Genomic DNA, 72,089 nt, shown 5'->3' on the forward strand with positions numbered 1-72,089 from the left:
CCATTCTATAGAAACAAAACGCAAACCCTAATATCTTTACCCATACATTTTGAAGCCATGAGTTCATGAAGATACGGGAGGGAATTTTATTGGAATTAAGGGTCGTAAGAAATATTGTAGAATCTTTTAACCTATCTTTTTATCTTGGATATAGCTATAACCATATGTAAATTAGGTTTGATAACGAGTTTATCACTAGCAGGGTGCTTACACAAATTCAACGTTCTTTGACAACCTCCCACAATCCACCAACGCATCCTTGATTGTCTTTTCTCTGCGTTTACCTTTGCTACAAGAAGAGTCACTAATCAAATGGCCATCCTCAAACGAGTCATGGGCCATCAAATAACAAAAAAACTACTCAACGAACTGCAATAAATGCACAAAGCAAATGGACAAGGAAAGGACCAGAAAGCTAGGCCTAGCCCAGTGTCAGTCGGATGCTCACTGGAGTGACATTGGCCTTGTAGACAACTAACGTAGTAGGATAATTGTGTTGCCTACGTGAGAGTCAAACTACCAAGTTGGTAATCAAAATGCTTGAGTTTCTGATAGAAATATGCATGTCACTTATGACATTAGTAATCTTGCATTCATAGGGTATACACCTACATGTGTAGGTCTATATAGACCTATAAAAAATCATGCCTACTTTTGCAAAAACAAATCAACATTTTTTTATTTTTTTTCTCAAAAATTTGAGTGATTGAAATTTTTGTTTTGAACCTATGATTGATCCATTTATGTACAACCTGTATGGATGTACATGTCTGTATGACGGTATTAATTTTCATACAGTCAAAGTTAGTCCAGAAATTTTTTATTTCCAAATTTTCGTAAAATGACATGCGATCTTAGGGTTTTTGGCTACTTTGGATGTGACCAAAAAAATTAGTGACCTCTAGAATTCGCCTTGAAGATCATGCCTTAGTCCAGATCCACACAAAAGAAAATTTTTGACCCTGCAATGCTTTCGAGAAAAAAAATGAAGGGGTTTTGTCAAATTTAAACTTTGATACCATGCTGAATTTAACAACACAAGTACCTACAAGATCAAATGGCAAACAAGGAACACCTTCCACAAATGAAAATGATAAAACAAAGCTACAATCCTCAAAAGTAAGGATTATAGAATGTACATTACAATGCATAATAATGTTATGTTATAGAGAGCACAATTTTCCCCTAGGCTAAATTTAGGAGAACTAGCGTAAAGCATGAAAAAACTGAATAAATCTCAATTAAAAGTAAAATAAAGAACCACTAAGTGAACTTAAACAAATAAGCATAACTAAAGTTACAAAATCTCTAACAAACAGCACTAGGGAGCACAACAAAAGGAACATTGGTCTAATCAATGGTCTGGTCAAAAAGGACAAAGTTATGCTCAAAGGTATCTAAAGCAGGAGAGAACAACTCGGAGATATTTGAATCATCGGAGTCACCTAGATAAATCATAAGAAATTAACGTTGAGAATTAGTCTACCAAGAGGAGTGGGACTTCAAGAACCATGAGAGAAGTTTGAAGCTAAATGCCCTATAGAAAAGAAGTACCTACACCTAAAAAAAATTCGTTTGCAATCGACCACTTAAGTCTAGGGGTGATCTTGCACCTACAAAACAACATCACTTGGAAGAGTCTTTGACAAATCAATCTCAACTAGAATATGAGCAAAGGATATGCCAAACAAGTTAATGGTATCAATATGCAATTGCCAAAATCGACCTAAAGCATTCCCAATCGCCCCATAGGTAGAATTACATTATGTCTTATTGTAATATGTATTAAGCCTTAGAACTATATCTTTTAGTAGTCATAAGTTGTTTAGTCCTATTTAGCCTCTTTGTGATCTATATGTAGTCAATCTTGAAATTGTTACTTTTAGACTTCAAAAATTGGAAGTGCTTCCTCAAAGATTTCTTGAACTCTTATTGTTGTATATTCTTGTTACATTGTTACTAGACCCCTTTAATTTTTTTTTATGCATTATGGAAAATTCACTTCTATACTTGATTTATAATACAATTTTGATTTGTGGGTGTTTTTGACATGGACTCTCTCTATGGTTACAAGTGATTGATTTGTAAGTTACATTGAAAATGGATTCTTTATTATTTATTGAGTGATTTACATGGTTGATTTGAACAATTAGCACATAGATTAAAAAAAATATATAGTTTTTTTAATTTTTAAATTTTCATTTTAATTGATATAAAAATTTAATTGGATTTTTTACTTTTGAATTCTATTTGCAAAAATGAAAAATTTATTGTATAATTTATAATTTGGAAACCACACCCATAATTTAGCCTTGTTGACATATGTATATTTGGTAACTTGATCTAGCCATGCCAACAATTGAACATTCTAGTTTCTTTGCAAGTGAGCTTTTGTTGCATTGAGATTAAGAAAAATGTAAAGGTTGAAAGTGTGTTACCAATGTATGAAACACCAATCGATAAGAAGAGGGCTTCATTTATTTTATCTAATTATATCTTGTTCAGATTTTATACACATTTTGACCTTCTTAAGTAGATCTTATCAACTTGTTTACATCTTACAATAGTTTGCTATCAACTAAGAGTACATAGGATCGATCAAGCCATTCCAATGGTTGGCACCCTGGATATCTCGCCACATATCACAAACCTTTAATTTGTTTTGTTTGTCTTCTGCATCTCCATTAGTTTTTTCATTTGCCTCCTTCCAATTGCCCAAAACTAATCGAGATATTGAGAGAAAAACAATCTACTTTCTGGTTTATACTGAAATCTGAAATCTCTTGCTCTCTAGTTAATACTGAAATCTTTGTTTGATGGCCCGATTCACAAATTTCCTTTGTTTTTTAAGTTTCAGGGTAGTGGATATAAATAGAGAATGGGATGGGATGATGGAAGAATTTGATGGCATTCGTGAGTCGTTCCCTTGAGTTTGCATTCGTGAGACAAGTCAAACCATATTATTCGACTTGGTCTCGGTTACTTTGTCAAGTCCACCACTAATATTTTGAAAAGTAAAACTAAAATATTATTGGCTGAGCTTTCCCTTAAAATTATATTTGCGAAACCTGTTGAATTGAACTGGCATACGCGCGACTACTTCGTGCAACACAATATCTGGTAAAGGTATTATCCGAAAAAAGTATTGGCTGATATAGTCTCTCGACACGCCTGCAACTCCTACTATAACGACAAAAGACAAAGACTGGCAAAATCGGCGAAGCTACATAATGAATAGTACGTGTTAAAAAAATTCTTAAACATCCCATAGATCTCTAAAACGAATTTATTGTATTCTCGACTATTAAATTTTAATTTTAACTCACTTTATTATTGTCTTTGTAAAATAATAATGTTGTGGACGCATTCACAAATTAAAATGGAGATTTATTAGGTGTTAAATAAGAAAAACAATTAAGGATAATGATAAGGAAGATACTAAATCAATCTTTTATATTCATGTGTGAGGGATTACACTATTTTCTACATGGCTTACTTAATGGAAGAGCATCTTAGGTTAAATGAAAACAATATATCTAAATTAGAGCAATTGTTTCCAGATCCTTTGAGGCATTGAGAATAGGTGGAGAAAAGATGCACGACATATATGAATGAAAGTGCATAAAAGGTATATATTTGGTCATGTGTTTAAGCCTGGAGGAATAAAGGAGAATAACTTGTGTATGTGGGACACATGTGTATAGAGGAATTACACAGTAGGATGAAAACACATGCAATATGCTAAGTAATAATCTAGACATAAGCTATTTTATCATGAAGAGGAAGGGTGAACAAGCATAAGAATAAACCAACATTAGTTGTAAATAGAAATAATTGGAGCACTATAAAGGAACAAAAACTAGGTAAATGGAAGATTAGTTGTCAACATTTAAGTCCATATTCGATGAAATATATGGAATTAGAACATTGAAATAAATTCTATAGAACCCAACAATATAAATTCATTAGATCCAAAGTCATACAAACATCATTTAATAGAGGCATTGACAATTGACTATGATGCATGACGATACCTTCAAATAAAACGCATACAACTCAATAACATACTCATCAATATATCCTTCATGAAAATCCCACACGATTATTAATGTATCAAGAAGCACAATAGAAATAACATAAGAATTTAAACAAATCATCAATGACTTTGACCTTATACATTCATTGCATGCTACTAATTTATCATTCTCTTCTTTCAATTTTGAGATTTCCTTCATTTGTAAACTACTTCCTCTTCTATTCTCTTTATCTTTTCATCCAAACAATCATTCTTTTTCTTGACCTCATCAAAAAAATTTACTATTTCTTCAAACTCTTAATTTTTCTCATTAAAATTTCTAATTCTTTCTCAAGTTTGTCAATTTCATCTAAAAATTTACATTTATGTTTTTTCCTCTCTTTTGTAATTGCTAGATTATTTTCTAATTGCATTTAGTTATCTCCATTAATCCTTCTCCAAATTATTTGTCTCCTTTACTCTTTTACCTATTTCTCCCATTGAAATAAACAATTTCAACTCACTTTGTTTGTGCTTGATTTTATTACAATAATTTATCTTTCTTTGACAGGTTTGCATGCTTTCATTCCTCCAAGATCTCCTTCACTATTGTGATTGATCAACATATGTGATTGTGTCTTATTGCATGGATTTCAACCTTAGATTATTTTCAAGCTACACCTACATCAAATAATTAGTTATCCAAATGACACAATAACAATATCATATTTACAATAATCATCTATACAAAAACAATCTCCAAAAATAGACAACAACCTTACCACAACTTACATCGATCTCCTATGAATTCAATTCCTCAATCCATTTAATATGCTTATTTACATTTTATTTTCACATACAAGAAGTTTTATTCTTCACAACAAGGATCTTATCTACTCTCAACTATAAACAATAATTTTTATAGGTGTTTAGCATTAATCATTCTATAAACTCATTTCAAACAATGACGGCTAATTTTTTTTTTAATAGTATGGCCTCTACTACTCTGTGACTTCTTTTAGACTCTAGCTGCAACTTGTTGCTTATGAAAGAGAAAAATTATTAATTCTTTTAACATACATCAATTATAAAATCGACCATCAATCTTGAAATTATCCAATCCTTTTCTTTACAATTAGCTACACCTTCTAAAAAACAACAAATAGATTCCATTTGATCCAATATTAGATCTCTCCTTTTTGATATGTTCTTAGCAACTTCAATCCTTCTATGTTCAAAAGATTTCACTTATACAAATCATTATTTTTTTCTTCTAAAGACCTCTTTTTGAATTCAATGCCCACCATTTCCTTGTCATAGCATTTCTCTTTGATTTCAATGATATAAATGATCTCCAGAATGACAACCTCTTCATATAGTAGCAATTTTATAACTTTTTTAGTGTTTCCTTGTTTGGTTTCTTCTGATCATCAATGCAACAAATGCACTCTCTTTATTCAGACAACTTCATGAATAAACACAACAATCTACCAATGGCCATTCACTTGGGCTCTCTTCATAAACCTTCTCTGACTTGAACCTCAAATCCTATCACCAATGCTCTGATACCAATTGAAAGAATATAAAAGTATAAAAATCTACATAATACACAATAGAAAATACACAAAACATAGAAATATTCCATTTATTTTATTCTCAGTTACATTCTTAAAATACATTGATCTATATATAAATGTAGGACTATAATTGAAGCCAACAATTACCTATAAACAAATAACTAAGCACATTAATTAATATACATTATTTTTTAATGGGCAAGTAATTTACTTAGTCTTTTGACAATCTGGAGATTAGGTTGTTGATATATTCACCAAATCCTTCACTAAGAGAAATTTTATCCATTTACGAACACTTCTTGGGTGCAGACCACTTTAATAGCATCCTCCTCCTTGCAGAGTGGTTCCTAATAGGTTTTCTCTTCTTCTTTCAGAGATGCATTATATTTGGGTACCTTATTAGGCTTTCATGTCAAGACCCACTCTTTTAGCTCAGATAAGATATGCTTAAGGAGAGGTAATGGTGTAAAATAAGAATTCTACCATATATTTTTGCAGGACTAATCTAAAATTATTTGGTGTTTGATAAGTTTACCCATCTTACCTACCCTAACTACTTTTCCCTCAAAATATAGGAAATTCAATTTTTTTCATTTCCTATATGTTGATTTAATTTGATCAATTTAGCTATATCCTTATTTTTATCTACGAATTTCTCTCTATTGTTCTTTCCTTATTGCTTCTTTTTTCTTGATTTATTTTATAGGGAGTTATTACTTCCCTTGGAAATATTTTCACTTATTTTTTTATATAAGGAAAAGTCACCTCGCCCTTCCCTAGTTCATTAGTTCATATGTTCATGAGTGCTAGTTTGGTGCTATGGAAGTGTTGAGTTTATTCATATCTAGATTTCATTTCTTGCTTTTCTATAGTCATTTTGATCCTAGGTGGAATCACAACCACATCTAACAAAAGATTTATCATTTATGACATATTACTAAATAGCTTCTTCATGATGGGCTCTCACATTGAACTCATTGATCTATTCATATAATGTCAATTCCTTACTCTTCATTCTCTCTTCACCTACTTATTTTTGTATAAAAGTCATGTATTTTATATTTATCAATATTTTTTGCCTACAATTACTTCACCTACTTTGTGTAAGATGATTGTTTTATCGTGTATGGGTAGTTGACATGTTTTAAGGAGAATGTTGTGTCATGCATTTCTTACACTATCTAATTTTTATATCTTATTTATATATTTGAACTTTAAAATATATATACAAAGTATTGCTCCGAGCATCAAGCTAATTATATTGAACTTAATTCAGTCTCATATATCTTTATTTATAACATATTATAATACTTTTGGCATATAAAAGTTGTACCTGATTTATTTTAATTTAATTTTCATTTAAGAAGCCTAAATTTTTTATTATATCAATTATGTAGTAAAGGAGAGAAATATAAAATCATACGATTAGTATTATCTTTGTTTCCAACTTTTATTATGATTATAAAGAACATAAATAAAACCAATTTATTTTAGATTATGGTATTGAGTGAGAAACATAATGAAATAATTTATTAGATATTTTTAATTATATTATTTAAAGTTTGTGTAAGATGAATTTCTAATACAAGATAAAGGTGGACCCAAATACAAGCAATTTCTCCCATACTTCCTATGCCTGTATCCTTGTAGATATTGAGTTTTTAAGGCAATGTTGAGCGAGATTATTCTGTTGGCATAGTACTGAGTATATTACATTGTTTAATCTTAAAATATTAGTTCAGTTACAAAGGTTTCGTTATAGAACCGTTTCCTTCTTGTATAAAATATTAGCAGATCATCGAATAATATTATCTAAGCTTTTACCTATTTTTGTCATTTGGTATCAAAGCTTATGTTGGGCATGTTATTTGTGAGGCGTGTGGATGAATAATTGTTTTTACTCATAGTAGGATGAACACCTTGGTGTAGCGTCAAGATAGCACTACGTAGGAATTTGTTGCTAGATCTGTTTTGTGTGCAGTCCGTACAAGAAATGGACATTAAATGATGTAAGCTGGTAGTTGAACGTCGCGTGCATTTTCAGCTTATATAATATGGCGTGCATTTTCAGCTTATATAATATGGCCTTACTTTTTTCAGAACTAGTCTTCTCCTAAGGTATGAGTATTGAAATCCCCATTAGAGGTGGGCGCAAGAAGCTTCCTCACCAATTATAGTTTCCGAGTGGTCATTTCTGGTGCTTTACATAGAAGAATATTCATTGCTATCTTAGAGGGCATGAAGCATAAGTAGTTGTGTGTGATTCCTTGAACTAAGCCATCAGTACACTTTGCTAGGAGTTTGATTGCTGCGCGCAATCGAACATATCTATATAAGATATGACATGTTGATAAAGTTTATGTGAACGTATCTATACCAGACTTTGCTGCGTAGAAATCTTTCCTGTCTTCCAGTCCGTTACTTCACTTTTCATAGAAAGGAGAATTAATGAAGTAGAAGAGAACCGTCACAAGTCCACAGTGCAAAATATGTCAGATCAAAAAGTATAAAGAATATTTGAAAACCTATCCTCGTTTCAGTTGCCCATACCTTCATATGTGTAGCAACAATATCTGACAACACATATAACACATCTATGAGGGTTTAGATAAGAACAATGGTATTAAAGTTTGGGTGACTTATTATTTGTAATAAAGTTTTGGCACTTGGCACTTGGCACTTGGGTGTGTTTTATTTTTGGAAGCATAAGGTTTTTTTTTTTTCATTTTCAAACATTTTGTAAGTGGACAAATAAGGTTTATTATCAAATTAAGAAGGAAATGAATTGTGAATAGAAAGCACAAGGTTGTTGTTAATAAAATTAGATTAGTTTTTTTTTTATATATATATAAATTCATTGCATGGAAAGATAGGTTATGAGATATTCAAACATTAAAAATGATAGATGAAGGTGATAGTGTTCTATCAGTGAAAGTCTATGATACCATTAAAAATTTGAGTTCTCCAATTATAATTTTTACAATGGGAAATCTATTAGGATATATAGGAGTTGAATATAGGGGAAAGTGTTATATGATTGCCATGTTAATTATGACAATTTTTGACTTATTGATGGAGTAATTGAGCCTTATCCCTCTATAGGACATTGCAGTGCTTGCTCTTGTGCTACTCTTGGATAAGGACTAACTTCATTTCTTGGAGGTTGGTGGCACAAGAGGATGGATGACTTCCATCATCTCAAGTTAGCTTCTTACTTTGATATGATGCTTTGTATGAGAAGTATTTTTTACTTTAATTTATTTCTTTCCTTTTAGTTTCATTTGTAGGTGTTGCCGGATTCAAAAAATACATGTATTATGAACTTTTCATTTTTCGAGATAGGTTTGGGGTTTGGTAAAGAGATCGAGTATGGATGGTTGCCTAGAGTATTCACAAGACTGTGATAAAAAATTATCACCTTTATGAGGGTCAAAACTCCCAACACAAAAAATAGAGGCGATCATAAGTAGAGAGCATGAGTAATGTGTAGCAACAACCTATCCTCGTTTCAGTTTCCCAAACCTTCATATGTGTAGCAACAATATCTGACAACACATATAACACATCTATGAGGGTTTAGATAAGCACAATGGTATTAAAGTTTGGGTGACTTATTATTTGTAATAAAGTTTTGGCACTTGGCACTTGGGTGTGTTTTATTTTTGGAAGCATAAGGTTTTTTTTTTTTCATTTTCAAACATTTTGTAAGTGGACAAATAAGGTTTATTATCAAATTAAGAAGGAAATGAATTGTGAATAGAAAGCACAAGGTTGTTGTTAATAAAATTAGATTAGTTTGTTCTTTTTTATATATGAATTCATTGCATGGAAAGATAGGTTATGAGATATTCAAACATTAAAAATGATAGATGAAGGTGATAGTGTTCTATCAGTGAAAATCTATGATACCATTAAAAATTTGAGTTCTCCAATTATAATTTTTACAATGGGAAATCTATTAGGATATATAGGAGTTGAATATATGGGAAAGTGTTATATGATTGCCATGTTAATTATGACAATTTTTGACTTATTGATGGAGTAATTGAGGCTTATCCCTCTATAGGAGGTTGCAGTGCTTGCTCTTGTGCTACTCTTGGATAAGGACTAACTTCATTTCTTGGAGGTTGGTGGCACAAGAGGATGGATGACTTCCATCATCTCAAATTAGCTTCTTACTTTGATATGATGCTTTGCATGAGAAGTATTTTTTACTTTAATTTATTTCTTTCCTTTCAGTTTCATTTGTAGGTGTTGTCGGATTCAAAAAATATATGTATTATGAACTTTTCATTTTTGGAGATAGGTTTGGGGTTTGGTAAAGAGATCAAGTATGGATGGTTGCCTAGAGTATTCACAAGACTGTGATAAAAAATTATCACCTTTATGAGGGTCAAAACTCCCAACACAAAAAATAGAGGCGATCATAAGTAGAGAGCATGAGTAAAAACCCCTGACAACACCATAGCCCTATCCATGAGTAGATTATCTCGAACCAAAGTACATCTCAATGAGAGAGAAACTCCCACAAGCTCAAGGAAAAGGTAGGCATCAAAAACACCAGCTGGAATAGAAAAGTCACCTGCATCATCTTCTCCACTCGGAGCCCAATCTACCCCACTGCTCACACACTTGGGCAAGGTATAACCACAACCAAGATCGAAACATCAGCCCAGAAGCCCACACTAGACCAGATGAAATAAGGCATGCATACTAGTGAAGAAATCAAAGCAATCTGCATCATCAATGTGGCCCCAACTCAGCGCTCTCAAGAATCCATGAGCCAAATCAAAACACCCAAAGACAACCAATGAGAGTGCACCCAAATAAAAATAGGTGGTCAAACAACGTTGAGCAACCACCCCCTTCAAATAAAGCCCACCACAAATCATAGAGGATCCAAGCCACACCCTCCACAACTTGAAAGCCGCCATTATCCTCCTCATTCACCTCCTTTGTATCTCCTTCCTCGACAGAAACCCTAACTCTTGAACCACGCCCACTACCACTCCCACTCCCACTAGGCATTTTAAATGTAATGGATTAACCCCAAATTGAATGCTTTGAACCAAGGATGTAAGCTCTACAGGCAAGAAGCCCCACCATTTCCTTAGGGTTCTCCCCAAGATCAAACATGCTCCATTGTTAACATGGTAGAGATGAACCCATGGGGTTTGAAGTTGAACCTAGGTTGTAGGCACTACAGGCAAGAAGCCCTACCATTTCAGTAAAGGGTCATCCCCTCTATTAGATGATAGTTGTATTACGTTGAGTCTAATGAAATTTATGTTGTTGGGTTTTACAGAATTTATTTCAAGATTCTAATTGCATATATTTCATCCAGTTATAATGGAATTAAATGTTGAAAACTAATATTGCATTTACCAAGATTTTGGTCTTTATAGTGTTCTAGTTATATCTATTTACAACTTATGTTGGTTTATTCTTACGCTTTGTTCACCCTTCCCCTTCATTATAAAATAGCTTATGTCTACATTATTAGTTAGTATATTCTATGTGTTTTCATCTCAATGTGTAATTCCTCTATACACGTGTCCCACTTACACAATCTATTCTCCTTTACTCCATGCTTAAAACACATGTCCAGATTTATACCTTTCACTTTCATTCATATATGACATGCATCTTTGATCCACATATAATAAATACTTCAACCCTAAGAATTTGGAAACAATTCTCTAATTTAAATATAATGTCTTCATTGACCTAAGATGCTCTTTCATTAACTCAACCATATAGAAAATAGTGTAATCCTCAAACATGAATATAAACAATTGATCTAATACCTTCCTTGAGATTTTCAATAAAATAGTCTTAGTTGTCTCCCTTATTTAACATCTAATAAATCTCCATTTTACTTTTAGTTTTTGCATGCCTACACAACATTGTTATTTCAATGAGACAATAATTAATTGAGCTGAAAATTCGTTATAGACATCTAGTGGATGTTTAAGAGTTTTTTTACACTTACTATTCATTGTGGGGCTCCGTAGATTTTGCCCGTCTTTGTTTTTTCTCATTATAGTAGGAATTGCAAGCATGTCGAGAGACAAGATCAGCCAATATTTTTTCAGATAATACTTTTAATAGGTATTGTGTTGCATGAAGTAGACGTCCCCATGCCAGTTCAATTCAACAGGTTTGACAAATATAAGACAAGTTCAAGGGAAAGCTCAACCAATAATATTTTAGTTTCTTTTCAAAATATTAGTGGTGGGCTGGACAAAGTAAAGGAGACCAAGTTGAACAATATGGTTTGACTTGTTAGTTTCAGCCCACAGGGACTATAGCAGAGGCCTCTTTCATTAACTAGTGATTAATGCAATGCCAATGCACCAATCAAAAATCATTATTTTCAAATATTTTTGCATTTGCTAATGTTCAAACCGTTAAACTTGCATATTAGTTAAGCAAAATATTCTTGACAAATTTTGTGGCGTTTAACTACTGGTGTTGTCGAGGGTTTGCAGGGGTTCACGCAGTTCTTAGCAGGAGAGAATGCATGACTCCAGAGGAAGGTGCAAGGGATGCCAAAATAGAACTTTGACAGATAGTGCGTTGCAGGGATATGGGGTTTTCAAGGATCAAATGAAATCCGTTAATAATCCACATGCTTCGACAGTACTTTGACATCTTTCATATTTGCTTGATAGGGTTTTGACATCTTGCATACAACTCCCCCCATCCTCCCTCGACGATCAAGAAGGTGGCAGATATTGGGTTGCCCACCAGACATCTATGTTTGCAAATTTTAACCCTAACCGCCTCGGAAGCAAATTTATGTGCAAAAGTACAAGATGGCAAAAATCACCTAGAGGATTTGCAACGCAACAAAAGAATACGACATAAATCATCTTCAATTTTTTTGCAGAGCATAATCAAGGTATGGTGTTCCACTTTTGCTGCATACTATTGGGTCTTGTTCACCAAAAAACTTATTGAGTAATTTTAGATCTTGAAATGACAGTTGTAAATTTTAAAAATTTGGAACCCTGTTGGTAAATTTGGATTTTCTATTTTGCAAAAGTAAATTTGGTGAGATTTGGATCTTCTGATTTTCAAAAGTAAATTTGATTAGATTCGAAAGTACTCTATGCTTTAGATTTCAAAATTACAATGATGCATCAATTTTCTTCAAAACCCTGCCATGACTAGGGCACGCGTAATTAGTTTTGAAAACTATCCCCTAAATTTGGTTTAGGGTTTGGGCCTCTCTGGCTTTCAACACCCAGTTTTGCCAAAAGACAGCTTCTCACCTCTTTTGTAGGTTTCAAAACATTAATTTCAAGGTTGTCTGATTTACATAATTTTTACAAGTGCTGAAACCAGAAGAACCTGTGTTTTCTCAAGGTGCCAAGACAAATTGCCAAAGCATGATAAACCAAACCAGATTAAATTAGCATACAGCTTTTGGTAAGACTATGCCACAATAAATTGCGATGAGCTGGAAAGATGATTGATACATGACTATCAAGACACGGTATGTCTATATTTGCTTGATTTGTTTGGTATTAAGCAACATGGAACAAAATAAAATCTTTATTAAGATGCCATAAGTCTTTGCAGTCTTGAATTGTCATTGGTCTTTGACATGGACACCTATGTGTTTTCATGGTTTGTTGACTATAAACTATCACATGAAACCCTCACTATCTCTGCAATGTTGCATATTTGTACTCCTTACTCACCTTGACCATGGGAATGAAAAGAGCCTTGTCAAGACTGATTTTCAGTGATCTTTTGTGTGAGATGCTATGTCTAGGCTATGACAGTGGAACACAACCTTCTCATCTATGCATTAGTCTTTTCTGTAGGCTATAAGGTTGGCTCTATCACTGTCCTTGTCTTCAGTGTATCTTGGTTTCTAGAATGGTGCTAGTATCATTTGGAGATGTTGCCAACATTTTGGAACCCTAACCTCTTGACTGCATTTTGATGGTGACTATCTTACATTAATTTTTACTGGTTTGGTTTGACAGTGACCCCTTGACTCTAGTTTCCTTTATGCCTTCGCTATTAACAACTATCATGAAGATTCTTGGCTGTGAATGATATGTTTAAAGTCTCAACTATATTTTTTATTGATGATTAAGCAAATTTTATCTTTCAACGCCCTTGAACTAATCCTATATGTCATTTCTCTTTACAATGCATTGTAACATGCCTCTTGATTGCTGCTCTTTAAGATAGTCATTTGCTATTGTTTCCAATCTTTCATTATGTTTCTTTGGACTTTTGAGGGTTTCTGTAATGTCCCTTACTAGATATATAAGCACAAATATGTTTGCTATGATGCTATTATATATGTTGCAATGATAATGATAATATTTATAAGATGTTTTATTTTAAGCACTACTTTGAGAACTACTATTAAACTAATTATTTGTTGAATTTATATGAGTTTGTCATATCTTAAATGTGATATTGTTTCTAACCAAATCTAATATCTGCTAGGGGCAGCAATTGTTTAGCTTGCTCAAAGCACCATGGTTGAAAAATTAGTGTAGATTTGAGTGTTATGAATTTAATTCCAGAAGATAATGATCAAGATAAGATACTGATTTCATTCCGAAAAACAATAGCCTTATTTGTTGGGGGATTCTTTTTTAACTATTAAAGCAAAATTCTTCTCTCCGTTACTCAAGGGCATAGATCTGATCCATACAAGTATTGGGTCGATACCTAGCGTTAGGTCTCATCTGAGAATGGGCAGAAATGACATAATCTGTAGCTAATGAGTTACACAATGCATAATTTTCTTTGGAAATATAATATGGTTGTAGGAGTCTATCCATAACAACTTAAACATTAAAAACAACCTTGGTCAATGAACTAAAACTTACGAAAAATGAACATGAGTATACTGTTTTCACCATTAAAATATAGCAATGAGAAAATAACATAGAGTTGAGATATACTAAAACAATATTTAAGTTCGAATATTATCATGCAAGTTCAGGATGGCCAAGTGGTCTAAGGTGCCAGACTTAAGTTCTGGTCCTCTAATGAGGGCGTGGGTTCAAATCCCACTTCTGACATTTGTTTTGACTAGCTCTGGACTATCTCTGAAAGTAAGTAAAGTAGAATCATATTGAAGGGTAATGTATAAATTCTCAGAATGACCCTGACTTTCTTTACAGACAACTTAGAGATGCATAATCCAAATTTGATATCTGCTTCCTGAGAGTGGTTTCATTTTTTGACAAGCGCTTGTTGAGAGTGGTTTCCTTTTTTTTGTAAGGAAGCAAAGGTGTGCGGAAATGCTTCCTACGCTAATCTTGAGAGGACGATTTTGCAAATTTCAACTTAACTATCATAGAGATCACAAGAAGAACATAGAGTAAAAATAAAACAACAAACACATAACACAGTGATTATCATGGGGAAAACCCATACGGGTGAAAAACCCCACACTCTAAAACCTGCATAGTATATTAACAAATCAACAAGAGATTACAATACACTTGCAATGCAAGTTCTTACAAAAGCATCACCTCAACTCAATCTTAGAGAGACTTCACTAGCATCCTTCTAGCACCCATCCTTGCAAACCAAAACTCCATGATCCAAACTCCTCTACAAGCCCTCATTATATAGGAATTTTACAACCTGGAAACCATTTGGGGTTTTACAATACCATGGGCAAAACCTCCATGACATGTGTTGCCCACCCTTCACATTTGTTTTTCCAAGATAAGAAAACCAGGTTAAAAGTAGTTACTCACGTCCAAACTCTTATCCCCTATTTTTGACCCTCCTAACCAACATGAAATGTGTCATATAATCTCTAAAAATGGACCTCCTATATTATACTATGGACAAGGCATCTTTTAACAACTCTTATACCTTCTTCCAAGACAACAACACATGGGAAACCTCCCAACTACATTTGGAACAATTTACCAAAAATTGTAAGGTTGAGACACATGTATCTCAACATTCTACCACTTGTTGAATACCTTGCAAGAGTCAAGGGATCCATATTACCATGGACTCAACAGTCAGGGGCCAAGAGGCCCATAGACTCTGAACACCATCTGAACTTCTTTGTTCTCACAGGCTTAGTTAATGAATCAACAACATTCGCCAAAGTTTCTACCTTCTCCAGCTTCACCCTGCCATCCTCAACCATATCTCTCACAAAATGATATTGTACATCAATGTGTTTGCTCCTGGCATGAAAAGTTGGGTTCTTCCCTAGGCAGATTGCACTCTGACTGTCACTATAAATTGTCACTGTGCCCTGTTTAAACTCTATATCTGAACATAATCTCTTAAGCCAAATGGCTTCTTTGCAGGCATGAGTGGTGCCATATACTCTGCCTCTATAGTGGACAAAGTGACCACAGCTTGTCGCTTACTCATCCAACTAATTGCACCACCAAATAATGTAAACACATATGCACTGGTGGATCTTCTTCTATCAACATAACCTACCCAGTCTGAATCCACAAAGCCTCTAATATCGAAGGAATGTTCATTTCCTCTTCCATGAAAACATATAGAGTACTCTGAGGTAGCCTGAAAGTATGTAAAAACTATTTTTACTGCATCCCAATGTGCTCTTCTTGGATTAGACTTGTAACGGGAAAGTACTCCCACTGCTTGGGCAATATCTAGTCTTGTACAAACCATAGCATACATTAAACATCCAACAGCACTTTGGTATGGTACTCAACTCATCTCTTCCATCTCCAATGGGGATGAAGGACACTATTAACTAGAAAGCTTTGTTCCCATTGTAACAAGAACACTCAATGGTCTAGAATCTTGCATATTAAATCTTCTCAGAATAGTACAAACATACTTACTCTGGCCTAGCCAAAGTTTTTTGTTTTGTCTATCTCTTACAATCTCCATTCCCAGAATGTGTCTTGCTGCACCAAGATCTTTCATATTAAATTTTGCCGAGAGTTGAGATTTTAATTCTGCAATCAAACCTTTTCCTTTCCCAATAAACAACATGTCATCAACATACAAGGCAATAACCGGAAAATGATCACCATCAGATTTGAAATATATACAGTGATCAGATTTAGACTGCACAAACCCCAAACTCATTACATATGTATCAAACTTCTGGTACCACATCCTAGGACTCTGTTTTAAACCATACAAGGATTTCTTCAACTTACAAACCAAATTACTTTTACCTTTTACTACATAGTTCTCTGGTTGTGTCATATAAATTTCTTCCTCCAAATCTCCATGAAGGAAAGTAGTTTTTACATCCATTTGTTCGACCTCTAGATCATAAGCTACTGCAAGAGAAAGTAAGAAACGAATGGATGTCATTTTGGCTATAGGAGAAAAAGTCTCACCATAATCTACTCCCTCAACCTGGGAGTAACCTTTTGCAACCAAACGTGCTTTGTACTTCTCTATACTTCCATCTGAACCTATCTTCCTTTTGAACACCCATTTGCAACCAACAAGCTTTCGTCCTTAGAGAAATGGTACAAGGTCCCATGTGTCATTCTTCTTAAGAGCTGCCATCTCTTCATCCATGGCAATTTTCCAGGACTCTGAATCATTCATACCAAGAGCCTCTTCTATAGATTTCGGTTCATCAATATTAGCATTCAAAGCAAATATGCATCTCCAATCATCAGGAGAATATCCATACCTTTTAGGTGGTTTTCTTTGTCTAGTAGACCTTCGAACAAGTTCATTTTCAGGTTCTTCTTCTTCCTCTAATGATTCAGAACTCGTAGAGCTCTCATCAACTTCCTATCTTTCTTCGGGCCTTGATTCAACTTTTTCAGGTGTAGTAGGAAGTTGAATCACATCTTTCTTTTCTTCCTTTTGTTCTGGTTGCACTGTAATAGAAGAAGACTTAGTTTCTCTAAAAATAACAATTCTGGAATAAATTACCTTTTGTGCAACAGGATCCCAAAGCTTGTATCCTTTCACACTATAACTTTATCCAATGAATATACATTTAATAGCTTTGTTATCCAATTTTGTCCGCTTATCCTTTGGCACATGAGCATATGCCTCACAACCAAAAATTCTCAGATGACTAAGTGAAGGCTTGTGGCCCGACCATGCTTCCATTGGTGTTTTATCAACAAAAGCTGATGTAGGAGACCTGTTTATCAGGTAGCAGGTAGTGGCTACAGCTTCAACCTAGAACTTTTGTTCTAGACCAGCACCACTCAGCATACTCCTAGCCTTCTCCATCAAGGTCCTGTTCATTCTTTTTGCAAATCCATTCTATTGTGGAGAATGCAGAGTTGTCTTCTGTCTCTTAATACCACAATATTTACAAAATGTGTCAAAATCATTAGAGCAATATTCACCACCATTATCTGTCCTTAAACATTTTATCTTCAATCCAGTCCGCAACTCAGCCATTGCTCTAAATTCTTTGAAACGACTGAAAACTTTAGCTTTACTCTTAAGAAAATAAACCGATGCTCTTCTACTAAAATCATCAATGAAAGAAACGTAATAAACTGCTTTACAAATAGAAGAAACATCAACTAGACCAAATACATCCAAATGGATTAGATCCAAAACACTTGAAGACTTATAAGAACTAGAGGAAAACTAAATGCAGTTTTGTTTTCCATAAATACAATGCTCACAAAAGTCAAATTCAAGATTGCAATCATTCAACCCATTAACAAGGTTCTTATTTTTCAAAGTTCGTAGACCCTTCTCACTTATGTGACCGAGTCTCGGGTGCCACAACATTGTCTTCTCTGTAGGCAATTTTGATTCGGTAGACAGAGCACCCTTGGGTACCCAAAAATCATGACCATCTACTGAAAGAGACACCCTCTCCTTTTCCAACATAGTCTTTATCGCAGTCTTATCAAAAGTGTTATTGCACTCAACAGTGCATGCATCAAGCTGGTATAATGTACCCATTCTGCTTCCTCTTTCTATTACCCTAGCACCTCTCACCATTTTCACACTTGCTTCAGAAAACTGTACATGCACACCTCCATCTATTAGTTTGCTGACAGATAACAAATTTCTTGCTAGTCCCCAGATATGCAAGACACCATCAAATCTTCTAGTTCTACCATCAAAAAATTTAACATGAACACTTCAACGACCAACAATATCAAGAAAGGAGTTATCACCCAAATGCACCTTACCACCATCAAACCTTTCATACTTACTAAACCAGTTTCTAATAAGAGTCATGTGTAAAGATGCACCTGAGTCTATCAACCATGCATTGTCACCTGCACGAGTGGCCAAGGCTGCAATAAAAGCATCTCCATCTTCCTTCTCAGACTTAGAATCAGAATCTTGCTTCTTCTTCTTTTTCTTCTTTTCTTCTTTATAGTCCTTTCGGAAATGTTCAGGCTTTCCACAGTTCCAGCAAATTACCTTGGACTTACTAGGAGATTTTGATCTCCCCTTATTCTTGGACTTAGAACGGCCATTCTGCTTTTCATTCTTGCATCTTTCTTTTGGTCTTCCTCGAACCCTCAAAGCTTGTTTGGCATTTAGAGAAACCTTCCTTCTCATCTCCTCAGAAAGTAGAGAAACAAACAACATCTTGCATCTTCAAGACAACTGTAGTATTCCCTATTGCCATCACAAGGCTATCCCATGAGTCTGGCAACAAACATAGCAAGATTTGGCACCTTTCTTCTTCATCCATTGGTACCCCAACTGAGGTCAACTAAGTCACCAACATATTAAAACTTTCCAGATACTCTGAAATTCATCCACCTTCTTCCATTCTCAAGGAATGCAACTTCTTCCTCAAGAAAATTTTATTCACAAGTGATTTTGCTTAGTAGATCTCACTTAGCTTCTTCCAAAGCTTCTTCGCAATATATTCTTCGTGGTCATTAATCAAAATTAAGTCTACAAGGCACAATCTTATGAGACCTTTAGCTTTTCTATCCATTACATCATATTGTGCAGCTAAAGTTGGATATGCGGGCCTTGACTTATTCTCATCGACTACATCAAATAGATCTCGATCAATCAACACATCTTCCATCTTCAGCTTCCACATTTCAACGTTTGTGTCGGAAAACTTCTGTACATCAATCCTCACTGATATACTTGCCATCATTATGATCCTGCAATACAGAAATGAAATACTCTGCATAAGCTCCCACTCAAACCTTGATTAGCTCAAAAAACCCTATACACAACAAATAGAACCAAAACTGGCCAGGCTCTGATACCACTTGTAAGGAAGCAAAGGTGTACGGAAATGCTTCCTACGCTAATCTTGAGAGGACGATTTTACAAATTTCAACTTAACTATCACAAAGATCACAAGAAGCACATAGAGTAAAAATAAAACAACAAACACATAACACATCGATTATTGTGGGGAAAACCCATACGGGTGAAAAACCCCACAATGTAAAACCTGCATAGTATATTAACAAATCAACAAGAGATTACAATACATTTGCAATGCAAGTTCTTACAAGAGAATCACCTCAACTCAAGCTTGGAGAGACTTCACTAGCATCCTTCTAGCACCCAGCCTTGCAAACCAAAACTCCATGATCCAAACTCCTCTCCAAGCCCTCATTATATACGAATTTTACAACCTGGAAACCATTTGTGGTTTTACAATACCATGGGCAAAACCTCCATGACATGTGTTGCCCACCCTTGACATTTGTTTTTCCAAGATAAGAAAACCAAGTTAAAAGTAGTTACTCACGTCCAAACTCTTATCCCCTATTTTTGACCCTCATAACCAACATGAAATGTGTCATATAATCTCTAAAAATGGCCCTCCTATATTATACTATGGACAAGGCATCTTTTAACAACTCTTATACCTTTTTCCAAGACACCGACACATGGGAAACATCCCAACTACATTTGGAACAATTTACCAAAAATTGCAAGGTTGAGACACGTGTATCTCAACATTCTTGTAAGGAAGCAAAGGTGTGCGGAAACGCTTCCTATGGTAATCTTGAGAGGACGATTTTGCAAATTTCAACTTAACTATCACAGAGATCACAAGAAGCACATAGAGTAAAAATAAAACAACAAACACATAACACAGTGATTATCATGGGGAAAACCCATACGAGTGAAAAACCCCACACTCTAAAACCCGCATAGTATATTAACAAATCAACAAGAGATTACAATACACTTGCAATGCAAGTTCTTACAAGAGGATCACCTCAACTCAAGCTTGGAGAGACTTCACTAGCATCCTTCTAACACGCAGCCTTGCAAACCAAAACTCCATGATCCAAACTCCTCTCCAAGCCCTCATTATATACGAATTTTACAACCTGGAAAACATTTGTGGTTTTACAATACCATGGGCAAAACCTCCATGACATGTGTTGCCCACCCTTCACATTTGTTTTTCCAAGATAAGAAAACCAGGTTAAAAGTAGTTACTCACGTCCAAACTCTTATCCCCTAATTTTGACCCTCATAACCAACATGAAATGTGTCATATAATCTCTAAAAATGGCCCTCCTATATTATACTATGGACAAGGCATCTTTTAACAACTATTATACCTTTTTCCAAGACACCGACACATGGGAAACCTCCCAACTACATTTGGAACAATTTACCAAAAATTGCAAGGTTGAGACACATGTATCTCAAAATTCTCCCACTTGTCGAATACCTTGCAAGAGTCAGGGGATCCATATTACCATGGACTCAATCATCAGGGGCCAAGAGGCCCATAGACTCCGAACACCATTTGAACTTCTCTGTGCTCACGGCCTTAGTTAATGAATCAGCAACATTCACCAAAGTTTCTACCTTCTCCAGCTTCACTCTGCCATCCTCAACCATATCTCTCACAAAATGATATTGTTAATTTATGTGTTTGGTCCTGGCATGAAAAGTCGAGTTCTTCGCTAGGCAGATTGCACTCTGACTGTCACTATAAATTGCCACTGCACCCTGTTTAAACTCTATATCTAAACATAATCTCTTAAGCCAAATGGCTTCTTTGCAGTCATGAATACCTACCATATACTCTGCCTCTGTAGTGGACAAAGTGACCATAGCTTGTCGCTTACACATCCAACTAATTGCACCACCAAATAATGTAAACACATATGCACTGGTGGATCTTCTTCTATCAACATCACTTGCCCAGTCTAAATCCACAAAGCCTCTAATATCCAAGGAATGTTCATTTCCTCTTCCATGAAAACATATAGAGTACTCTGAGGTACCCTGCAATTATGTAAAAACTCTTTTTACTGTATCCCAATGTGCTCTTCCTGGATTAGACATGTAACAGGAAAGTACTCCCACTGCTTGGGCAATATCTAGTCTTGTACAAACTATAGCATACATTAAACTTCCAACAACACTTTGGTATGGTACTCGACTCATCTATTCCATCTCTAATGGGGATGAAGGACACTATGAACTAGAAAGCTTTGTTCCCATTGTAACAGGAATACTCAATGGTCTAGAATCTTGCATATTAAATCTTCTCAGAATAGTACCAACATACTTACTTTGGCCTAGCCAAAGTTTTTTGTTTTGTTTATCTCTTACAATCTCCATTCCCAGAATGTTTCTTGCTACACCAAGATCTTTCATATCAAATTTTGCTGAGAGTTGAGGTTTTAATTCTGCAATCAAACGTTTTCCTTTCCCAATAAACAACATGTCATCAACATATAAGGCAATAACTAGAAAATGATCACCATCAGATTTCAAATATATACAGTGATCAAATTTAGATCGCACAAATCCCAAACTCAATACATATGTATCAAACTTCTGGTACCACATCCTAAGACTCTGTTTTAAACCATACAAGGATTTCTTCAACTTACAAACCAAATTACTTTTACCTTTATCACATAGTTCTTTGGCTGTGCCATATAAATTTCTTCCTCCAAATCTCCATGAAGGAAAGTAGTTTTTACATCCATTTGTTCGACCTCTAGATCATAAGGTGCTGCAATAGAAACTAAGGAATGAATGGATGTCATTTTGGCTACAGGAGAAAAAATCTCACCATAATCTACTCCCTCAACTTGGGAATAACCTTTTGTAACCAAACGTGCTTTGTACTTCTCTATACTTCCATCTGAACCTATCTTCCTTTTGAACACCCATTTGCAACCAATAGGCTTTCGTCCTTCAGGCAATGATACAAGGTCCCATGTGCCATTTTTCTTAAGAGCTGCCATCTCTTCATCCATGGCAATTTTCCAGGACTCTGAATCATTCATACCGAGAGCCTCTTCTATAGATTTCGTTTCATCAATATTAGCATTCAAAGAAAATATGCATCTCCAATCATCAGGAGAATATCCATACCTTTTAGGTGGTTTTCTTTGTCTAGTAGACCTTCGAACAAGTTCATGTTCAGGTTCTTCTTCTTTCTCTGATGATTCAAAACTCATAGAGATCTCATCAACTTCCTGTCTTTCTACGGGCCTTGATTCAACTTTTTCAGGTGTAGTAGGCAATTGAATCACATCTTTCTTTTCTTCCTTTTGTTCTGGCTGCACTGTAATAGAAGAAGACTTAGTTTCTCTAAAAATAACACTTCTGGGATAAAATACCTTTTGTGCAACAGGATCCCAAAGCTTGTATCCTTTCACACTATAACTATATACAATGAATATACATTTAATAGCTTTGTTATCCAATTTTGTCTGCTTCTCCTTTGGCACATGAGCATATGCCTCACAACCAAAAACTCTCAAATGACTAAGTGAAGGCTTGTGGCCTGACCATGCTTGCATTGGCGTTTTATCAACAAGAGCTGATGTAGGAGACCTGTTTATCAGGTAGCAGGCGGTGGCTACAGCTTCAACCTAGAACTTTTGTTCTAGACTAGCACCACTTAGCATACTCCTAGCCTTCTCCATCAAGGTCCTGTTCATTCTTTCTGCAACTCCATTCTGTTGTGGAGAATATGGAGTTGTCTTCTGTCTCTTAATACCACAATCTTTACAAAATGTGTCAAAATCATTGGAGCAATATTCACCACCATTATCTGTCCTTAAACATTTTATCTTCTTTCCTGTCTGCAACTCAACTGTTGCTTTAAATTCTTTGAAACAACTGAAAACTTCAGATTTACTCCTAAGAAAATAAACCTATGTTCTTCTACTGAAATCATCAATGAAAGAAACATTATAAACTGATTTACCAATAGAAGAAACATCAACTAGACCAAATACATCTGAATGGATTAGATCCAAAACACTTGAAGACTTATAAGAACTGGAGTAAAACTGAATACGGTTTAGTTTTCCATAAATACAATGCTCACAAAAATCAAATTCAAGATTGCAATCATTCAACCCATTAACAAGGTTCTTATTTTTCAAAGTTCATAGACCCTTCTCACCTATGTGACTGAGTCTCAGGTGCCACAACATTGTCTTCTCTGCAGGCAACTTTGATTCAGTAGACAGAGCACCCTTGGGTACCCAAAAACCATGACCATTTGCTAAAAGAGACACCCTCTCCTTTTCCAACATAGTCTTTATTGCAGTCTTATCAGAAGTTCTATTGCACTCAGCAATGCATGCATCAAGCTGGTATAATGTACCCATTCTTCTTCCTCTTGCTATTACCATAGCACCTCTCACCATTTTCACACCCACTTTAGAAAACTGTACATGCACACCTACATCTATTAGTTTGCTGACAGATAACAAATTTCTTGCTAGTCCCGGGATATGCAAGACACCATCAAATCTTCTAATTCTACCATCAGAAAATTTAACATGAACACTTCCACGACCAACAATATCAAGAAAGGAGTTATCATGCAAATACACCTTACCACCATCAAACTTTTCATACTTACTAAACCAGTTTCTAATAGGAGTCATGTGGAAAGATGCACCTGAGTCTATCAACCATGCATTGTCACCTGCACGAGTGGCCAAGGCTGCAATAAAAGCATCTCCATCTTTCTTCTCGGACTCAAAATCAGAATCTTGCTTCTTCTTCTTTTTCTTCTTTTCTTCTTTACAGTCCTTTCAGAAATGTCTGGGCTTTCCACAATTCTAGCAAATTACCTTGGACTTACCAAGAGATTTTGATCTCCCCTTATTCTTGGACTTAGAATGGCCATTCTTCTTTTCATTCTTGCCTCTTTCTTTTGGTCTTCCTCGAACACTAAAAGCCTCTTTGCCATTCAGAGAAACCTTCCTTCTCATCTCCTCAGAAAGTAGAGAACCAACAACATCCTCCATCTTTAAGACAACTGCAGTGCTCCCTATTGCCATCACAAGGCTATCCCATGAGTCTGGCAACGAACATAGCAAGATTTGGCACCTTTCTTCTTCATCCATTGGTACCCCAACTGAGGTCGACTGAGTCACCAACATATTAAAACTTTCTAGATACTCTGAAATTCGTCCACCTTCTTCCATTCTCAAGGAATGCAACTTCTTCCTCAAGAAAATTTTATTCACAAGTGATTTTGTTTGGTAGATCTCACTTAGCTTCTTCCAAAGCTTCTTCGCAGTAGATTCTTCATGGACATTAATCAAAATTGAGTCTGCAAGGCACAATCTTATGAGACCTTTAACTTTTCTATCCATTACATCATATTGTGTAGCTAAAGTCAGATCTGCGGGCCTCGACTTATTCTCATCGATTGCATCCCATAGATCTTGATCAATCAACAGATCTTCCATCTTCAGCTTCCACATTTCAAAGTTTGTGCCAGAAAACATCTCTACATAAATCCTCCCTGATATACTTGCCATCTTTACGATCCTGCAATACAGAAATAAAATACTCTACACAAGCTCCCACTTAAACCTTGATTAGCTCAAAAAACCCTGTACCCAACAAATAGAACCAAAACTGGTTAGGCTCTGATACCACTTGTAAGGAAGCAAAGGTGTGCGGAAATGTTTCCTATGCTAATCTTGAGAGGACGATTTTGCAAATTAAAACTTAACTATCACAGAGATCACAAGAATCACATAGAGTAAAAATAAAACAACAAACACATAACACAGTGATTATCATGGGGAAAATCCATACGGGTGAAAAACCCCACACTCTAAAACCTGCATAGTATATTAACAAATCAACAAGAGATTACAATACACTTGCAATGCAAGTTCTTACAAGAGCATCACCTCAACTCAAGCTCGGAGAGACTTCACTAGCATCTTTCTAGCACCCAGCCTTGCAAACCAAAAATCCATGATCCAAACTCCTCTGCAAGCCCTCATTATATAGGAATTTTAGAACCTGGAAACCATTTGTGGTTTTACAATACCATGGGCAAAACCTCCATGACATGTGTTGCCCACCCTTGACATTTCTTTTTCCAAGATAAGAAAACTAGGTTAAAAGTAGTTACTCACGTCCAAACTCTTATCCCCTATTTTTGACCCTCATAACAAACATGAAATTTGTCATATAATCTCTAAAAATGGCCCTCCTACATTATACTATGGACAAGGCATCTTTTAACAACTCTTATACCTTTTTCCAAGACACTGACACATGGGAATCCTCCCAACTACATTTGGAAGAATTTACCAAAAATTGCAAGGTTGAGACACATGTATCTCAACATTCTTGTAAGGAAGCAAAGATGTGCGGAAATTCTTCCTACGCTAATCTTGAGAGGATGATTTTGCAAATTTCAACTTAACTATCACAGAGATCACAAGAAGCACATAGAGTAAAAATAAAACAACAAACACATAACACAACGATTATTGTGGGGAAAACCCATACGGATGAAAAACCCCACACTCTAAAACCTGCATAGTATATTAACAAATCAACAAGAGATTACAATACGCTTGCAATACAATTTCTTACAAGAGCATCACCTCAACTCAAGCTCGGAGAGACTTCACTAGCATCCTTCTAGCACCCAGCCTTGCAAACCAATACTCCATGATCCAAACTCCTCTCCAAGCCCTCATTATATAGGAATTTTACAACCTGGAAACCATTTGTGGTTTTACAATACAATGGGCAAAACCTCCATGACATGTGTTGCCCACCCTTGACATTTGTTTTTCCAAGATAAGAAAACCAGGATAAAAGTAGTTACTCACGTCCAAACTCTTATCCCCTATTTTTGACCCTCATAACCAACATGAAATGTGTCATATAATCTCTCAAAATGGCCCTCCTATATTATACTATGGACAAGGCATCTTTTAACAACTCTTATACCTTTTTCCAGGACACTGACACATGGGAAACCTCCCAACTACATTTGGAACAATTTACCAAAAATTGCAAGGTTGAGACACATGTATCTCAACATTCTTCCACTTCTCGAATACCTTGTAAGAGTCAGGGGATCCATATTACCATGGACTCAACAGTCAGGGGCCAAGAGGCCCATAGACTCTGAGCACCATCTGAACTTCTCTGTGCTCACGGGCTTAGTTAATGAATCAACAACATTCACCAAAATTTCTACATTCTCTAGCTTCACCCTGCCATCCTGAACCATATCTCTTACAAAATGATATTGTACATCAATGTGTTTGGTCCTGCCATGAAAAGTCGGGTTCTTCGCTAGGCAGATTACACTCTGACTATCACTATAAATTGTCACTGCACCCTGTTTAAACTCTATATCTGAACATAATCTCTTAAGCCAAATGGCTTCTTTGCAGGCATGAGTAGGTGCCATATACTCTACCTCTGTAGTGGACAAAGTGACCACAGGCTGTCGCTTGCTCATCCAACTAATTGCACCACCAAGTAATGTAAACACATATGCACTAGTGGATCTTCTTCTATCGACATCACTTGCCCAGTCTAAATCCACAAAGCCTCTAATATCCAAGGAATGTTTGTTTCCTCTTCCATGAAAACATATAGAGTACTCTGAGGTGCCCTGCAAGTATGTAAAAACTCTTTTTACTGCATCCCAATGTGCTCTTCCTGGATTAGATATGTAACGGGAAAGTACTCCCACTGCTTGGGCAATATCTGGTCTTGTACAAACCATAGCATACATTAAACTTCCAACAGCACTTTGGTATGGTACTCGACTCATCTCTTCCGTCTCCAATGGGGATGAAGGACACTATGAACTAGAAAGCTTTATTCCCATTGTAACAGGAACACTCAATGGTCTAGAATCTTGCATATTAAATCTTCTCAGAATAGTACCAACATACTTACTCTGGCCTAGCCAAAGTTTTTTGTTTAGTCTATTTTTTGTTTAACAATATATATAAAATAAAAAGTATAATACTATTTTTTTTAATTTTTAAGAACAATAAATGTGAAACAATCGATGAATCGATATATTTGTAGCATTATTCCTGGGTGAATACCTAGTCTAAGCTTGGTCTGGGCATAAGCAGAAACGAGATGGTCTATAGCTAATAAGTTACACAATGCAAAAATTTTCGTTGAAAATATAATATGGTTACATGAGTCGATCTATAGCAACGTGTGCTTTAGGGACAAGCCAATCTAGGAGTTTGCTTGAATGATCAAACTTTAACCTATACGCTACATCATAAAACTAATGAGCAGTAGAAGTGGAACACCTTTACCCTTGTGTCTTGAAGTCCTTTTGAAGTACTATCTTTACTTCGCTGGTCTTTGGCTCCATCAGAATGGGTTTGTAGAATGAGCTTGTAAAGCTTCAGAAGCGTGATGACATATGCTCCCACATTTTGCTGCTTTTTCGAATCCATGTACCCCATGGAAAAAAGCATCCTGTTTTCTTAGGGATATTAGAGTCATAAAATTTTTGTCTTCCTTTGGACAAACTCTTTTCCATCTTTCAATTTAGGATCTAACCCCGAAGATCTGAGTCTTTCTCATCTTAATTTGCAGAAAAGCTCTCTAAATACATATAGTCGGTAGCATCATGCTACTCATGAGATTGATAAATTCTTTCAGACTCCAACAAAAGAATGTCACTGTAGCTGGATGGAAGTAATGTTTCATAGTTCACAGTCCTCTAATTTTTATCAACATTTTAAGATTTTCTGCGCAATGGATATAGCCAACAACAAAATCAAAATCTCCTCTATTATGGGGAAAGAATAGGAAGCAGATAAAACATATCAACATGATCTAATGATGCCCAATAAAAAGAAAAAAGAAAACAAGATCTAATGAGGCACAATGAGAATTTTACAGAGGAAGAGTTTCTTGAAAGACTGTTTAGTTTATATTAGTATTTCACACTTCTTGAAGGATGAGATTAAAATGACCTAAATGGGTATCAAGATAAGTAATAGCAGATGGGAGATAGAATTAAATATATACCTTACAGTGAACAAATACAAACAGAAATTTCTGGAATTCTAGAAATCACAAATAAGAACAGGTCAAGAAAGAACAAGAATATCTTTTTTGCCTTTAAAGCAAACACTTCAAAAATTTCTTCCTATTTGTCGCCAGAACAGTAGAAAACCTACATACCTTGTGTTTTCCAGGCAAACCTCTTTAGATCGGTCTGAATGTGTCGAACAAAGCTATCCACAGCTGACACAACACATTCTTTAAATCTCTGCTCAAGGCTATATTAGAATAGAGTTTCCCATGCACATAGTATATCAAAAGAAAACTCATGGAAGCTATTCAAATCTACAATCATCCCACCAAACTCAATCGGGATGATGGCTAGAATCTTAGCGCTTCTTGGCACCCCTTGTTGTCTAAGCTCAGATAGTCCTCCTCCTTTCCCTTCTTCCTCTCTTAGCCCCTTAGCCTTTGGAATTTTCCCTCTCTTTGTTTCCTCCTCTCATTCTCTTCTCTTCCTTCTTCTAGTTTCTCTCCCCCCCCTTTTGGCCTTCTTTCGCCTTGTTTCTTCTTTTTATCCTTTGGGTCCACTTCTCATTTTCTTTATTTTCTTCCCTCATGTGTTGTTGTCCGTAATTTTTTGTGTTATTTATTCATAGCTGAGGTCTTGTCTTTTCTTTGTTTGTGTTTGTGGGTGTCTAAGTAATTGCTACATCTAAAGGGCTCTTTCCCATTTTGTCTTTTAAATCAACTAACTCACTAATTTGTGGATGCTTCATAAATACATTTATGACATCATCCATATTCCTTTGAACTGCAACATGCAAGGCTATCATGTCATCTTCATCTCGAAGATCTAGTTTAGCTCCAAAGAGAAGAAGCACTTGACATGTTTATGCGTAACCCCTGCTAGAAGCATGATGTAGTGGAGTCTGCTGTATATATCCCTTTGGAGTATTTGCCAACTTTTCTCGTTGTTGCTCAACGCACTTTTTAAGCAAAAGTTTTGCAACCTCTCTCACAAAATCATCATCATACCTAGACTCAACATTTGTTTAACATCCCACGTGCCTTGGCTCTGCTTCAACATTTTGCATACTTTAGAGTTTAGACATGGAGTTGGATCTTTCATACAAGTGCACTTGTCTTCCCATATTCCAATTTTCGAACAATGATAATCATTCAAGGGCATAGATTTGTAATACATCCCAACTACTGTGTTGCCAGTTACACATGCGTACCGCAACAGTTGCATGAAAGCAAAAACACAGAGCTAAAGCACAGTGGATAGTTTCTCAATCACACTTATCTCATGGTTGGGACATCGTTTTCTTGCTGCCATGTGATAGTTTTGGGCCAGAGTTTATAATTAGACAAGGCAGTTTTCACTCATTGTTTGGGACAAGCAATGAAAGAAAAGGGGACGTGATTTTTTTTTATTAGTTAGCAGGTTTTTGCAACTTCTAGAGCCTTTGACTGGAAAGGTGTGGACATTGGAAGATTTCGAAGCATACCCTGCTCTACTGGTATGTTTCTAACCTTTTTATCAAATTTGAGTCTGTTTATGATATCTAATTGTTGATGTTATTCAACATACAGGTGATGTTCATATGTAATCACTGTCCTTTTGTTATTCACTTGAAGCGAGACATTGTAAACCTTGCCAATGATTATTACCGAGTATGTTGTTTCTTACCTTTTCATTTGAAGGTTTGGGTGTACTTGTGTTTTTTAATTTTTTCTCTTACCAAGTCAAATTGGCTTGATGTTTAACAAGGAATTGGCATACCTATCATTACGCTTGCAAATTTCCTCACAGTACAATATTTCTCAATAACTAATAAACCAGCCACATTATATTTTACAATATTTTTGTTGTTGGTGGATTGGTAGGGTTGGGTTTAAAACAAACCGAGTTATCATAACAAAACCTAAATAGTACAAATCTTTGAACAATATATAGGGTTATTTAATTTTTTTCTTTTATAATAAAAAAATTCTATGAAACTGTTTAATACATCAAATTAACCTAAAAAATTAGCTTCAAGTTTATCGTTTATGGAACAATAATGCCTACAACATTGAAATTTAACTCCTCTTCCCCATAGACCAGTCCGCATTAATATAGGGACCACTTTAAAGCTAAGGACTCATATATATTAGGGTGTGAAACATGGCTTTTGTTGACCCATCTTACCACTTGGCACTGGACCAGAGCCGGTCATAAATGTGTGCTATGCAATTATATTTCTTTATGTGTCTATGGGTGTCCATCTAGTGAATGAATTATTGAATTGTTTGTCATGCAAAAAGGGCTTGCAACTGTAGCCATCTCATCCAATTTAATTGTTACTCACCCTCAAGTATGATCATATTTCCCAAAGAACTTGAGAAATAGTTAAAGAAGCCTTGCCTGGTACAAAAGCTTATAGAGCATGATTTCCCCTATTTTTATGCAGGATGATCCAGATTTTATGGCTGAGGAAGCTAAGATTTTTGATTATCCATTTCCATATCTTTATGATGAGGTGAGTAAATCCTGGAAAATAAACCTATTCTTATTTCATAAAGAATCACACAATTCATGCATTTCCTCAGCTTCAATTGTCTACTTCGAAACGAATAAGTGCTTCAAATGTCTACTTCGAAAAGAATAAGTATTTATCAAGGTATGATTATTAGAACTGAAGTCATCTGGGTTTTACAATGTATTGTTTCTATAATACTATACTAAATCCCAATAATCGATAATCTTATGAAGTCTTTGGGAAATAATTAGTGAAACCTCTCTTAAAGTAGATCTAAAATTTGAGATCTATCTAGATTAAACAAAGAAAAAAAAAATATCATCCTCAAGGGAAAAGTATTTATGCTACAGTTAGCCAATTGTCAATTCAGAAGGTTTAATTCAAGAACAGAGGTAAACTTGTGTAGGAATTTTGCATTCATTATCATCCTCAAGGGAAAGTCATTTATGCTACAGTTAGCCAATTGTCAATTCAGAAGGTTTGATTCAAGAACAGAGCTAAATTCATGTAGCAATTTTGCATTCATTAATCAACTAAAAATTTCTGAAGTATATAAGGAGTATTCGGAGTACTGTTCTAGCTAAGGTTGCCTGCAAGCTAAGTCGGGGAACCTGGTGAGGGTGAAGGTTTTTCCCTTGGAAATTTAGACCTTGTTGTTCGAAGAGTCGAACAAATGTGTGCAGTCTCACTGGCATTTTGAATATATCTGATAGACAAGCCTTTCTCTTTTTCTCTAATTAACTTCATCAGTTTTGGTTCAAGTGATTGAAAGCAAGTGTCAGTTAAAAGACTGCTGTAAGATCTCTTAGATGGAAAGCTTAGAGTAAGATTTAGTCATTATGTAACAACTATTGCTCCTCCTGCCTCCTTCAGGAATGAAAAAGGAAAATTAGGTGTCAAAATTTTGTAGACTTCAGTTTGCTTATCCTGGCTGAAATCTGATGCAGAGAGTACCTCAAGTCTTCTCTGCCCTTGTCTCTCGATCAAACTGCTCAATAATTCATAGTCACAAAACCAGGAAAAACACTGTTTCCGATAAGGAAAACAGTCAAAGGTGCTTTGCCCATCACCAGTCAATTAAAATATTAACTAAATGGACTATAACTCAAATTTATAGAATCAGAATATCACATAATTGTAAACAAGAGGATATCAGAAAACTGAGTCATGCTATTTATTCATATTTGAGCAAGAAATTGTTTACAAACCCAAAACTCCGTATCAGAGACCTTCAACCAAAAACAAAAAAACTTCCACACCAAAACCTAAACAAAATGTGCCACCCACCCCCTAATAAGGAAAGGAAAAATGAAAAATAGAATTTTTCCAAAACGGACAGGTACAAACCAAAAAAAGGCATGAGACAGCAAGGAAAAAAACAAAGCAGTCAGGTAGCCCAATGGTTACATTATCTTCCCTGCCTTTGAAAGGTTTTGAATCTTTTCATTAAGAAATGTCTAATCTTGTAAATTTCATGGGATCTTCGGTGATTCTTGTGTTGTTGGAATTAGGTAAACCCAAAGTTCCCAGACTCGGACTTGGCTCTGACTCGGCTCGGCTGACTCGGCTCGTGACTCGGCTCTGACTCAGCAATGACTCACGTATGATTGCCTTACTGTTCAAACACTATCTGCATCTGCATCTGACTCTAAGATATTCAAGTTTAGGGATTATTTTGGTTGCTTCTGAAATCCCATCTGACTTTTTCATCGCTTCTAAAGAAGATGCCTCCTGAGACTTTTGTTCCATTTTTGTCGCTTCTCCCATTGAAGATGCCCACCATGTTGATTTCATGTCTGAACCATAGCTCATTATGGGCGATGGCATAGGCAGTCATGCCATATGATGCCCCCAAATGCACCAGTAACATTACAGAGCATATTTCATATATCTCATTCTGGTGTAAGGCCACTCTGTGCATGCAAAAAGTTAGGGTAGGTTTTGTGATGTCCCGTTATTGTTACACTTCCAATTCTGCTCAAATATTATACACCATATACAACTCATATCTACGTTTCAGAGAAAAACTATGCATCAAAATTACGTAAGATGAATTTTCCCAAGTGCATTGCATATAAATAGGATTACCAAATTCTGAATGCTAGAGAAGTATGTTGTGGTTGGGACATCAGAACTAATAACCAGAAAGTACATTGCCATCATTATTCACAAGTACTAAACATTGAATTACAACAATCCAATGGCAAGATCTCCATCTTTCATGGAAAACACGTTTCTTGTATGTATTCCACACAAATCAAGAATTGTAGAGCCTAATCTCATATATTGTTATATCACAATCACTATTTATTGATTGTGTTATATATAGTAATCAATATCTTTGCACTTATCAATGTTATGATGAGCCATTCCAAAAAATCTAACTTCTTATTTTCCAATAATTCTAGAAAAAAAATGAACATTGTGCTGTAGAAAAAGAAAGCAATCAAATAAGCTCCGGATTGAACTTAATATCTCAAGATATGGTGATATAGCGAAGAAATTAATATCTCAAGATACAGTGATATAGCGAAGAAATGTATTTTCTTTGAGAGTAGAACAAAGAACAATTCATATGTTGAAGCAGAGATTGGATTGGTAAGGTTTATTTCAGCATTTGCATAATTTTCAGGTAAAGTTGCTCATTCCTTGCCCTTTATATCAAATGCAGATGATTGGTCCAGCAATGCTAGAAACTAAAATTAGTTTTATTACAATAAACTTTTCATTGATCCAACAATGCCAGAATCTAAATCTAAATCAAATCTGGCACTTTTCATTGATCCAACAATGCCAGAATCTAAATCAAATTTGGCATTTTGGAGGTTATGGAAACTATATCGGTGGCATCTTTCCACCAAACCTATTAATCTACCACAAAACCAAAACTATTCTTCCAAGCATTGGCAAGAACTACGCTGCTTGCAGTCCTTGTCTCACGAAAGCCAAGTTATTATTTGTTCAAACAAAAAGAATAAATTAATGGAGACGAACACACAAGCCAATTCCATTAACTTATTTGTCAAAGAAGAGAAACTCGGATATGGTGATTTTTCTAAGCAATGCTACGATGCATTTGACAACAATATGCCAATACGAGTGTTTTGAACTCTATTTTTGGGAAGGAATAAAATGAAAGCAACGATTGGATGGGTTTTATTAGGGTTTGTATTGAGAAGTTCTATTATTTCATTTATGTGAATTTGTCTAGCTGTAATGAATGTTATGTGAATCATTTATGTTTATGATAGATTAATATGTTCTAACTACTATTTGTAAAATATGGATCAATGAGTTTGAATTAAAATCACAATTGAATTCTAATAAAGCATCGTAATTTGATACATTATGGAAAAGACATCATTGTCAATGGCTAAACTAAAGATGGTCTTTAATTAATGGTTCATAACTTGGAAAAAAACATTCTGAAAGGTGACATAACAAGCTAAACAAGTTTCATCTTGTGAAAAGCTTCATGGTAAGTGTACTTGAGATAGAGTAGCATTCAGTAAAGCAACCATCTAAAACGATATAATGCTTCATCATTAAAAAAAACACCTAAATGTAATGACTATCAAGTAGATACTCATGAGAGATGGGTTCATGTTAACCACAACTCATGAAATATGGATCACTAAGTTTGACTAAAAATGTATATAAAATTAATTCCTAATAAAAAATATCATAATTTGACACGCTAAAAAATGTAATTCCTCATTTTGAATCGATGAGCTAAAGGGGCTCCATTATGAATGGCTAATGAGACACAAAATGTGCTGAAAGTTTTACCTCATCATATTAGACAGCCAATCTTGCATATGCCATTTTTTTATTCTTTGATATTGCTCTAGTTATTTCTATTTACAATTGATGTTGGTTTATTCATATGCTTGTTCACCCTTCCTCTTCATGATAAAATTATTTATGTTTATACTATTACTTAGCATATTTCATATGTTTTCCTCCCAATGTGCAATTCCTCTATACACATGTCCCACTTACACAAATTATTCTCCTTTACTCCTTCATGCTTAAAACACATATCCAAATTTATACCTTATGTGCACTACCAATGTAGTAACATTTAGCAATGCATAGTCTTCCCATTCATATATAATGGAATTCAATCTTGTGCACTATCATCATTCTTATGTGAAGGAGACAATGATTATATTTCATTACATTATATGGGTTTCATTTGAAGGTTTTAGTGACATTTATGTCATTTTGTTGAATAGATTTCCTTTGATGTTTTATTCTAACTGTTATGGTATTTCTATTGTGCTCGTTGATACATTATGGTTGAGCAATATTGACTCTTTTACACAATATTCGTATTGAGTTTTATGGGTTTTATTTGAAAGTCACGTCATGCATCGTAGTCGAGTGTCATTGACTCTATTAAATGATAGTTATATGACTTTCGATCTATTGAATTTTATGTTGTTGGGTTCTATAGAATTTATTTCAAGATTCTAATTGCAAATATTTCTTTGAGTTATAATAGACTTAAATGTTGACAACCAATCTTATATTTACCTAGTTTTTTATTTTGTTATAATGATATAGTTATCTCTATTTACAACTAATATTTTGGTTTAATCTTATGCTTGTCCACCCTTCTTCTTCATGATAAAATAGCTTATATCTACATTATTACTTAGTATATTTCATATGTTTTCATTCCTATGTGTAATTCCTCTATACATATGTGTCCCACTTACACAATGTATTCTACTTTACTTCTTCATTCTTAAGACACATGATCAAATTTTTAACTTCTGTGTACTTTCATTCATATTCATATAGGTCATGCATCTTTTTTCCACCTATTCTCAGTGCCTCATCCCTAAGAATTTAGAAACAATTGCTGTAATTTAGATTTCATTAGACCTAGGATGCTCTTTCATAGTATAATCCCTCGCACATGAATATAAAGGATTCATTTATTGTTGAAGGAAATAGTCTTAGTTGGCTCCCTTATTTAACATCTAATAAATCTGCATCTTAGTTTTAGTTTGTGAATGCCTGCATGACATTGTTATTTCAATGTGAGAATAATAAATTGAGCTGAAAATAAAAATTTAAAAGCCGACAATACAATAAATTCGTTATAGACAGCTATGGGATGTTTTAATTATTTTTTTAACACTTACTATTCATTCACCTATTTTGCCAGTCTTTGTCTTTTCTCTTTATAGTAGGAATTGCACACGTGTCGAAAGACAATATCAACTGATATTCTTTTCAAATAATACCTTTACCAGATATTGTGTTGCACAAAGTACACGCGTATATGCCAGTTCAATTCTACAGGTTTGACAAATAAAAGACAAGTTCAAGGGAAAGCTCAGACAATAATGTTAGTGGTGGGCTGGACAAAGTAAACGAGATCAAGTCGAATAATTTTGTTTGAATTGTCTCACGAATGAAAAGAAGAATAATATGGTTGAATAATATGGTTTGAATTGTCTCATGAATGCCAGCAAATTTTTCTACCATCCCATCCCATTCTCTATTTATATCCACTAATCTAAAACTTGAAAAACAAAGCGAATTTGTGAATCGGACCACAGTAACTGCTTAAAAATTGTTTTATATTCCGGAATTGTGGGATATGATCTAGGGGCAAATTGTGCAACCAAGTGTCCTTCCACAAATCAGTCTTTATACCATTTCCTATTAATATCTTCCCATTTCTTTTGATGTTATTTCTAGTTTTAGCCACATAATTCTAGATAGTACAACCTGCAGGGAGATCTATCTGATTGAAGAACTTATCCTCACTCTGGCTAGGGAAGTACATACCTGCAGGGAGATCTATCTGATTGAAGAACCTATCCTCACTCTGGCTAGGGAAGTACATAGCTTTAAAGATGCCAGAACAATCTTTTTGTGCTTCAGCTAATTGCCAACGAATTTTGGTAATGAGGGATTTGTTAAAGGAAATGATCTTCCTTATACCCAACCCTCCATACTTCTAAGGGTTTACAAACTTTTTCCCAAGCAACCAAGGAAAGTCTACTTATTTCTTCTGTGCCATTCCATAGAAAACTTTTTTGAATCCTGTTTATCTTATTAGCAATAAACCCTGGCATTTTGAGCGGATATAGGTAGTAGATCGGCATATTCTGCAAGCAAGACTTGACAAGTTGTAATTTTTCGTCCATACTAAGGAACTTTCCTTTCCAGCCAGCCAATTTATTTTGGAACCTTTCAAGCAAGCCATTCCAAAAGTTCAAAGAAAGGTGTTTGGAGATGAGGGAGAGCTCAAGATAGGAATCTGGGAGAGTAGCAGCTTGGCAGCCAAGGATAAAGGATATTTTATCTTCAAGGCTAGAGTTGAATAATAGTTTGCTTTTGACAAAGTTTATATACTGTCCTGAAATCAAAGAATAGCTATCTACGGTTTTTTTCCATTGCTTTGCCTCCAAGACAAATATTCTCCAAGAATTATAATATCGGGCACAAATTGTTGGTGAGTAACGGGGTTCAGGGTGGAAGCCACCTTGAAGCCTTTAAGGGAGCCCCCTCTTAAAAGTTTTTCTATATTTCTTCCCAACACTTTAGCAACAATAATAAATAGATAGGGGGAGAGGGGCTCACCCTATCTCAGACCATTTTCACAAGAGAAGTAGCCCTTAGGACATCCATTTGGGAGAATTGACAATTTCGGGTACAAATAAATTGTTCTATCATTCCTAAGAATCTACCTTTAAACCCAAATCTTCTAAGGATTTCAAGAAGGAAGTCCCAAGCCACTCTATCATAAGCCTTGGAGATATCCAATTTTAAGACCATAACATGTTTTTTGTTGTTTTCCACAGAATGAACGAGTTCGTGTGCCACAATGACTGCATCTAGAATATGTCTTCCTTCCACCAACCCTTTCTGATTACTAGAGGTCATTTTATCTAATAGGGGTTTCATTTTATTGACCATCACTTTAGAGATAATTTTGTAAATAGTATTGCATAAACTAATGGGTCTAAAATCTTTAGTGGAAACAACATTATCATTTTTGGGAATCAGAGCTATAAAAGTTGCATTTATTTGTTTAAGAAGTTTACCTGTTCTGAAGAAGTCTCTAGCAACGTTGAAGATGTCACTTCCCAAAATATCCCAATGATCTTGGAAGAAGGTCGAGGGAAACCCATCCAAGCCAGGGGACTTACAAGGGGCAAAGGAAAACATATCAATCTTCACCTCCTACAAAGTCACTCTTTTATTGAGATGGAGAAGATCGGCATCCCCAATAATCTCAGGGATGACATCCAAAATATTGTTCCAGTCCTAACCGCCATCCTGGTTCATTGGATTGTTTAGACTTAGAGATTCAATGAACAAGGCAACCATATCATCTTCATTCTCCATCGTGGATCCATCTTCTCTCAGGAGTTTCCTTATTCTATTTTGGCTTCTATGCTTCAAAGTGGATTGGTGGAAGAACTTAGTGTTCTTGTCCCCCTCCTTGAGCCATTGTAACCTTGATGAAAGTGAAGTTGCAGGAAGATCAAGATGGGTATTTTAAAGATTTGAAAATCAAAATATCGAAAGACTATTGCAACAGTGGCAGAAGCCAAATGTATGGCACTACTATTAAGAATTGGATATGTAAATGAGAAGATCCTGAATTGGTTTGAAGCTATTTGAGGAAGTCAACAGTCTTCATTAGAGACGAGTGAAAGGATTGAGACCGAAGAAGAGAGCAGTTAGGGAATAGTACATGCAATAGAATTTGTGGTTGAAATTAAGGGGGAATGATGGAATATAGTATTTTCTCCCACATGCAAGAAATATCTACCACCATGCAACCACTGACAGTTCTATTGTTAAACCCCAATTCCACTTTGAGCATGCAGGATCCACCGCTTAACTCTGTCTGCCACCATGAACTTTTAGTTCCACCGTTTAGCTACCAGCTTGCTAGTCATGCAAACAAGTTATTTCCATTGGTCATGCAAAAGACTAAATGATGATTTTTATAGAAGTTTCAATATGCTTTTGAATTTCTCTATAAAAGAGAGATGTAAATTTGATTTAATGTAAGCAATAAAATTATAGTATTTGTGATGCAACACATGATAATGGCTATGTATATTTCAAGTAAATTTTTTTTGTTTTTCCTTATGATTTAATTGTTAATTTCTTTGTAATTTAAGTGCATAAAATTTATGCTCCATCCACACCCTTCAATATTGATGAGTATGTTTTTGCGATTTCTTTGAAAGTCACGTCATGAATCATAGTTGAGTGTCATTGATTCTATTGAATGATAGTTATATGACTTTCGATCTATTGAATTTTATGTTGTTGGGTTCTATATAATTTATTTCAAGATTCTAATTGCACATATTTCTTTGAGTTATAATGGACTTAAATGTTGACAACCAATCTTGTATTTGATAGTTCTGATACTTAATATAAGTATAGATCCAATAGCCAACAAGATGAGAGGGGGGCAGGGGTGAATCATACAAACTTAGTATTCCATTAAAACATCAGATTCAACCTCGGTAACATATATATCAGTAATATAACCAAAACTGTCAAACATGCAAACTCAAAAGCATATAAACATCATAAACCTCATAACACTAGATTTAACGTGGAAACCCAAATAGGGAAAAACCACTGTGGGATTTTAGACCCACTAAGAAATATACCCTTCTAGAGTATGCTTGGTTAAAAGAAAATACTATTAAAGATTACAAACACATTGCTAGATGTGACCGGGTTAAGGGATTTCCCTCAGATCTGTTAGGATCTTCACCTTGTTAAAGGATTTCAAACACTCAATCAGAATGTCACCTTCCGAGAGGGTTTTACAAATAAGACTGTTAAGTCCACTCGGTTAAGAGATTTTCTGTCACTTTCACAAAATAACAGTAATAAAAATCTATCTGCAACTTCACATCTAAAATGCAAAAGTAGATTCCTATTTGTTCAATACAATCTAGACATAGAACTAATCTTGTTTATCTGCTGGGCTTCTATACTCTATTATTCAAACAGGTCTTCAAGCTTCTGTGCTCGGTAATCACTATGTAGCATCCCTGTGCATACACTTGCATGCATACATTGTTTATCAACACTTTCCTATTTATAAACAATTAGATAACCACTTAATCTCCTTGATCACATTTCCCATGATCAATCGTAGCCATCAGATCTTCAATCTTATCCAGGTTCAATGCATCTTTCAATCTGAAAATGTTTTACCCTACCTTGGAACTTGCATATTAGTCTTGGAACTTGTGCCAGGGTATTGCAGTTCAATCTGCGCTGTAGATCTTCATGCTGACTTTCCATTGCCTTAGATTCGTTAACAAACTTCATCCACGGCTCACCAATCATTTAATCAGTTCCAACTCATCAGCTTCCTTCATTAAATAACACATGCAAACATTTAATGCATTCTGTTATAGCTTGGTTACAACTCGGTAGCAACTTAGTTATAACTCAGTGAATACTAAACTTCACTTGGTAGACATTCCACCTTCATTAACCGATAGCAATAACCTTAGGGTTTACCAACTAGGTTCTTTGCTTGGTAACATAGTATAGTATTAACCTTTACAATTTACAACATATGTATGATGTTAAAACAATCTAAACATCATGATCTCATCATTGTCTAGCTTGGTAGTAGTTGCTCATTGAATACCTTATTCATCCCCTTATTCATCATATTCTTTCCTGTGTCTTTTACCGACATCTTTATACTCTTTAAAATCATACTTCTCAAGATATGGCAACATCATACTGAATTAGAAAATCAATTTCTTGACACCAATGACAAAATAATAATATCAAGACAGTAAACATCTTTAATCAGTTATATCCATAATCATCAACAACCTTTTCAATATCCTTATGAAATGCCAACAATCTTTCATTGTTTGTTATAATGCAATATTTCCAACAATCTCCCCCTTTGGCATTGATGGAAAAACCAATTGATTTGACCTTAAAAAGATTCAGATTGCTGTGATTTTGAAATGCTGAAATGCTCTCCCCCATATGTTAGACTTCTCCTCTTTTCTTCAGTCTTCTTTCCAATCTATAGTCTGCTCAGTTTTCTCTTAGTCTTCTCCTCTGATATTCTTCTCTTCTAATATTAGTCTTCTCCCCCTTTGACAACAATGTCAAAAGGTAAAGAACTAAAACATAATTTCTTCCTGTATGAAGTGATTTCCTACTATTATGTATCAACTGAGTCTCGGTCAGAGCATTTTGTCTTTAATTCCTATTCCCTGTATTGTTTCCTGTAATAATTCATGTACACCTTTAGAAAACATCCTAAAGTGTGTAATGCAACATCAACTCCTAAAAGATATTCAATAGAGTCATTGGATTGATGCTTTCACCGAACTCGGTCAGTGAGTAGAAGATAGGGGTAGGACCCCTAACTAACTTCTGAGATATTTAAAAGTGTCCCTTGGTGGTGGCTTGGTGAAGATATCTACTATTTGTTCCTTTGTGCTAACATACTCCAAGACCACTTTCTTCTCTTGAGCTTCTTCTCTAAGATAATGATATTTGATAGAGATGTGCTTTGTCTTAGAGTGCATAACAGGGTTTTTTGAAATATTAATGGCACTAATATTGTCACAGAATATAGTTACTGGCTCAGTAACTTTCTCATTTATACCTTCCAACAATTGTTTGATCCATGCAATGTTGGTACAATTCAGTGCTGCAGCAACGTATTTAGCTTCTGCTGTTGACTATGAAACACATCCTTGTTTCTTGCTAAGCCAACTCACTAGTCTTTCTCCTAAAAAGAAAGCTCCTCCACTTGTGCTTTTTCTGTCATCAATGTTTCCTGCCCATTCAGCATCAGTATAAACTTTTAAATTAAAATCATTTCCTTTTTGATATACTAAGCTATAATCCTCAGTGCCTTTCAAGTATCTAAAAATTCTTTTGATTGTTGTCATGTGTGTTTCCTTAGGATCTGTAGAGAATCTTGCAACTATACCTACTGCATGTGCTATGTCTGGTCTGCTGTGAACAACATATTGTAGTTTTCCAATCATGGATCGGTAAAGTGTCTCATCAACAGATGCAGATTCATCATTCTTTGATAATTTACAGTTAGTAGCCATAGGAGTACTTATTGGTTTTGAATCTTCCATTCTAAATTTCTTCAAGATTTCCTTTATGTACTTGGATTGAGTAATGAAAATCTTTTTTTTCATTTGTAGTATCTGTAAATCTATAAAATACTTTATCTCACCAATTAATGTCATCTCAAATTCTTTGCTCATTTCATTTCCAAAGTTCTTGCATAAAGAGTCATTTCCACAAAATATAATATCATCAACAAATATATCTAAGATCAGTATTCCATTTTCATCATTCTTCATGTACATATTGTTATTCTCACTTGTCCTTATAAAACCAATCTTAATCAAATAAGAGTGCAATCTTTGATACCATGCTCTAGGTGCTTGTTTCAAACCATATAAAGCTTTGTTCAATTTACATACCTGATCTTTACTATTGTCTTCAACAAATCCTTTAGGTTGTTCAATAAAAACTTCTTCTTCTAATATTCCATTCAGAAATGCAGATTTGACATCCATTTGATATAACTTGAAATTTTTGAAAGCAGCATAGGCCAACAATGTTCTTACTCCTTCAAGTCTAGCAACAAGTGCAAAAGTTTCACCATAATCAATTCCTTCTTCTTGAGCATAACCTTTGCAAACTAGTCTTGCTTTGTTTCGAATGACCTCTCCTTTTTCATTCAGCTTGTTTCTGAATATCCACTTTGTATCGATTACATTTTTGTCCTTTGGTCTTGGGATTAGTGTCCATGTGTCATTCTTCTTGATTTGATCAATCTCTTCTGTCATAGCATTTATCCAATCTTCACTGTTAAATGCCTCTTTCATTATTCTCGGTTCAAATTCAAATATCAAACATGTGTTCTGTCTCAGTTTGTTCCTTGTCATCACTGGATCATCCTTATCTCCTATAATTTGACTTGGTGCATGATGTCTTCTGACATACTTGGCTAATACAGGCTCGGTAGGCTCTGTATGATCTTCTTCATCACTCGGTAACTGGATATTCTCTTCATTTTCTTCAATAGTCTTCTCGGTAAGACTTCTCGGTTGAACATAGACAAATTCATCATAGTCTTCTGGTTCCTTGGAATTTCCTTCATCATTTCTTTCTGCAAATTTATCAATTTTCACATTTGCACTTTCTACTATTTTGTTAGATGATTTGATCAGACATTTAAATGCTTTTCTTCTAGAAGAATAACCTAGAAATGTTCCTTCTTCACTTTTCTGATCAAACTTATCATTTCTATCATCTTTGTGAACATAGCATCTACTTACAAAGATTTTAAAATAACTTACATTAGGTTTCTTATCATACTAGATTTCATATGGTGTCTTCAAAGTACCTTTCTTTAATTGAACTCAGTTCAAGGTGTAAATTTCTGTGCTTATTGCTTCTCTCCAAAATGTTTGTGGCACCTTCTTTTCAATCATCAATGTTCTAGCACAATCCACAATAGATCTGTTTCTTCTCTCAGCTATTTCAGTCTACTGTGGAGTTCTCGGTGTAGAGAGTTGTCTTTTAATACCATGATCATTGCAGAATAAGTTGAACTCATCAGATGTGAACTCTCATCCTCTATCTGATCTAAGACATTTCAGCTATCTTCTTGTTTCATTTTCAACTCTTGCCTTGTACCATTTAAGCATTTGAAAAGCTTCTAATTTTTCTTTTAAAAACATTACTAACATCATCCTTGAATAGTCATCCACAAATAATATGAAATATTTATCACCATAATAACTTTGAACTTTCATAGGACCACAAAGATAAGTGTGCACTAGATCTAAAATTCCCTTAGAAGTGTAAGACTTACTTGTAAAGCTTGATTTTCTCATCTTATCCATCTGGCATCCTCGACACATAGCATTCTCAGGTTTTTCAAGACTCAGTAGACCTCTTACTCGGTGCATCTTACTTATTTTGATTAGATTATCAAAATTGACATGACAAAACCGTTTATGCCATAACCAGGTATCATCTATCTTTGCATACAAACACTTGTTATGAGTTGAGTCAAGGTGAAATATGTTACCTTTTGTTTGTGTTCCGATGGCAGCTAACTTTCCATTCTTGTCATGAACTTTGACAATTCCTTTCTGAAATTCTATTTGGTAACCTGTGTTGTTTAGCTGTGCTACACTCAACAAATTGTATTTCAAACCTTCAACCCAATAAACATCATTTCATCTTGCACTGTCAAGAAGTGTTATAGATCCTTTACCTTTCACCGAACATGGTGCATCATTACCAAATCTAACATAGCATCCATCATAATCTTCTAATATAACAAACTTGTGTTTATCTCCTGTCATATGATGTGAGCATCCACTATCTATAATCCAAGAATCATTACTATTTATGTCAGATATTAGGGCTTTTTCTTCATACCTTTCTTCATCTGATCCATCTTTGATAGCCAAATAAACTACTTCCTCTGTATCAGTCTCATCTGATTTATCATCATTGGATTCCTCATCAGCTATTAAGCATGTCTTTTTATCTCTTCTTCTAAAGTATCAATGTCCTCTGTAATGATTATCTTTCTGTGTGTCATCTCGGTAATCTCTACTTTCAGTAAAATCTTTGTCAGGACAGTTAGAAGCCATATGTCCTATCTTGTCACAATTGAAACATTTCAAAGGTAGTTTTCCTTTATACTTACCTTTGCCTCTCGGTAACCTTTTGGCTAATAGTGCTTCAAACTCTTTTTACTTTCTGATTTCCTCATATAGTTTGTGTACTTCCTCCATGTTTTTACGAAATCTTTCACTTGCTCCACTATGATCTCCTTCAGAGTACTTATACTTTCTTTCATTGTAATCATTAGATTCATCAAGATGAAAAGAACTAAATGCATATTCAACTTTATTTACCAAAGAACCACTATTATCAAAATTACTTAACTCCAATGCATGTAGCTTACCAATAGTAGCATCTACAGAAACTGGCATATTAGGTACAGACCTCAATTCATTGATTGCAGAGACTCGGATTGCATAAGCTGGTAGAAGGGTTCTCAACAACTTACTTGTTATATCCTTTTCTTCAATAGTTCCACCTGCTCCTTTGATTTGATTGACAATCTCCTTTAGTTTTATACTATACTGAGTTATGTTCTCACCTTCATTCATCCTCATAGATTCAAGTTGTCCTCTTAGACTATCTACTTTTTCTCTTTGAACATGTTCATCTCCTCCATATACTGATATGAGCTTATCCCACATTACCTTTGCATCATTGCAGCCTTCTAGATCATTAAACTCTGAGTCGATCAATGCAGATGTTATTTCAATGATTGCTTGAATATGTTCTTGCTTTTCCTTTATCTCTTCCATAGTCAATAGATAGGTGCTCGGTGTAACAAATTCATTCTCCATATAGTATACAACATATTCTCCAACTTCTGATAGATGTAGCTTCATCCTTTTCTGCCATGTAGAGAAACTTGACTTGTTTAGCTTCGGTGCATCCCTCTTATACATCTTTGGATCTTTAACTCAAGTGCCTTTAAACTTTTCTTCCAGAGTCCAAAGCTCTGATACCAATTGATAGTTTTGATACTTAATATAAGTACAGATTTAATAGCCAACAAGATGAGAGGGGGGGGGGGGTGAATCATACAAACTTAATCTTCCATTAAAACATCAGATTCAACCTCGGTAACATATATATCAGTAATATAACCAAAACTGTCAAACATGCAAAATCAAAAGCATATAAACATCATAAACCTCATAACACCAGATTTAACGTGGAAACCCAAATAGGGAAAAACCACTATGGTATTTCGGACCCACTAAGAAATATACTCTTCTAGAGTATGCTCGTTAAAAGCAAATCCTGTTAAAGATTACAAACACATTGCTAGATGTGACCTGGTTAAGGGATTTCCCTCAGATCTATTAGGATCTTCACCTTGTTAGAAGTGACCTTGTTAAATGATTTCAAACACTTAATCAGAATGTCACCTTGCTAGAGGGTTTTACAAATAAGACTGTTAAGTCCACTCGGTTAAGAGATTTTCTGTCATTTTCACAAAATAACAGTAATAAAAATCTATCTGCAACTTCACATCTAAAATGCTAAAGCAGATTCCTATTTGTTTAAGACAATCTAGAAATAGAACTAATCTTGTCTATCTGCTAGGCTTCTATACTTTGTTATTCAAATAGGTCTTCAAGCTTCTGTGCTCAGTAATCACTATGTAACATCGCTGTGCATACACTTGCCCGCACACATTGTTTATCAACAGTTTCCTATTTATAAACAATTAGATAACTGCTTAATCTCCTTGATCACATTTCCCATGATCAATCATAGCCATCAGATCTTCAATCTTGTCTAGGTTCAATGCATCTCTCGATCTGAAAATGTTTTACCATGCCTTGGAACTTGCATATTAGTCTTGGAACTTGTGCCAGGGTATTGCGGTTCAATTTGCACTATAGATCTTCATGCCGACTTTCCATTGCCTTAGATTCGTTAACAAACTTCATCCACGACTCACCAATCATTTAATCAGTTCCAGCTCATTAGCTTCCTTCGGTAAATAACGCATGCAAACATTTAATGCATTCTGTTATAGCTCGATTACAACTCGGTAGCAACTCGGTTATAACTCGATGAATACTAAACTTCACTCGGTAGACATTCCACCTTCATTAACCGATAGCGATAACCTTAGGGTTTATCGGCTAGGTTCTTTGCTTGGTAATATAGTATAGTATTAACCTTTACAATTTACAACATATGTATGATGTTAAAACAATCTAAACATCATGATGTCATCATTGTCTGACTCGGTAGTAGTTGCCCATTGAATACCTTATTCATCCCCTTATTCATCATATTCTTTCTTGTGTCTTTTACCGACATCTTTATACTCTTTAAAATCATACTTCTCAAGATATGGCAACATCATACTGAATTAGAAAATCAATTTGTTGACATCAATGACAAAATAATAATATCAAGACAGTAAACATATTTAATTAGTTATATCCATAATTATCAACAACCTTCTCAATATCCTTATGAAATGCCAACAATCTTTCATTGTCTGTTATAATGCAATATTGCCAACAGTATTTACCTAGTTTTTCTTCTGTTATAGTGCTCTAGTTAACTCTATTTACAACTAATGTTTTGGTTTAATCTTATGCTTGTCCACCCTTCTTCTTCATGATAAAATAGCTTATATCTACATTATTACTTAGCATATTCCATGTGTTTTCATTCTTATGTGTAATTCCTCTATAGATATGTACACAATTTATTCTCCTTTACTTCTTCATTCTTAAAACACATGATCAAATTTATAACTTGTGTGCATTTTTTTCCACCTATTCTCAATGCCTCGCCCCTAAAAATTTAGATATAGTGTCTTCATTAGACCTAGGATGCTCCCTCGCACATGAATATAAAAGATTCATTTATTTTAGAAGGAAATAGTCTTATTTTGCTCCCTTATTTAACATCTAATAACTCTGCATCTTAGTTTTAGTTTCTGAATGCCTGCACGACATTGTAATTTCAATGAGACAATAATAAGTTGAGCTGAAAATAAAAAGTTGAAAGTCGACAATAAAATAAATTCGTTATAGACATTTTACTAGATATTGTGTTGCACGAAGTAGACGCGTATATGCCATTTCAATTCGACAGGTTTTACAAATAAAAGACAAGTTCAAGGGAAAGCTCAGGCAATAATGTTAGTGGTGGGCTGGACAAAGTGAACGAGACCAAGTCGAGTAATATTGTTTGAATTGTCTCACGAATGCAAAGTCGAATAATATGGTTTGAATTGTCTCACGAATGCCACCAAATTCTCTACCATCCCATCCCATTCTCTATTTATATCCACTGACTTGAAACTTGAAAAACAAATCGAATTTGTGAATCGGACCATCAAACAAAGATTGTAGTATTAACCAGAAAGTAGAAGATTGTTTTTCTCTCCAAAGCTGCAAGTGTTTCTAACAAGTGTAAGAATCCAGAGTATGGCAATATCTCGATTAGTTTTGGGCAATTGGAAGGAAGCGAAAGAAAAAACTAATGGAGATGTAGAAGACAAACCAAACCAATTAAAGGTTTGTGATATGTGGCAAGATATCCAGGGTGCCAACCATTCGAATGGCATGCTGGATCTCATTAAGCCACTTCTCAAAGCAGGGATACTCAGATATGGTGATTTTGCACAGCAATGCTACGATTCATTTGACAACACGCCCTCTTCCACATACTATGGAAATTGTAAGCGCAGCAAAAGCTCGCTCGCCCAGAGACTGGAGTTGCTAAATTGTGGGCGTGGGTATCAAGTTACCAAATATATATACGCCAATACGAGTTTTTTGGACTCCATTTTTGGCGAGGAATCAAGTGAAGGCGTCGCCTGGATAGGTTATATTGCAGTTTGCACTGACCCAGATGAGATAAAGAGATTGGGAAGACGTGAAATAGTTGTTGCATTGAGAGGAACGCAGACTCCTTTTGAATGGATGGAAAATCTGAGAGACATATTGGTTCCTGTTATGGCATCAAAGGCTACAACAAGCTCCAACATCAAAACCATTTCAAATCCAGATGCCAGGATAGAGAAAGGTTTTCTCAGTTGTTATACGGCCACCGACGAGGACTCTGTCAGATGCAAGCTTAGTGAGGGAATACATAGAGCAAGAAGAAGATTTGAGCATAACATTTACTGGGCATAGCTTGGGAGCTGCACTGGCAACCCTCAGCGCATATGACATAAAACAGATCATGGTGAACGAATATGGTGTGAGCTCAATTCCCGTCACAGTGTTTTCCTTCGCGTCTCCACGCGTAGGGAACCTGTCATTTGCCCAACATATGTAAGAGATTGGCGTCAAAGTGCTGCGTGTGGTAAACCACAAGGACTTGGTTCCAAAAGTTCCAGGGATTTTTTTCAACGACAATTTGGGATGGCTGACAAGGCTTCTGCACTGGCTTCCCTGGGCATATGTTCATGTGGGAGTAGAGATTAGTATAGATAGCAGCAGCTCGCCTTTCCTGAAGGACATGCATAATCCTGCAAATTTCCACATCTTGGAGGTTTATTTCCATGCACTTGATTGCTTCCAAGGAAATAACAAGCTACCCTTTAAACCCTCGGGAAGAGATCCAGCTCTAGTTAACAAACACTCTGACTTATTGATTGAAAGCCTCCAAATCCCTTCTAACTGGTGGGAAAAGAGAAATAAATAAGTGGTGAAACGCATAGATGGCATGCTGGTCTACTCCCGTACAACTCCAACCCTTGTTCCTCTTCCACAGATTCCCCTCTAATCCAATCTATTCTACTTCATCGTTTTTCAATTTTTCCACCATAGAGAATCCCAGCTCTGCCCGAACTAGAATTACTCCGGATACCATATTCAAACCTGTGACTACTATTCGTGTTTATCATTATTAATAACGCTGCTGCCTCATGATATAGAGCATTGTTTATAGTAGTTTCAAAAAGTTTATTTCAGATAATTTTTATTAATAAATTACGTCAGGAGAAATCAGGCACTGATTTCTGAAATTGGGCTTTTTATCAATTTCTTTGGAGCTTTACAGTTTTCAATTTTTTCAAGGATTTCAAAGTTTTATAACAGCGATGCAGAAAAAAGTGAATATTGGACAATCCATTTGATTAATATGAACATATCTAGTGATTTCAAAACATCTACAAAAAGAAGAGAATTTTCTTTTAATTAAGATAATTTTAAATCTCTTTACATTCTTGTACTGTTATTTATATACTTCATTTGCTAAATATGTTTTCAATCATCTTATATGCAAGGTGATCACGTTGAAACCAATAGATGGTTAACGATATTTTGATAGTTTTTTTAGTTTATATTAATTTATGTACTTTACAGTTGATAGCAGACTTGTATTAGAAATCAAGTATAGAAGTGAATTTTTCATAATGTAAAAAAATATTTTATTAGAAAAATGTGTCTACTAATAATGTAACAAGAATATACGATAGTAAGAATTCAGGAAATCTTGATGGAAGTGCTTCCAATGTTAGTAGTCTAAATGTAACAATTTCAAGATTGATTACATGTAAAACAAACCATCACAAATAGGCTAAATAAGACTGAAAAACTTATAACTACTGAAAGAAATAGTTCTAAGGATGAATACATATTACAATGATAAATAATATCAATTTTATCTGAGAGTAGACAACACCAACTCTTACCTATTAATATTAAGAACATTAAGAAAAAAATCCTTAGAATGATTTGCAAGAGCTGCAACTTAAGATTGGATATTAATTATTTGCATCTTGAGCTCCACGTTGCTTCTTATTTTCTCTCTCAAGATTTTGGTAAGAATTGACGTCTCCAAAATAATATTAGACAAAATATTATGCACAATCACTTTTATAAATAAAAGAATATCGAATAAAACAATTTTACATTGAAACATACAATATATTTACCAGACTCTCTGTAATAAAATTAAATGATAGTAAGAAAGTTTCTAAACTAATATTTAAATTGAATATTTTGTTGACAAGAAGATCACCTACAAATAATAAAATTTACAAGCCAATACCCACGCCTCGCTATTGTAAGAAATACAAGATGAATATGGAGCATCAGAGAAAAGAAAGAAAGGCTAGAACACCCCATAATTGTTGTGTACATGTTTAAACTGCATTATTAAGCTCTCAAACTGCATTATTAAGGTCTCAAACTCCATATATAATTCTTAGCTTGAATCTTATTATAATGTATTTAATTCTGCACTATTGCCTAAAACATTTGACGTGAAGAATACTTCAAGTTAAAAGTCAATTAGAAACACTCTATTTATAACTACTCTAATGGTGATGCTATAGTATATCCAGTAAGAGGAATCTTGCATGGATTGTATATTTACAAAGAAGATTTTAAATGGTTTATAGATGCCAATTGACAGATTGATACTGATCCACCAACCTCTTCCTTAAAAAATGTTTTTGATAGAACTTATCATAATCAAATCAAGAAGCGGAAATAACATGCTTGGTCTGAAATTCAAGCTTCAATATAAATAATAAAAATTTGATTAAGAAAAACGTGAGGAAAAAAAATAAAAAATTGTTTTAGTTCCATCTTAAGTTGAATCACTGGAAAAGTTATCACGGACAATATGTATAAATAAGAACAACGCAGAAATTGATATAAATCAACGAAATTTAAATTGGAAGTTCAAAACTGAGCAAAGTGAGCTTACGAATCCACCAATCACTTCATACATAGCATGTTTTGCATCATATAATCTTGTTTTTTTTTAAAGATTTTAGTAAGAGTTGACAAAAATATCATGGATAATCACTTTTATATGTGAAAGAATATCAGAAAAAATAATTTTACATTATAACATACAATATATTTACCAAAAAAATGTATAATCTTATTTTAAAAACAATACAATCAGAATATCAACTAAATCGATCATTTTGTTGACAACAAGAAGATCAACTACAAATAATCCAATTTACAAGTCAATACCCACCCCTCATTATAGAATTATCATTTCAATAAAACAATATTCCGGTTATACTTAATTAGAGGCGTGTCGACCAAGATAGTGTTAGTGTTGACTATGAATGAGCCACCATTAATGAAATCTTAGGTTGAAATGTAATTTGACGAAATTTTGATCTATAATATTAGGTTGAAGTGTCCACTGTCGTGAATCTTATAAAATGAAGTTTGCGCATCAAGCCATTAACCAGAGATTTGAATTTTAACTATTTTTGTCAAAGCAGAGAAACTCTGGTATGGTTATTTCGCAAAGCCGTGCTGCGATGCATTTGAAAATATGCCAATACGGGTGCTCTAAACTTTATTTATGGAGAGAAATCAAATGAAGGCAATGATAGCATGGCCTTTACTAGACTTTGTATTGAGAGGTTCTATTATTTCATTTATGTGAGCATTTTTTAGATATAATAAGTGTTGTGGGAATCATACATGTTCATGAAATATGTGAATCATACATGTTCATAAGCACTGCCAGACACAGAGACAAGACAGCTAACGAAAGGAGAGTGTTCCACAACAAACTTATACAACAGATATATCAGACCCTAGTGAAGCAAGGGGTTAGCCCCATTTTAAATGCACATTTGCAACAAGAAGAATAGGAAGAAAGGCATATTAATTTTCTCATGGTGCCTAATGTGATTCGAGATAGGCAAATGATACCCGTGCATAGTAGGGTATCTACCCTCTAAGGTAAAATATTTCATGACATAGTAACTAACAATAGGGAAAGGTTTGGGTAAAGCAAAGCGGTCATACTCATTCTTGAATGGCACTGGTTTTTTGCCCTTTTCAAAGAACGGCTTCATGAACCCTTTATAATCTCCCGAGCTTTTCCTTTTAACTCAAAATCCCCTTCATTATGTAAGCTCGTCACCTCTGCAATGTACTTTGAAGTCACTGGAAAATAAATTCTCCCGATTGTGACCACGCCATTCTGCCATGAGTTGCAAAATCTAGTAGAAAGCTCCTTGTTATAACCTTTAAATGCTAAGCAGAAGGGAGTGAAGCCAGCCATTAGGAAAAGCTCCCAGATTTCCTATTTGTCAAGCAGCCCCATGCAATTGTGAGGTTCAGTGCACTTGATACGGCCCCCCATGTTGAGAATATGATGAACAAAGAACATCAAAAAATTGTGACAACGACTACACAACCAACTACTTTTCTGCAATTTCAAGCTTCTTCTTGAAGAATTTCTTTTAATCTTATCTTTTCTAACTTTACTCAAATTAAATTTCTTACATGCGTGGAACGAAGTGCAATCATTTCCTATAAAGGTCATGCAAAAATATAAGGCTTTCCCTATCTTTCTAATAAAGACAATATTTCCCCATAACCATATGCCAACTCCATCCATAGCTTTCACATCCACGTCGGGAAAGTTCGGATCCAAGTCACAATCCACACCAACTATTCAATTGGAGAGGGAACCCGTAAAGCTAGGATGCGTAGTCATCTTCAACGTACACAACATCATGTAGGGGCCCTCCTTTCTATTTTTTTTAAATTGGAAAAACGATGGTCATCTTAGAATAATTCAAAACTTTGACCAAAAAGAATTGATGTAGAGAGTCTTGGAGCTTGATACAACTCACCTTCTAGATTGACTTTTCTTACTCAACCCTTCAACCCTTCAACTACTCAAGCCCATGCAATGGCACTTAGTAGGGGGTTTTTGTTTTGAGACCTCCAAGGTCTGAACCAACTTTGGCTTTCCTCCAAGGTGTAGCCACTGGTCTTATACAATCAACTCTTCCTATTGAGGATTCCACCTCAAACTACACACACCACTCCTAGGCTCCAACAACTCCAGCAAGGATCACAACACTCCAACCTCATTCCAAGGACTCAAAATACATCTGCATGGTATCTATGAAGTCTTTTGAGGCTTTTAGTATCACCAAACCCATCGCCTTGGTTTCCTATCCTTTCTTGGTCTCTATCGGGCTCAAATAGGCCTAATTGAATTAGCCCTCCATTGGTGTTTTTAGGGACTTAGTTTGCAAACTTCCCAAACAAGGCTAGAAAGAAATTATATATTTGAGTACCCTTTTTTGAGTTATAGACAATAATAGAAATGTGCATCTGGGTTATCCATACACCTAGGGTTTAGCCTACCCGGGTAACTTGGAAAGATGGTTCTAAAACCCTTCAGCAGTCAAAACACCTGCTCAAAAAAAAATAGGATTATTAAAGGCAACTTAGAGGGCTTTCTAGCCATTTGACATTTTGTCTTCCACCAATCCACATGTGCTCAAAATGTGCACATCTTTTGCTGTCCTAACACACCAACTCCCAGTGGTGAGCCTAGGGCTTCATTGTCTCTCCTCCACAAGGTCCTACAAAAACAACGAAACCTTTTATAAACCTATGTATAGACCCTAACCTAGCATTCCTTTTGATTTCAATAGGTGCCATCAATGAATGTTTAGGTTACAGCCATTTTTGCTCTTGAACCCTACTTGCAAGGGTTTTACACCTAGTTGCAAAGAATGGAATATATCTCTTCAACTAAGGACAGTCAATCCTACAAATCAAGCTTACTGGAAAGTAAATTCAATCAACACTCATGCCCTGCAATGAGTTTGTACAACCAAGTTCGTACTGGACCATACAAAGCAATGAAAAACTCAATAAACTATGAACTGGTGAAGAAAACAAGATTGTTTCAAAAACCAAAAACTTTCTCTTGCATTCCCAATCCTCTAACCCATTCAATGAAGTTTTTTTTGGCTTATAGGCTATTGGTTCAGTTGGTTCAACCAACTTTGCAACACCATCATCCAAAAATGCAACTTTTGCAAAAACTATAAAATGTTGCTCAACAACTTTTACATCTTTTGACTTCTAAGATGCAAGTTTTCATTCTAATGCATTCCAAGGCTTCTGAAGGTCCTAAAACACCCTAGAAGACCTAAAAAAAATGCAAGAGACCCCAATTACATGATAATAATCATCTGGAGTACTATTCCTGTGATCTACCTTAGCATTTCAACTTCTTAGGCTGACAACATCCTGAACACAAATGACACAATCCAAAGCTTGGACAACATAACTATGACTCTATTGAGTCCCAGATGGTTGGTCCATTATTACACTTTAAAGAAAACACACATAACTTGAAAGAAAACAAAATATATCTCTTAAACCCTACTTGCAAGGGTTTTACACCTAGTTGCCAAGAATGGAAGATATCTCTTCAACTAAGGATAATCAATCCTACAAATCAAGCTTACTGGAAAGTAAATTCAATCAGCACTTATTCCCTACAATGAGTTTGTACAATCAAGTCTGTACAGGACCATACAAAGCAATGAAAAACTCAGTAAACTATCAACCGGTGAAGAAAATAAGATTGTTTCAGAAACCAAAACATTTATCTTGCATTCCCAATTGTCCAATCCGTACAATGAAGTGTTTTTGGATTATATGTTGTTGGTTTAGTTGGTTCAACCAACTTTGCAACACCATCATCCAAAAATGCAACTTTTGCAAAAATTGCACAATGTTGCTCAACAACTTTTATATCTTTTGACTCCTAAGATGCAACTTTTCATTCTAATGCATTCCAAGGCTCCTGAAGGTCCTCAAACACCCTATAAGACCTAAACAAAATACAATAGACCCCAATTACATGATAACAATCATCTGGAGTACTAATACTGTGATCTACCTTAGCATTTAAACTTCTTAGGCTGATAGCATTCTGAACACAAATGACACAATCCAAAGCTTGGATAACACAACGATGGCTCTACTGAGTCTCAGATGGTTGGTCCATTATTACACCATAAAGACAACACATAAAACTTGAAAGAAAAGAAAATTGCATGTTTGGAGTGTTAGGTGACCTACACCATACTTCCCTGGGATAAAGAACTCAAGTCCCTTGAGTTAAGAGGTCTGCAATCTCCACTCCATGCTAAAGTATATCTATTTCTGACATCCACATAGCATCTAAATTAGGTAGACCTTCCCACTTGACAAGATAGTGCTTGTAGACCTGTTTCCTTGTCTTCTTTACTACCTTTGTGTCCAAGATACACTCCAACTTGACTTGTTGGCTTGGTGGCAAATCACTCACCCAATCTTCATTAACCTGTGATGAGATGTCCAACTGATGTGTTTGTGATTATCCCTTGTACTGATAGGGATCACATACATTGAAGCTAGGATATATACCCAAGGTGGGAGGAAGTTCAACTTCTTATGCATTTTCTCCATATTTGTACACCACCTTGAGAGGTCCAGTCTTCTTCATCATTAGCTTGGTAGGCTACCCTTTTGGAAGCCTCTCCTTCCTTAGGTATGCTAACACTAAGTCTCCCACTTTAAATTATGCATTCCTCCTTGTTTTACAAGCTTGAACCTTATACTGCTTGGATTTTTGTTGTAAGGTATGCCTTACCTTATCATGCACTTCTGTAATACCTTTAGCAAAGTTCTCACCTTGTGCACTCTTAGGTGCCCTAGAACTAAGATCTCTGAGCTCTAATATGCCCCTAGGATGAAATCCATACACTATCTCAAAGGGACTTTTACCTGTGCTTCGGTTCACTGAGTCATTGTATACATATTTTGCCTGTCTGAGTACTAAATCCCAAGTCTGTCCATGTTGTTTTGTAAGACATCTTAGCAAGTTAACCAATGATCAGTTGACTACCTCTATTTGACCATCTGATTGAGGATGATAGGCAAATGAAAAGGATAACTTGGTGCCCAGATTCCTCCAAAGTGTCCTCCAAAAGTGGCTTAAAAACTTCACATCTCTATCACTAACAATGTTGATTGGAAGACCATGAATTCTGACTATCTCCTTGAAGAAGAGGCTTGCTATATAGCTGGCATCATTGGTGCTTTTGCAAGGTATAAAATGTGCCATTTTGCTAAACCTATCTACCACCACATACACACTATCAAATCCCCTTGGAGTTCTTAGCAAGCCCAAAACAAAATCCATGCTCAAACATTCCCAAGGCCTCTGAGGTATGACCAAGGGTTGATATAGACCTGCATTACTTGATGATCCTTTTGCTCTTTTGAAAATTGTGCATTTCTCTACAAACCTTCTCACTTTTGCTTGCAACTTGGGCCAATAGTTAAACCTACCAACCTACTCCAACATCTTATCAATGCCAAAATGACCTCCTAGACCTCGTTGATGCTTCTCCAAGATAATATTTTGTCTCATAGAACATTGAGGTATGTAAAGAAGATAAACTTTGAATAAAAAACCCTCCTATATCATGTATTCTGAATAGGAGACATGTGAGGTGTTAGAAAAATCAGAATAAACACTGTATATCTTTGCAAAATCCTTATCATCCTTGTAGAGGTCTCTTAACTCAATCAAACCCACACTTTGCAATTGTATCTCCTGCATAGTCATAACTCTCCTACTTAGTGAATTATCTACCTTGCTTGTTGTGCCCTTCTTGTGTTTAATAGTGAAGGTATAGGATTGTAGGTATTCAACCCACTTTAGGTGTCTCTGATTCAACTTCTCTTGCCCATTGAGGAAACTAAGGGCATGGTTGTCAGTGAAAACTACAAACTGTTTTGGGCAGCAAGTAATGACGCTACTTATTCAATGCTTTTACCATTGCATACAACTCCAAGTCATATGTGGAGTACCTTTGCTTATCGTTATTTAACTTGTCTGAGAAGAAAGCTTTCTGATGTCCCTCTTGGCTTAAAACTGCCCCTATTGCCCTTTGGCTAGCATCACATTCTACTATAAACAACTGATTGAAATAAGGCAGTCTAAGGGTTGGCAACTCTTCTATCTTGGCTTTCAATATTTTAAACCCCTTATTGGCTTCCTCTATCCACTTAAAGTAACACTTAATCCCTCCTTTAATAGTGTTGAGTATAGGAGCACAACATGGCTTAAGTTTCTCACAAATTTCCTATAAAAAGATGCCATTCCATGAGAACTTCTAACATCACTTATGCCCCTATGGATAGGCCAATTAAGTATTGCTTCTACCTTACTTGGATCCATCTTTAAACATCCTTGAGAAATAACAAAACCAAGGTATCCTAGCTCTGTTTTCAAAAACTCAGCATTTTTAAAGGTTCATTTTGAGTTGAGCCTCCTTCAACTTCTTCAAGACCATCTCCACATGCTTGAGGTGTTCCTCCTTGGACCTTCTGAAGATCAAAATGTCATCAAGATACACAATAAAAAATCTAACAATAAAGTCAACTAAGACTTTATTCATGAGCCTTTGGAAGGTACTAGGTGCATTGGTGAGGCCAAATGGCATCACCAACCACTCATATAGGTATGCATTGGCTCTAAATCTTGTCTTCCATTCATCTCTAGGTCTGATTCTAATCTTATGATAACTAGGTTTCAATTCTGTCTTTGTGAAGTAGCTTGCACCTCCTAGATTGTCCAATAGGTCCTCACTCCCTAGCATGGGAAACCGGTGCCTTGTAGTGATCTTATTGATTGCTCTTGAGTCAGTGCACATTCTCCATTTGCCTCCCTTTTTAGGCACTAACAAAATAGGAACAAAAAATGAACTCAAACTCTTCTTGATAAACCCTTTGTCTAAGAGTTCTTGCACTTGTTTGACGATCTATTCATTTTGACTAGGTTTCATTTTATAAGCAGCTTTGTTAGGCAGATTTGCCACTGGTATTAAGTCTATTTGATGGTTTACATCTCTCATTGGAGGAAAATAATCAAGCATGTCATCTCCTATAACTTATGCATATTATTTTAGTAGACTTTGCACCTCTTGAGGCCCTTCAGTCATTGGATCTGCCTTAGCCTCATCTTTAGGCTTCAACACTATAGCATGGCCTTGATGACCATCTTGCTTTAAAAATTTGAGAAACTCTTTACCTCTCTTCAGCATCACACTTGATCCTATTTTCTTTTCCTCTTTTGGATCAGGTAGGGGATCCATCGGGTACTTCTTCCCATTCTTGGTGATGAGATAGTTGTTCTTTTCTCCATCATCACTAGGTCTCACATCATATTGCCATGGATAGCCCAACAACAAATGACAAGCATCCATAGGCAATATGTCACATGATAATCTCTCTTTATAATCACCAATTTTAAAGTCCACCCATGCTTGTTCATCAACTAAGACATGTTGACCCCGGTTGAGCCATGATACCTTGTAAGGAGTGAGATGTGGTAGTCTTTTTAGTTTCAGTTTATCCACCATTTCAACTAAGACAATGTTCTCAGTGGAACTTGAATCTACAATCACCTTACAAATCTTCCCATGTGACTTACAAGTGGTTCTAAACAAACTTTTCCTCTGTAGTGGTTCCTGAGCATGGGGCATCTTGAGCATTATTCTCCTCATCATTAAGTTTTCTCCATCTGTCACTGGCCCTGCCTTACTGATTGAAGAAGTCACACTTTGAGTGTCCTCCTCTTGCACCAATTGAGTCCTTCTTTCACCCATGTATGAGCTTGTTGAACTTGAGGCTTTTCCTGGGCACCTACTCATGGTATGTCCAACTTAATTGCAGTGATAGCACCTACTGGTGAAGACTCTATTTCCCATTCCTAAGCTTCCAAACCCACCCCTAAAATTGCTCCTTCCTCTAAAGGATCCTCTGAATGTTCCTCTTTGTGAGTCCTTAGTGCCTTCTTGGCTTTGCTGCCCTCTACCAAAGGTTCCTCTACCTCTGAAATTCTTACCACCTCTATGTTTCTTATTTTTTTCACTTCTCCTCTTGATCTTCTCCTCTGCCCTTAATGCCAACTAAAAACACTTATGGACAGTGTCTGGTGTGAGGATGCTTATCTCACCTTGTATGTTTTGTCTAAGGCCATTCATGTACCTAGCCAATTTCTCCACTTCATTCTCATGCTTCCTAGCCCTCAAACTAAGTTTGTGGAATTCCTCAGTGTATACATTGACATCTAACTCCCTTTATTTCAGATCTTGTAGTCTCTTGTGGATTTGAACCTCATAATCCTCTGGTAGGAATTGTGCCTTAACCCTTATCTTTATACATTCCCGTGAGGTTATCTTCTTCTTACCTTCTTGTATCCTTTGTTCTTGCATCATGTTCCACCAAACTAATGTTGATCCTCTCAATCTTGATTTGACCACATTTACCCTTTTCTCCTCTACTACTTCCTTATAATCAAAGTGATTATTTAGAGCCTCTATCCAATCTAGCAACTCTTCTCCATTGAGATTTCCTTCATAGGTGGGTAATCCATCCAAGTTATCTTTGGAGATGGATTTGACTGCTTCAAAGAATAGATTTTGGTCTTGAGGCATTGCTACTACTGCTTGTTCCTCTCCATCTTCCACTTCTTCATCTATCTCATCACCCCATTCTATCTTAACATTCCCCTTCTGCTTCTTAACATCTCTGGTTCCTCTACTTCCTTCTACATCCTTTAATCCTTCTATCATCTCTGCCACCATCTGTCGGATGGCTTTTGGAGTCATTGCCTTTGGAGGCATTGAACTTGCTTCTGAATCTTAACATTCTGACATACACCAAATCTTCCAAAGAATGGACCTAATACCACTCTGATGCAAGGAGTTTTGGAGCTTAATACAACTCACCTTCTGGATTGACTTGTCTTACTCAACCCTTCAAGTACTCAAGCCCATTGAATGACACTAAGTAGGGGGTTTTTCTTTTGAGACCTCCAAGTTTTGAACCAACTTTGGCTTGCCTCCAAGGTGTAGCCACTGGTCTTAGACAATCAAATATTCCTATTGAGGTTGCCACCTCAAACTACACACACCACTCCCAAGCTCCAATCACTCCTGCAAGGATCACAAAACACCAACCTCATTCCATGGACTCTAAATACATCTGCATGGTGTCTTTGAATTATTTTGAGGCTTTTAGAATCACCAAACCCATCGCCATGGTTTCCCATCCTTTCTTAGTCTCTAGCGGGCTCAAATATGCCTAATTGAATTAGCCCTCCCTTGACGGTTTTATAGACTTAGTTTGAAAAATTCCCAAACAAGGATAGAAATAAATTATATATTTGAATACCCTTTTTTGAGCTATAGACAATACTAGAAAATTGCATCTAGATTATCCGTACACCTATGGTTTTCAATACTGCACTAATTTCAAGGGTTTAGGCCTACCGAGTAACTTGGAAAGATGGTTCTAAAACCCTTCACCAGTAAAAACACCTGCTCAAAAAAAGTTAGGATTCTTGAAGGGAACTTAGAGGTCATTCCAATCATTTATTTTTTTGTCTTCCACCAATCCACATGTGCTCAAAATGTGCACATCTTCTGCTGTCCTAACTCACCAACTCCTAGCGGTGATCCTAGGGCTTCATTGTCTCTCCTCCACAAGGTCCTGCAAAAAAATGAAACTTATTCTAAACCTATTTAAAAACCCTAACCTATAATTCCTCTTTATTTCAATAGGTTCCATCAATGAATTCTTAGGTTAGAGCCATTTTTGCTCTTAAACCCTACTTCCAAGGGTTTTACACCTTGTTGCAAAGAATGGAAGATATCTTTGCAACTAAGGAAAATCAATCATACAAATTAATCTTAATGGAAAGTAAATTAAATTAACACTCATTCCCTACAATGAGTTTGTACAATCAAGTTCGTACAGGACCGTACAAAGCAATGAAAAACTCAATAAACTGTCAACCGGTGAAGAAAACAAGATTGTTTCAAAAACCAAAAACTTTCTCTTGCATTTTGAATCCTCCAACTTGTAAAATGAAGTATTTTTTGGCTTATATTCTATTGGTTGAACTAACTTTTCAATGCCATCATCCAAAAAAGCAACTTATGCAAACATTGCAAAATGTTGCTCAACAACTTTTACATCTTTTGACTCCTAAGATGCAACTTTTCATTACAATGCATTCCAAGGCTCGTGAAAATCCTCAAACACCCTAGAAGACCTAAATACAATACAATAGACCCTAATTACATGATAATATTCATCTGGAGTACTATTCCAGTGATCTACCTTAGCATTGCAACTTCTGAGGCTGACAACATCCTGAACACAAATGACACAACCCAAAGCTTGGACAACACAATCATGGCTCTACTGCGTCCCAGATGGTTGTCCCATTATTACACCATAGAGACAACACACAAAACTTTAAAGAAAACAAAATTGCAAGATTGGAGTGTTAGGTGTCCTACACCAAGAACCCAGAAAACAAAGACACTAAATTATCCACTTGCATTTTGTCTTTCCTGTGAAAGGATTTCTTTAAGCTCTCTCGAGCTATTTTCAAAATTAAAAACCTACTTGTCTGGATTTCCAAGACTTTGATTAGCAATAAGGTCCGCCATCCTATTGGCCTCCCTATACACATATTATATCTTAATATCATCAAAAGATGGCAGTATGCTTTTGCACTTATTAACCAAACCCCCGACTTCCCATAGTGAAGAGATAACATCGTTAAGGCAGTTAATGATAAATTTAGAGTCACCTTTGAGGATAACACTCTTCCTCGAGATTATTTGTAATCTTAGAAGCCCCATCCAAGTTGTTGAGGAGTCAAACTTGTTGTTAGTGGCAATCCCAAGGTTGGAACCATAACCCACAAGCATTTTACCATTTTGGTCTCTTATTAAGCCTCCTGCCCCCGAAACCCTGGGGTTACCTTTTGAACATCCTTCAATGTTACATTTAATCCAACCTGGTTTAGGACATTTCCAAGAGTAGGTCTCTCTCATTAACATTATCTGCCAGTGAAGCTCAAAAAAATTGTGACGAATCCCCTAGAACTTGTCTTAGCTGGAGGTCCAGGAGGGAGGTGTAAATTTTGGAAGAAGCTGAGGGTTTAGCATTAACATTTTATTTAATTTGGTGGATTATGATGGTTGCAAGGATCCTGATGGTTCTCTTTTCTTCTTTGAAGACCCTATTATTTTGTTCCTTCCAGATATTCGATGCCAGGAAAGGAGGATTTTGATACCAAATACTTTTTGCCACCGGGTGTGAGTAAGGAGATAAATACCAAGCTTCTATAATGTCTCATATTTATAGGATGAGTCCGGCTAGTTTTCAGCTTGATTAGAACCTCTTCCCAAATTTCTTGGGCATAAACACAATGAAGGAATACATGTTCAATACTTTCCATTTCCTTTTGGCAGAGCTAGGATCCATTAGCAAGAAAGAATCCTCGTCTATTCAAATTATCAATCATGAGGTTGCTTCCATGGGTTGTAGCGTATGAGAAACAATTGATTTTTAGGATAAGATCATTGATACAAATATCTTTCCAATTGAAGTCTTCAGTAGCGTCTTCTTCCAAATTTTCATAAGCCAATTTTACCAAGAAAATTCCTTGAGGCATTAGGTTTCCAAATCCACTCATCATCCACCGAGGGAGTGTAAAGAGAGTGTTGGCAATTGACACTCAACTGGTTGGTTTCAATATGTTTTCATTGATGGAAACATGGTAACTTGTTGTGACTTCATATTTTACTTCAGTTGTGTACCGACAGGCACTTCACAGACACTTCACCAACACCGAAATCGACATGTTCAAGTTGGATAAATTTCTTTGGTTACCAACAATGTAGGCTGACATGGTTTAGAAGCAGGTTACCAGTATTGGAGGCTGAAATCATTTGGATCTGGCATCAGCAATTGTTTTGACATTCATGTATCTATGTTGTTGACCCAACATGTATATTCATATTGTAATTATATTTGTAGGCCAACATAAGACATGTTGATTTGTAAAGGGTATATAGGTCAGTAGGTTAGATCATTTTGAAATATGGATTGACAAGAGAATATGATAATGTTATGTAATGCAAAATATATGAGAGAGACATGTATGTGAGGACATTTATGTAAGGGTTATTCCGGTAAGGGTTTAGGGTTTCAAACTAGAGCAGATAGAGCTTAACCGAAACTCTATTCAGGCATTGAAGATGCTATCTTTGTTGTTCAATTGTTTCTCCGGATTGTAGTCTGGATTTGTATGTAGTTAGTTAGGCTCCTTTTGTGATTGAGCAGTGTGCTCTAGGCTGTCAGCCTTATTGCTAGTTTGTAATATCTCTTTATATGGCTAGTGGATTGATATTGTGGGTCACAAATCTCACCGTGGTTATTCCTCTTTGAGGTTTTCCACGTATAATTCTCTGTGTTATGGTATTCATTTGTGTGATTGGATTATTGGTTGCTTTACTTCTTTGAATTCTATATATATACCAGTATACCGGTTGGTGTATGCATGTTTTAATAAGGTTAAAATTAATCAATCTAGTAGAACACTTATTCATCCCCCCCCCTCTCAGTGCTCTTGGATTCCAACAGGGACCAGTCGGGAAGAAGAGAAGAGAGTTAAGAAGCCTCGAGCAAGAGTTGATTTTTATTGGCGGGATGAATATTCAAGCAAGAGGAAACCATTCTATTCAATTCTTTCCAAGTAGCACAATCCTTATTCCAAATTATGTATTCATGGATATTCTTTCCACAGTAACTGCTTAAAAATTGCTTGATATTCCTGAATTGTGGGATATGATCTAGGTGCAAATTGTACAACCAAGTATCCTTCCACAAATCAGTCTTTATAACATTTCCTATTAATATCTTGCCATTTCTTTTGATGTCATTTATGGTTTTAGCCACATAATTTCAGATAGTAGAACCTGCAGGGAGATCCATCTAATTGAAGAACTTATCCTCACTCTCGCTAGGGAAGTACATAGCTTTAAAGATGCCAGTCCAATGTTTTTGTACTTTAGCTAATTGCCAACCAATTTTGGTAATGAGGGATTTGTTAAAGGACTTGATCTTCCTTATACCCAACCCTCCATAGTCCACACTTCAAGGGTTTACAAACGTTTTCACAAGCAACCAAGGAAAGTCTACTTATTTCTTGTGTGCCAGGCCATAGAAACCTTTTTTTAATCCTCTCTATCTTATCAGCAACAAAGCCCAACATTTTGAACATATATAGGTAGTATATCGACATATTCTTCAAGCAAGAGTTGACAATTTGTAATTTTCCTACCATACTAAGGAACTTTCCTTTACATCCAGCCAATTTATTTTGTAACCTTTCAAGAAAGTCATTCCAAAAGTTCAAAGAAAGGTGTTTGGAGATGAGTGAAAGCCAAAGATAGCAACATGCGAGGGTAGCAACTTGACAGCCAAGGATAGAAGATATTTTAGCTTGAAGGCTAGAGTCAGTATTGATAAAGAATAGTTTGGTTATAACAAAGTTTATATATTGTCCCAAAATCGAAGCATAGTTATCTAAGGTTTTTTTCCACTGCCTTGCCTCCAAGATAAAAGCTTCTCCAAGAATTATAATATCGTGCACAAACTGTTGGTGAGTAATGGGGTTCAGGGTGGAAGCCGCCTTGAAGCCTTTGAGGGATCCCTCTCTTCTTAGTTTTTCTATATTTCTTCCCAACACTTTAGCAACAATAATAAATAGATAGGGGGAGAGGGGCTCACCCTGTCTCAGACTATTTTCACAAGAGAAGTATCCCTTAGGACATCCATTTAGGAGAATAGAGAATTTTGGGTACAAACACATTGTTCTATCATTCCTAAGAATCTACCTTTAAACCCTAATCTCCTAAGGACTTGAAGAAGGAAGTCCCAAGCCACTCTATCATAAGCATTGGAGATATACAATTTTAAGACCATAGCATGTTTTTTGCTGTTTTCCATAGAATGAAGGAGTTCGTGTACCACAATGAGTGCATCCAGAATATGTCTTCCTTCCACAAAGCCTTTCTAATTACTAGAGATCATTTAATCTAATAGGGGTTTCATTTTATTGACCATCACTTTAGAGATAATTTTGTAAATAGTATTGCTTAAACTAATGGGTCAAAAAGCTTTAGTGGAAACAACATTATCATTTTTCAGAATCAGAGCTATTAAAGTAGCGTTTATCTGTTTAAGAAGTTTACCTATTCTGAAGAAGTCTCTAGCAGCGTTGAAGATGTCACTTCCCACAATATCCCAATGATCTTGGAAGAAGGTCGAGGGGAACCCATCCAAGCGAGGGGACTTATAAGAGGCAAAGGAAAATAGAGTAGTCTTCACCTCCTGCAAAGTCACTATTTTATTGAGATGGAGAAGATCAGTGTCCCCAATAATCTCAGGGATGACATCCAAAATATTGTTCCAGTCTTGACCGCCATCCTAGTTCATGGGATTGTTTAGACTTAGAGATTCAATGAACAAGGCAACCATAACATCTTCATTCTCTACCGTGGATCCATCTTCTCTCAAGAGTTTCCTTATTCTATTCCAGCTTTTACGCTTCAAAGTGGATTGGTAGAAGAACTTAGTGTTCTTGTCCCCCTCCTTGATCCATTGTAATTTTGACAAAAGTGAAGTAGCAGGAAGATCAAGATGGGTATTTTAAAGATTTGAAAATCAAAATATTTAGAGTTTGCCGCAGCAGTGGGAAAATCCAAATGTATTGCACTATTATTAATAATTGGATATGTAAATCAGAAGATCTAGAATTGGTTTGAATCTATTTGAGGAAGTCAACAGACTGCATTAGAGACAAGTGAATGGATTGAGACCAAAGAAGAGAGCAGTTAGGTAATTGTACATGCAGTAGCATTTGTGGTTGAATCTAAGGCGGAAAGTTGGAATGCGGTAATTTCTCCCGCATGCAAGAAAGCTCTACCACCACGCAACCATAGGCAGTTCCACTGTTAAATCCCAATTCCACTTTGAGCATGTAGGATCCACCGCTTAACTCCGTCTGCCACCATGAACATTTAGTTCCACCATTTAGCTACCAACTTGCCAGTCATGCAAACAAGTTTTTTCCATCGATCATGCAAAAGACTGAATGATGATTTTTATAGAAGTTTCTATATGCTTTTTAATTTCTCTATAAAAGAGAGATGTAAATATTATTTAGTGTAAGCAATAAAATTATAGTTTTGGTGATGCAACACATGATAATGGCTATGTATATTTCATGTTAATTTTTTGTGTTTTTCGTTATGATTTAATTGTTAATTTCTTTGTAATTTATGTGTGTAAAATTTATGCTCCATCCACCGCCTTCAATATTGATGAGTATGTTTTTGAGTTGTATGGGTTTTATTTGAAAGTCACATGATGCATCATAGTCGAGTGCGATTGATTCTATTAAATGATAGTTATATGACTTTCGATCTATTGAATTTTATGTTGTTGGGTTCTATAGAATTTATTTCAGGATTCTAATTGCCTATATTTCTTTGAGTTATAATGTACTTAAATGTTGACAACCAATCTTGTAATTACCTAGATTTCCATCTGTTATAGTGCTCTAGTTAACTCTATTTACAACTAATGTTTTGGTTTAATCTTATGCTTGTCCACCCTTCTTCTTCATGATAAAATAGCTTATATCTACATTATTACTTAGCATATTCCATGTGTTTTCATTCTTATGTGTAATTCCTTTATACATATGTGTCTCACTCACACAATTTATTCTCCATTACTTCTTCATTCTTAAAACACATGATCAAATTTATAACTTCTCTGCACTTTCATTCATATATGTCAATGCATTTTTTTCCACCTATTCTCAATGCCTCATCCCTAAAAATTTATAAACAATTCTTCTAATTTAGATATAATGTCTTCATTAAACCTAGGATGCTCTTTCATAGTATAATCCCTCGCACATGAATATAAAGGATTCATTTATTGTCGAAGGAAATAGTCTTAGTTGTCTCCCTTATTTAACATCTAATAAATTTGCATCTTAGTTTTAGTTTGTGAATGCCTGCACGACATTGTTATTTCAATGAGACAATAATAAGTTGAGCTGAAAATTACAATTTGAAAGTCGACAATACAATAAATTCGTTATAGCCATTTTACCGGATATTGTGTTGCACAAAGTACACGCGTATATGCCAGTTCAATTCTACAGGCTTGACAAATAAAAGACAAGTTCAAGGGAAAGCTCAGCCAGTAATGTTAGTGGTGGGCTGGACAAAGTAAACGAGACCAAGTCGAATAATATTGTTCGAATTGTCTCACGAATGCAAAGTCGAATAATATTGTTCGAATTGTCTCACGAATGCAAAGTCGAATAATATGGTTTGAATTGTCTCACGAATGCCACCGAATTCTTCTACCATCCCATCCCATTTTCTATTTATATCCACTGACCTGAAACTTGAAAAACAAAGCGAATTTGTGAATCGGACCATCAAACAAAGATTGCAGTATTAACTAGAGAGCAAGAGATTTCAGATTTGAATATTAACCAGAAAGTGGAAGATTGTTTTTCTCTCGAGAGCTGCAAGTGTTTCTAACAAGTGTAAGAATCCAGAGTATGGCAATATCTCGATTAGTTTTGGGCAATTGGAAGGAGGCGAATGAAAAAACTAATGGAGATGTAGAAGACAAACCAAACCAATTAAAGGTTTGTGATATGTGGCAAGATATCCAGGGTGCCAACCATTTGAATGCAATGCTGGATCCCATTAACCAACTTCTCAAAGCAGAGATACTCAGATATGGTGATTTTGCACAGCAATGCTACGATTCATTTGACAACACGCCCTCTTCCACATACTATGGAAATTGTAAGCGCAGCAAAAGCTCGCTCGCCCAGAGACTGGAGTTGCTAAATTGTGGGCGTGGGTATCAAGTTACCAAATATATATACGCTAATACGAGTCTTTTGGACTCCATTTTTGGCGAGGAATCAAGTGAAGGCGTTGCCTGGATAGGTTATATTGCAATTTGCACTGACCCAGATGAGATAAAGAGATTGGGAAGACGTGACATAGTTGTTGCATGGAGAGGCACGCAGACTCCTTTTGAATGGATGCGAAATCTGAGAGACATATTGGTTCCTGTTATGCCATCAAAGGCTACAACATGCTCCAACATCCAAACCATTTCAAATCCAGATGCCAGGATAGAGAAGGTTTTCTCAGTTGTTATACGGCCACCGACGAGGACTCTGTTAGATGCAAGCTTAGTGCAAGGGACACTGTTGTGGGTGAGATAACCAGATTAGTGAAGGAATACATAGAGCAAGAAGAAGATTTGAGCATAACATTTACTGGGCATAGCTTGGGAGCTGCACTGGCAACCCTCAGCGCATATGACATAAAACAGATCATGGTGAACGAATATGGTGTGAGCTCAATTCCCGTCAAAGTGTTTTCCTTCGCGTCTCCACGCGTAGGGAACCCGTCATTTGCCCAACATATGGAAGAGATTGGCGTCAACGTGCTGCGTGTGGTAAACCACAAGGACTTGGTTCCAAAAGTTCCAGGGATTTTTTTCAACGAAAAGTTGGGATGGCTGACAAGGCTTCTGCACTGGCTTCCCTGGGCATATGTTCATGTGGGAGTAGAGATTAGTATAGATAGCAGCAGATCGGCTATCCTAAAGGACATGCATAATCCTGCAAATTTCCACAACTTGGAGGTTTATTTGCATGCACTTGATGGCTTTCAAGGAAATAACAAGCTACCCTTTAAACCCTCGGGAAGAGATCCAGCACTGGTTAACAAACACTCTGACTTATTTGATTGAAAGCCTCCAAATCCCTTCTAACTGGTGGGAAAAGAGAAATAAAAAAGTGGTGAAACGCATAGATGGCATGTTGCTCTATTCCCCTACAACTCCAACCCCTTTTCCTCTTCCAAAGATTCACCTCTAATCCGATCTATTCTACTTCATCGTTTTTCAATTTTTCCACCACAGAGAATCCGAGCTCTGCGCGAACTAGAATTACTCCGGATACCATACTCAAACCTGTGACTACTATTCGTGTTTATCATTATTAATACCGCTGCTGCCTCATGATATAGAGCATTGTTTATAGTAGTGTCAAAAAGTTTATTTCAGATAATTTTTATTAATAAATTACGTCAGGAGAAATCAGGCACTGATTTCTGAAATTGGGCTTTTTATCAATTTCTTTGGAGCTTTACAGTTCTCAATTTTTTCAAGGATTTCAAAGTTTTATAATAGCGATGCAGAAAAAAGTGAATATTGGACAATCCATTTGATTAATATGAACATATCTAGTGATTTCAAAACATCTACAAAAGAAGAGAATTTTCTTTTAACTAAGATAATTTTAAATCTCTTTACATTCTTGTACTATTATTTATATACTTCATTTGCTAAATATGTTTTCAATCATCTTATATGCAAGGTGATCACGTTGAAACCAATAGATGGTTAACGATATTTTGATCATTTTTTAGGTTATATTCATTTATGTACTTTACAGTTGATAGCAGACTTGTATTAGAAATCAAGTATAGAAGTGAATTTTTCATAATGTAAAAAAATATTTTATTAGAAAAATGTGTCTGTTAATAATGTAACAAGAATATACGATAGTAAGAATTCAGAAAATCTTGATGGAAGTGCTTCCAATGTTAGTAGTCTAAACGTAACAATTTCAAGATTGATTACATGTAGAACAAACCATCACAAATAGGCTAAATAAGACTGAAAAACTTATAAACTTATAACTACTGAAAGAAATAGTTCTAAGGATGAATACATATTACAATGATAAATAATATCAATTTAAAATTTTATCTAGAGTAGACAACACCAACTCTTACCTATTAATATTAAGAACATTAAGAAAAAATTCCTTACAATGATTTGCAAGAGCTGCAACTTAAGATTGGATATTAGTTATTTGCATCTTGAGCTCCACCTTGCTTCTTATTTTCTCTCTCAAGATTTGTGTAAGAATTGACATCTCCAAAATAACATTAGACAAAATATTATGCACAATCACTTTTATAAATAAAAGAATATCAAATAAAACAATTTTACATTGAAACATACAATATATTTACCAGACTCTCTGTAATAAAATTAAATGAATTACAGGATTATCAACGACATATTCTTATCTTGAATCTTATTATAATGTATTTAATTCTGTACTATTGCCTAGAAAATTTGACGTGAAGAATACTTCAAGTTAAAAGTCAATTAGAAACACTCTATATACAAAGAAGATTTTAAATGGTTTATAGATGCCAATTGACGAGGATAGACAATGACAGATTGATGCCAATTGACGAGGATAGACAATGACAGATTGATGCTCTTCCTTAAACAATGTTTTTAATAGAACTTATCATAATCAAATCAAGAAGCAGAAATAACATGCTTGGTCTGAAATTCAAGCTTCAATATAAATAATAAAAATTTGATTAATAAAAAAGTGAGGAAAAATAAAATAAAAATTGTTTTAGTTCCTATCTTAAGTTGAATCACTGGAAAAGTTATCACGGACAATATGTATGAATAAGAACAATGCAGAAATTGATATAAATCAATGAAATTTAAATTGGAAGTTCAAAACCGAGCAAAGTGAGCTTACGAATCCACCAATCACTTCATACATAGCATTATTTGCATCATATATTCTTATTGTCTTTTTAAGATTTTAGTAAGAGTTGACAAAAATATCATGGACGATCACTTTTATATGTGCAAGAATATCAGAAAAAATAATTTTACATTAGAACATAAAATATATTTACCAAAAAAATCTATAATCTTATTTTAAAAACAATACAATCAGAATATATAAATTTAACTTTTAAACTTTAATAAAATTTAATGATAATAAGAATATTTATAAAATAAAAAATTAAATCGATTATTTTGTTGACAACAAGAAGATCAACTACAAATAATCCAATTTACAAGTCAATACCCACCCCTCGTTATAGAATTATCATTTCAATAAAACAATATTCCGGTTATACTTAATTAGAGGCGTGTCGACCGGGATAGTATTAGTGTTGACTATGAATGAGCCACCATTAATGAAATCTTAGGTTGAAATGTCATTTGACGAAATTTCGATCTAGAATATTAGGTTGAAGTGTCCACTGTCGTGAATCTTATAAAATGAATTTTGTGCATCAGGCCATTAACCAGATATTTGAATTTTAATTGTTTTTGTCAAAGCAGAGAAACTCTGGTATGGTTATTTCGCAAAGAAATGCTGTGATGCATTTGACAATATGCCAATACGGGTGCTCTAAACTCTATTTGTGGAGAGAAATCAAATGAAGGCAATGATAGCATGGCCTTGACTAGAGTTTGTATTGAGAGGTTCTATTATTTCATTTACATGAACATTTTTTAGATATAATAAGTGTTGTGTGAATCATACATGTTCATAAAATATGTGAAT

The 72,089-nt window shown here is 35.3% G+C and overlaps 2 protein-coding genes, 1 long non-coding RNA gene and 1 other non-coding gene across 4 annotated transcripts; all 4 read left to right on the forward strand.

Moving 5' to 3' along the window:
• The first annotated feature begins 11,835 nt into the window (after window positions 1-11,835).
• LOC131858644 (uncharacterized) lies at window positions 11,836-33,660 on the forward strand. The gene is made up of 2 exons (XR_009359008.1): window positions 11,836-12,496; window positions 32,822-33,660. It is a non-coding gene; the product is annotated as an uncharacterized LOC131858644 (long non-coding RNA).
• TRNAL-UAA (transfer RNA leucine (anticodon UAA)) lies at window positions 14,567-14,651 on the forward strand. Its single transcript has one exon. It is a non-coding gene; the product is annotated as a tRNA-Leu (tRNA).
• A 14,731-nt stretch (window positions 33,661-48,391) lies between the features above and the next one.
• On the forward strand, window positions 48,392-49,102 carry LOC131858269 (phospholipase A1-Igamma3, chloroplastic-like). Its single transcript, XM_059211462.1, has one exon. The coding sequence runs from the start codon at window positions 48,392-48,394 to the stop codon at window positions 49,100-49,102; it is 711 nt and encodes a 236-aa protein (XP_059067445.1).
• A 19,120-nt stretch (window positions 49,103-68,222) lies between these two features.
• On the forward strand, window positions 68,223-69,439 carry LOC131858270 (phospholipase A1-Igamma3, chloroplastic-like). The gene is made up of 2 exons (XM_059211463.1): window positions 68,223-68,897; window positions 69,017-69,439. Exons 1-2 carry the CDS (start codon window positions 68,223-68,225, stop codon window positions 69,437-69,439), a joined length of 1,098 nt encoding a protein of 365 aa, XP_059067446.1.
• Window positions 69,440-72,089: the final 2,650 nt, after the last annotated feature.

The sequence above is a fragment of the Cryptomeria japonica genome, chromosome 9 (assembly GCF_030272615.1).
Source record: "Cryptomeria japonica chromosome 9, Sugi_1.0, whole genome shotgun sequence".
NCBI lineage: Eukaryota > Viridiplantae > Streptophyta > Pinopsida > Cupressales > Cupressaceae > Cryptomeria > Cryptomeria japonica.

What these genes read in the sequence shown, in the direction of transcription:
- LOC131858269 (XM_059211462.1), top strand. Translation starts at nt 48,392, where the DNA reads ATGGCAATATCTCGATTAGTTTTGGGCAATTGGAAGGAAGCGAAAGAA.
- LOC131858270 (XM_059211463.1), top strand. Translation starts at nt 68,223, where the DNA reads ATGGCAATATCTCGATTAGTTTTGGGCAATTGGAAGGAGGCGAATGAA. An exon ending in TGCAAGGGACACTGTTGTGG is followed by an intron (nt 68,898 to 69,016) that starts GTGAGATAACCA and finishes GACATAAAACAG; the next exon opens with ATCATGGTGAACGAATATGG.